Source organism: Zea mays, chromosome 9 (genome assembly GCF_902167145.1).
Source record: "Zea mays cultivar B73 chromosome 9, Zm-B73-REFERENCE-NAM-5.0, whole genome shotgun sequence".
In the NCBI taxonomy this organism is placed as follows: domain Eukaryota; kingdom Viridiplantae; phylum Streptophyta; class Magnoliopsida; order Poales; family Poaceae; genus Zea; species Zea mays.
In genome coordinates, this window is record NC_050104.1 from 55,225,031 (window position 1) to 55,297,119 (window position 72,089).

The 72,089-nt window shown below is 47.4% G+C and overlaps 1 protein-coding gene across 1 annotated transcript; it reads left to right on the forward strand.

Moving 5' to 3' along the window:
- The first annotated feature begins 28,744 nt into the window (after positions 1-28,744).
- Positions 28,745-32,720, forward strand: LOC606406 (glycosyltransferase). Its single transcript, NM_001112281.1, is given in 6 exon segments — positions 28,745-29,040; positions 29,167-29,271; positions 29,362-29,409; positions 29,548-29,667; positions 29,880-30,014; positions 31,353-32,720. Coding segments are annotated over 6 exon segments (1,719 nt in total). The 5' UTR covers positions 28,745-28,895; the 3' UTR covers positions 32,519-32,720.
- Positions 32,721-72,089: the final 39,369 nt, after the last annotated feature.

A 72,089-nucleotide genomic window follows, 5' to 3' on the forward strand; every position in this document is an offset into this window, starting at 1 on the left:
CGCGCGAGCGCACCCGCCGGGTGTAGCCCCCGAGGCCTCGGAGGAGTGGTTTGACTCCTCCGAGGTCTTAATGCCTCGCGCAATGCTTCGGTTGGTTTGCTCGTTCCCTCATGCGAGCTGGTCGTAGCCCGGGTGCACGGTCGGGTCCCAAGTTCTCGGGCTGGTATGTTGACGCTGTCAACGGTTTGGCCGGAGCCGGGTTTGCGAGAGCAGCCCCCGAGCTTCTGCACAGGGCGAGAGGACGGTCAGGGACAGACTCGACTTTTTTACATACGCCCCTGCGTCGCCTTCCCGCAAGGAGGAGGGGGGAAAGCGCCATGTTGCCCTCGGAGGGCGCCGAACATGGTGTCTCCGGTGAGCTGCTGGCGGGTAATCCGAGTGGACGTGCGTGCCCCATTTGTTAGGGGTCGGTTAGAGGCCCAGAGGCGTGCCCAAAAGTACCTGCGGGTGATCTGCCGGACCCGGTCCCCTGTCGACGGGGTCCGAGGGCTCGATGCCTCCCTCTGATGGGATTCCGTTACAAGATCGTTCCCGCTGGTCTCGGAAATGTCCTAGGGTACCTCTGGAGCGTAGCCCGAGCCTTGGTTATGTATCGAACGTACCCAGGGTCATCCCTCGCTCTATGTCTGAGGCGGTTGTGAACCCTTCGAGGGCCAGCCTTCGAACCCCTGATCAGTAGTGGGCGCGGAGACCGAGTGGCCTGAAGCGGCCGTTGAACCCTTCCGAGGGGCCGGCCTTCAAACCTCTGACCAGTAGTGGGTGTGGAGCCCACGCGCTCTGAGGCGGCTGTGAAACCCCTCTGAGGGGCCAGCCTTCGAACCTCTGATCAGTAGGGAGGCTCCGAGCCTGTTTCCTTCACGGAGAAGGGTCCTTTTCAGGGTATCCCCCTTTCTCGGTCCCTGTTGTAAGAGAGAGAAAGAGGAAAAGGAAAATGGTACGAAATCGAATGACGTGGCGTACCTTTTTTGACGCGGTCATTATGGCGAAGGTGAAGCGTCGCTCGCTTCCCCTGCCAGAGGCGCCGCCTTTCCCGCTGCGGAGTTAATGCGACGGGGCGTGCGGTTCGCGGCGTGGCCGTTGCGCGTGCGCGAGCCGTTCGAGGAACGGTCGTTTCGCTTTAGGTTTTTGAATCCCGCGGCGGGTCCGGGCGAAACGTTGAACGGGTCTCGCCTTGGTCTTTATATACTCGGAGGAGGGTCTAGCGACGGTTCATTGCTCCGCTTCTCGCCTCCCCCTTAGGTTTTCGCAACCCGAGAGGTTTAGCTAGAGAAAAGGAAACCGCTTACCCAGTCCTTTCCGCCGCCACCCCTTTTGCTCGGTGATGGCCGACCGGGTGACCATCGTCTCGCCGCGCGATCCATGGCCTTTCTCCACGGTCACGGCGAGTGATCTGGAGGATCTTGTTGCTGAGGGTTTACTTCGCCCTCTCTCTGATGAGAGGCGGCCGGAGTGGATTCCCCCTGCGAGCGGAGCCGCTCCGTCCCCGCCGCCGGGGTACGTCGTGAGCTTCGTCTCCTTCCACGAGCGGGGATTCGGTGTGCCGGCGAGCCGCTTTATAAGGGCGATCCTGCACAACTATGGGGTGGAGTTGCACAACCTCAGCCCCAACTCCATCTCGCAAGTCGCCATCTTCGTAGCGGTGTGCGAAGGGTATTTGGGGATCGCCCCCCACTTGGACTTGTGGACTCATCTCTTTTCCGTGGAGCTCTTTGCTTCGCCGATGGGGGAGAGAAGGGTCCGCGCGGCAGTGCGGGCCGGCGGCTGCATCCTCCAGCTGAGGCAGTCGCGGGCGTCGCTGTACATTCCCGCCATCCTTGCGTCCTCGAATAAAGGGTGGCAGCGCCGGTGGTTCTAACTCCGGGACGACGGCGAGATGCTCCCGCCGTTTTCCCAGCGAGTGGTCACCGTTGCCGCCGATGCTTGGCGCCACGGGACCCCGCACGACAGATAGAAGAACCTCGAGCCCCTTCTCAAGGCCCTGGAGGCGCTGCGGAAAGGGGGACTCACCGCCGTGGGAGTGATTGCCGCCATCCACCACCGTAGGGTGCTTCCCTTGGCGGAGCGGCGGTTGCCGCTTTGGGAGATGACGCCGGAGGCTGACTTGGAGGGCTCGCGGATGTCCTCGGATCCTCTTCCCATCGACGTTCTCCATGGGCGGGTGGCCGTCGCGTTGGGAAAACCGGACGCTAGCGCCTTCTCCCAGCCCTTGATGCGCCCCGACCAAGGGTGCGTGACCCTGGTGAGTGTCCGCTCCTTCCTTCTCCTTGCGTCGGGTTGCCCCTGGTTCTTACGGTCGGGATTTCCATCTGTCTCCAGGAGGTAGGGTGGCACAAGCCTTCCCGGCCACGGGTCCCGGAGGATGTGGTGGACCGAGCAGCGCGGCGGGTTGCCGCGGAGGAGAAGAAGAAAAAGAAGGACGCGGAGAAGGCCCGGGCCCGCGAGCGGATGCGGGCCCGAGACGCCTTGGAAAAGCTCCATCGTTGGCAGGAGAGGGAGGGGCTCCCGAGGGAGCCGTCGCCGGAAACGCCTGACGACGACGACGATGATGAAGATGATGACGAGGATGACGACATGGCTGCCCGCCTCGGCTTCAGCCCGGGCTTGAGGCTAGGCTAGGAGTCATCAAGCCAGCCCCCGAGTGGGCTGGCGCCGTCAGTCCCCGGAGTCGGGACGTCGAGGTCCCGGCCCGAAGAGCGGGGGCAGACCGAGAGGGTACTTGACCCCTCGGCCGGGGGAGTTGAGGTGACCCCGGGGAGTTAGGCCGAGGCGTCTGTTCCCCGAGAGCCATCGCCCACGCCGGCAGCGCAGGAGAGCGACCCTCAGGTCGCCGTGGCAGCGCCTGGGCAGTCCGTCTCCCGGGCGTCCAAGGTGCCCAAGGCGAGGGTGGTGCCGAAGCTGGCGGCGAGGCGGACCTCGGCGGTGCCTTCGGGGGTCGAGATCCGAGAGACCTCTCCTCAGGCACGGTTGATCATGGCCCGGAGAGGGTAAGTATCTTGGAACGTCTTCGTCCTGGCTTCTCATTCGTATGTCCTGACCGCGACTTTTCTTTCCTCCTCAGCAAGCGAAGCCATGGCCTGACCGATCTGGCTCCCCAGAAGGCCCTTAAGACGGCGTCGGCTTCCGCAGCCGGTGCCGCGCCGGACCTCGTTGTTCAGCTGACCTTCTCGCAAGGCGCTCCACAGCACGGGGCTCAGGCGGCACTAGTCGCCATGGAGCAAGTTCCCGAGGCTGGCTCTTCTGCCGAGGCGGCCATCGTGCTGGAGGAGGCGGCTGGCGCGGACATGGCCTCGGGCCCACCGGACATGCCGCCGGTGCTGGCACCTGTTGCTGCTGAAGCCGCTGTCGTCCCAGTCGGGGAGCGACCTGTTGCTACCGACGCTGAGATGGCCGAGGCGTCGGCGCTCGGTGCCTCGGAGGAGGGGGGCGTGAAACACGATCCGTCCCGCCGAGTGGCAGCCTTGTCCCTGCGCGGCGGAGCTCCGAGGGGCGGCGCCAGTTGCTCCGGTTCCGGACCCGTGAGGCCTCGGATCCCTTCTTCGTTCTTGACGATGAGCGGGAGGAGCAGTCTTGGGACGAGCTCCACGAGTGTGCCGAAGCAACGGTGGGGTCGCTCCGGTCGTCGCTGGAGGTCTTCTGCAGGGACGTCCCCAAAATCCTCCAGGTAATGGTTTCAGGCATACCTTTTTTTTGTGACCAAGGCGTCTTTTGTGACGCCCCGCTTCCTTCCCTCAGGATCTGACGGATCTGAGCGCCGCCAAGTCGTCATTCATCCGCCACGAGGTCAACATCTGGGGCTCGCTGCGATCCCTGAGGACCTCGCTCGCCAGGGCTACTGCGCGCCTCTCTCAGCAGGGCACCGAGGAGGCGGACCTTCGGTTGCTCTGCGCCGATCTGAGAGCCGAGGCGGCAACGGCACGCACAGAGGCGGCAGCGGCACGCGCAGAGGTGCAATGACGGCAGTCGGAGTTCCACCAGGTCGCCAATGAGCGAGACCAATCTCGGGGCCGGGCTGCCGAGGCCGAAAGCCGGGCTGGAGCCCTTGCAGCAGACCTAGCCGTAGCCCAGGCCGCAGCCTCGGAGCAGCGTGCCCGAGCCGGAGGTATGTCCCGGCCATTTTCGGTTTTCGTTTCAGCTTGTTTCCTCCGCTCGTGTTTGAGGCCTTGCGTTCTGGCTGTTCGTAGAACTCGAGTCCGCCCTTGATGAGTCCACCAGGGCGCTTGCCGGGGCGGCCGAGCAGAGGGAGGCCGACCATGCGGCCATGTCCGAGGCCGTCTCGGGCTTCTGCCGGGTCTTTGGCTTCGGTGACGTCCCCTCAGGGAGCTCCCCTCAAAGTCGCCTGCAGGCCTTGGGCGATCACGTGCGCAGCAGACTCCGCGAGGCGCTACACCACGGCGTCAGGCGGGCCTTCGCCGTGCTTGCTTCCCACTACGTCGTGGATCTGGAGCGGGTCAGCGAGGGATATTGTCTTCCTGACGAAGATGAAGCTGCCCTAGCTGAAGTCCAGAGGCTCGACGCGGCCGCCGCGGGCCCGAGCGCGGTGCTGGCGACCACCTTCGAGGCAGAGATCCTCCCGCCTGCGCCGTCGTCCGAAGCCGGGGTGGACTTTGCCGAGGGTGGGGATGAAGCCGAAGGCGCGGCTCCTTCCACGGGCGGCGCCTAATTCTGTCGGGGCAGTTTCCTTTGAATGCACGTGTGTCCTTTGCGGCCGCTGAGGCTTGAACACTTTATTATCGTAGTATAAAGTCGTGCCCCTTTTCCTTTTCACTTTGCGTGTCCGGCTCCGCTTGTCAGTAGCAGGGTGGCTTGCCCAAGTAGGAGTCATTTTTCGTGGTAGGTGACGAGTGAGGTATCCGTAACCCAGAGGCGTAGGAGTCCCTCGGCTCAGTCAACCTTGCCACTTACATGTACCCGCGTTCGCTTCTTGGGGTGCTGCTACCGACATAGCCGGGGGAACGCGGAAGCCTTTTTTGATTGAAAATTTTGACGTGGAGGGGGTTCCCCCCTTTTTAGCCCTCGAGGGAGGGTCGAGCTTTGCCGAGGCAAGGCTGACCCTTCCTTGATGACCAAATTTTGCGTGGGAATGAGGTATACGAACAACTTGAAAACGTCTTAAGGGTAGAAGCGACGTAGCTGTTGGATGTTCCAAGTGTTGGTGTAGACCTCGCCCTGACTGTTGGCCAGCTTGTTCGTTCCGGGCTTCGGAACTTTGGCGATGGCGAACAGCCCTTTCCAGGGGTGTGTGTAGCCCCCGGGTGCCTTCTGCAAGGGGCCGACGAGGTCCAGACCCCCACAGCAAAAGGCCAGGTGATGGGTATCGTCTGTAGAGCCTGAGCGGGCAGGTGGGTCTGCCTCGCGTAGAACTGACACCCTTCGCAGGTGCGGACAATTCTAGTGGCGTCGGCCACTGCCGTCGGCCAGTAGAAACCTTGTCGGAAGGCGTTTCCTACAAGGGCTCGAGGTGCTGCGTGATGGCCGCAAGCCCCCGAGTGTATCTCTTGTAGGAGCTCCTGGCCTTCGGCGATGGAGATGCATCGCTAGAGGATGCCTGAGGGGCTGCAATGGTAGAGCTCCTTCCCATCTCCCAGCAAGACGAATGACTTGGCGCGCCGCGCCAACCACCGAGCTTTGGCTCGGTCGAGGGGTAGCTCTCCTCGGTGGAGATATTGCAAGTACGGGGTCTGCCAGTTTTGATTAGGCGTGACCCCGCTTCGCTCCTCCTCGACGCGCAGTGCCTCACCCTCGGGGGCTGAGGGTACCTCGGGCTGAACCGAGGATGCCTCGGGCCGAGCTGAGGGTGCCTCGGGCCGAGCCGAGGGTGCCTCAGACTGAGCTGAGGGTACCTCGGGCTGGGTCGAGGGTGCCTCGGGCTCGGGCGAGTCGTCGATCTTGACGGAGGGTTGATGCAGGTCTCGAGAGAAGACGTCCGGGGGAACCGTTGTTCGCCCCGAGGCTATTTTAGCCAGCTCGTCCCCAGTCTCGTTGTAGCGCCGGGCGATGTGGTTGAGCTCGAGCCCGTAGAACTTGTCTTCCAGGCGCCGAACCTCATCGCAGTAGGCCTCCATCTTCGGGTCACGGCAGTGGGAGTTCTTCATGACTTGGTCGATGACGAGCTGCGAGTCACCGCGAGCGTCGAGGCGTCGGACCCCTAGCTCGATGGCGATCCGCAACCCATTGACCAGAGCCTCATACTCAGCCACATTGTTGGACGCCGGGAAATGGAGGCGTAACACGTAGCGTAGGTGCTTCCCGAGGGGCGAGATGAAGAGTAGGCCTGCGCTGGCTCCTGTCTTCATCAGCGACCCGTCGAAGAACATGGTCCAGAGTTCCGGCTGGATCGGAACTGTTGGGAGCTGGGTGTCGACCCATTCAGCCACGAAGTCCGCCAAGACTTGGGACTTGATGGCCTTCCGAGGGGCGAACGAGATTGTTTCGCCCATGATTTCCACCGCCCACTTTGCGATTCTACCCGAGGCCTCTCGGCACTGGATGATCTCCCCCAGGGGGAAGGATGACACCACAGTTACCGGATGAGACTCGAAGTAGTGTCGCAACTTCCGCCGCGTCAGGATCACCGCATACAGCAGCTTCTGAACTTGTGGGTAGCGGATTTTGGTCTCGGACAGTACCTCGCTGACGAAGTAGACTGGCCTCTGGACGGGCAATGTATGCCCCTCTTCTCGTCTCTCAACCACAATCGCGGCGCTAACCACCTGAGTGGTCGCAGCGACGTAGATCAAGAGGGCTTCTCCGACAACGGGGGGCACCAAGATGGGCGCATTCGTGAGGAGCGCCTTCAGGTTCTCGAGGGCTTCCTCGCCCTCAGGGGTCCAAGTGAAGCACTCGGCCTTCCTTAAGAGGCGGTACAGAGGCAGGCCTCTTTTGCCGAGGCGTGAGATGAAGCGGCTCAGAGCCGCAAGACATCCCATGACTCTATGTACGCCTTTCAAGTCCTTGATGGGCCCCATGCTGGTGATGGCTACGATCTTCTCTGGGTTGGCTTCGATGCCCCGCTCGGAGACGATGAACCCCAAGAGCATGCCTCGGGGCACCCCAAAGACACACTTTTCGGGATTGAGCTTCACGCCTTTCGCCTTAAGACATCGGAATGTCACTTCAAGGTCGGAAAGGAGGTCGGAGGCTTTCCTCGTCTTGACTACGATGTCATCGACGTAGGCCTCGACCGTCCGGCCAACGTGTTGGCCGAACACATGGTTCATGCACCGCTGGTACGTCGCACCCGCATTCCTCAAGCCAAACGGCATGGTGACATAGCAGTACATGCCGAAGGGCGTGATGAAAGAAGTCGCAAGCTGGTCGGACTCCTTCATCCTGATTTGGTGATACCCTGAGTAGGCATCGAGGAAAGACAGGGTTTTGCACCCAGCAGTGGAATCCACGATTTGATCGATGCGAGGCAGAGGGTAGGGAACCTTCGGACATGCTTTGTTTAGACCAGTGTAGTCTACACACATCCGCCATTTCCCCCCTTTCTTTCTCACAAGCACAGGGTTGGCAAGCCATTCGGGATGGAATACCTCTTTGATGAACCCTGCCGCTGTTGGGGACTTGTTCTCAAATGCTATGAATTAAGAACAAGGCAACATAAAGTGTTAAATGTCAACGTCCTTCGTCCACAAAACATTATTCCCTCAAGGATAATGGACCTTGGACGAAGGCTGATAAGAGCATAATTACGAAGCTTAAATCTTCGTAATAAAATTTCAGTAGATATTGTAAGATAACATAAAATAAAAGGTACACAAGGGATAAATAAATCATAGACGAATTACATTATATTTACTTAATATGTTGAATTATTGAATACAATAATACCTCTGCCTCGGCAAAAAGGTTGAATTCCAAAAGATGCGATTGCAATTATCAGAATGCGTGAACAGTAACGGAATACTGTTCACTATTTATAGGCACAGGACGCAGCCTGTGAGGAATTACAAGTATGCCCCTTATAAAAGCTTACAACATTGACTCAGACCTTTATGGACTAAAAGGTCATTCTATCTTTAAGTCGGTTTGTAATACCGAAGCTTCACGAAGAGGAACCTTCGGCTATCTTATACAAACAGCTTCAGCCGAGGACCACTTCTTCCTATAAGACCTTCGGCGACGAAGCATAGACCCAACAGTAGCCCCTTTCGCGGTGCTAGATCGTTTTTCGTAACGAGCTTGATCCGTGAAAAAAGTCTCTTAAGCTTCGGAGCGCCGAAGGTCTAAAAAACACCTTCCCTGAGCTCGTTGTCGAGAAACGATTCAATCTCCCAGCGTGTAGCGGCCCCACCTTGCAGAGTTACTGTTCGGTCTCTGCGGTCCACCACGCAGCGAGTGCGAGCGGGTGTCCGCCTGGTGTAAAAATTCTGGCGCTTCGCCTTCTTACCTGCAGCACTATATAAACAGACGAGTAGGTGTGAAGTTACCACAGCATTCATTGCTATTTGCACTGTTTTGCTGCCAAAATTTTTAACCGTCGCCGAAGCTTGTCTGTCGGAATCGAACGAAGCTCCAGTTTGAAGCCTGCTTCGGAGGAAGAAAGTATTAAAGTTTCACAAGTTCATAATTAAATGGCCAGAGTGCGTTCTACCGCTAGGGTTGAGCGTGAGGGGGACGAAACTGAAGCTTCGGAGACTGTCCCCATCTCCGAAGCCATGCAACGATCTGGGCTAGTTACTTCGGAAAAGATTCCTAGTGATGATGCGGAACAAGCAATCGCTGAAGCAGAAGAAGAAGATATTGAGGAAACTGATCCCGAAGATGATTATCGCATTGCTATGCCAAGCAAACCCAGCCATTTGGACTTCGGGAAATCTACTGTTTCGAAGGCTGATCTGTCCAAGATGGTAAAATCGGGCTTTTTTACTAAAAATCAGAAGAAGCTATTGCGCTTCGGGGGAGAAGAGACTACCCCAAAGCCGGAGAAAGATGAAATTGTTATTTTCAAAAGCTTTCTAAAGGCTGGATTAAGATTCCCCCTACATGGAATTATTGCAGAGGTACTGAATAGGTTCGGTATCTATTTTCACCAGCTGACCCCTAACGCTATCGTTAGGCTTATTGTTTATATCTGGGCACTCCGAAGCCAAGCAGTGGAACCATTTGCGGACAGCTTTTGCCGGGTTCACGAGTTGCATTATCAAACGAAGGCTAGAAAGGATGGATTGCACGACAATTTTGGTTGCTATAACTTCGCCTATCGGAAATCTACAAAGTTTCCTGTAATTAGCTACCGAAGCAAATGGGCAGCAGGCTGGAAATCAGAGTGGTTCTATGTTAAGGTTGATGACGACAAGGAAAAGCTTGTGCAAAGTCCACTCGAATTAATCTTCGGAGAAACCCGACCTCGCTGCAATATGACACCCGAAGGTCCAACGCAACAAGCAATGAATGAATTCAGAATTATTGCAGAGCATATCAGCACAAGGGACCTGGTTCAGGAGTTTTTGGCTTTCAAAGTTTTTCCCAGTTTAAAAGAATGGGAAATGCCGAAGCTACAGGGGGAAAAGAAAGAAGGTGAACTTGTACGTTTACCTTACTACTTCAAGTTTAAGAAATACTTTAAAACACCTTGCCAAGAGTGGCTGGATACGATTGAAGCGATGTGCAATGAAATACTTGGCAATTATTCTAAAAAAGAAGATCAGTTGATGACCGCAGCCTTCGGCACCCGTCCGAAGCGAAGACTAAACCGAGTGCTGGACGCCCTGGGTTTCGAATACCCTGATTACGAAAATCTGAACAAAGGTGCCGGAGGCCAAAAAAGGAAAAGGATAACTGAAGCCTTAAATGAAGATGAAAAAGAACTATCAAAGAAGAAAATTCCGAAGAGGAAGAAAGCATCTTCTCCGAAGCATAAAATATCCGACGAAGAAATCCCCGCATCACCCTCTGTCGCTGACGTTGAGGAAATTCTGAAGGTAATGACTGAATCCTTACCTGCGAAGCTAAGTCCACTGAGGCCCCGACTGACAAAGTTTTTTCAGAAGGACAAGAAGCCCGAAAAATCGAAGAAAATAATCAAAGCGAAAAGACAAAGAATTATCACTGTGACAGAAGTAATTGACAAGACACCGCCAAGAGCTTCAGCTCAAAAAACACCAGCTGCTGCGGAAGGGACAGATGTTGAAATTGTACCTTCGGAGGTCGCAGCTGCCGAAGCTGCCCCAGCTGAAGATTTGAACCTGGAGAGCACAATCGCACACATTGACAAAATACTGCTAGACATGGCTGCAGAAGAAGCTACCACCGCCGCCGAAGAGGCCGCGACCGCAGCGTCGGAGAAAGGGAAAGAAATTGCTGATGAAGCTTCAGAGAACGAAGCCTTCATGTTTCAGAATTTAGTTGGAGGAAAACTATCGAAAGCTGAAAAAGAAGAGCTTAGAGAATATGCAAAATCCTGCGGATACAAACCTGGAGCACTCCTCTTCGGAGGCATTGATGATGAGAAATTAGATTGTATTCGAGATCAAACTGGAGCCAAGGTTATCGGTACTCTGTCAAAGAGTATCGGTTTTCCGAAGCTGGAAACGGACATCAGCCGCTACCGACGACAGCATATCGTTGGTAGCTTATTTTATTCCAATTTCAAGGTGAACTATTTTTCCCTTAACTTTTATTGTTTCTAATAATGAGAACATGTCTGACGAAGGTTGTTTCCGTGCAGAGTATGCTATTGAGCAAAGCCTTGAAAATGCAACAAGATTTTGAAGACAAGAAACACGAAGTTATAATTGAAAATTTGGAAAGCAGAATAAAGGAGCAATCAGATGTTATCGAGAAAAAGAACTTTGAGCTCCAGGCAGCCGAAGGTTCATTGGCGGAAGCAGAAGCAAAAATAACAGAACTGAACACGAAGCTTCTCCGCCAGTCTGAACGGTTCGAACGAGAAAAGCAAGATCTTAATGCAAAGCTTGAAGCCGAAGCTCAACAAAATTCGGATTTGAGAAAACTATTGACAAGCCTTCAAGAAAAATGTCTGGAATTTAGCAACAAATGCATTCATCGATTAAGAAAGATTTTTCACTCAGTTGGAGCCAGCAGTGAAAAATTCGTCCCCTCAGCTGAAGATTTACCGAAGACCTTCGAACATATTGAGGGTGAGATTGACGAGCTCAACGAAGTCATAGCTGGGCACGGTGACTTCTGTGCCTGGGTGGCTTCTCGAGGCACTGCTGCAGCTTTCCTGAAAGCTGGCTGTGATCATGGAAAAATTGTCAATAGGCCAAATTTCACTTTATCACCATCAATCCTGGATGACATTCCTGATCTCGCCCGAAGTATCTCTAATAGATTTGTAAAAATGATATGGACAAAAGGTGGGCGAGAAAAGGCTGGAGACGAAGCCCGTAGCCACCTTGAACCAGTAAGAAACCATACCTTGTGCTTACCTTTTCTTGCAAGCTCGATTTTGACTTACAACGACCTTATTCATGTAGGATGACGAAGCCGAAGCCGATGATTAAAAAATGACGCCGAAGCTGAAGCTCCTTGGAGATTAAACAGTAGACTGTAGACAGTACTTGAGAAACTTTTGAGATAACTTTTGTAAATGTAACTAAAACTTGTCTTTAATGAATTCTGTTCATACCTTGTAATATATCCTTATCCTTCCATTGATGTATGAGAAATGCTTTGCTGTGGACGAAATTTTCTTTTTTGAGCCGAAGGCGAAAAAACACCTTCCCTTCTTTTCGTACGCAACGAAGCATAGAAAACAACATTTTCCTTCTTTCCGAAGCTCTCCTTTTTATACACGAAGCTTATTCTTCCCCTCCTTTTTTTTCTCTTTCTTTTTTTATTTGCCGAAGCAACCGCTTATGCCATGAAGATGATTATCCTACATATGCCTGGATGAATGTTTATGAATGCAAATGTTATGATGTAATGCGATGTGCAAATGAATGGCCAAACAATCACACCTCAAGCCATACTCATAGCCATTATTTCCTTAAAAACAATCACACCTCAGCTCTGCATCCCCTTAGGAACGACTTTGGAGCTTCTTCGCCTTTACTTTTGGCGGAATCAGTGTTGACTTTTCGCTGTAAGCTCTGCATTCCCTTAGGAACGACTTTGGAGCTTCTTCGCCTTTACTTTTGGCGGAATCAGCGTTGACTTTTCGCTGTAAGCTCTGCATTCCCTTAGGAACGACTTTGGAGCTTCTTCGCCTTTACTTTTCGGCACTCGATGGTGCGTTCTCAGTTTTTACATTTACATTCCTTGGGGGGTTTTGCTCTTATAGAACTAAAAAAGGAAATTACATGTGATGGCCCCATTAAAAACCTTTCTCCCCCTTCGAAAAGGAAAAGGGTGCCATGAAAGAAAAATAAAAAATAAAAAATATGAAAAATTACATCGAATTATACATAATATCGCCGAAGCTCATCCGCATTCCAAGATCTAGGAATGTCGTTACCGTCCATATCCTTCAATCTGTATGAACCGGGTCTTGACGAAGATGCTACTAAGAAAGGTCCATCCCATTTCAACTGTAACTTGCCCACTGTTTCTGGGTTGGCCACTCTCCGAAGCACCAAGTGTCCTGGCTCAATATTCTTTAGCCGAACCTTTCTATCTCGCCATTTAATTGTTTCGGCTTGATATTTGTTGATGTTTTCCACGGCTTGCAACCTGATCCCTTCTAAAGCATCTTTTTCCACAGAATAATCAGCTTCGGAACCTGAAGCTGCCGAAGCTACTACCCTTATTGATCCGGTTTTAGCTTCTTCTGGAGTTATTGCTTCGTCACCGAATAATAACTTGAATGGGGTAAAGCCTGTAGACCTTGATGTTGTTGTATTATGGCTCCACACCACTTTAGTTAACTGATCTGGCCACTTTCCCCTTGGTTGATTGAAGATTGACTTCATTATTCCTGTCATTATAATGTCATTGGCTCTTTCAACGAGTCCATTTGACTCCGGATGTCTGACTGATGCAAAATGGATCTTCGTACCAATTTGATCACAGAAATCCCTAAAAGCTTCGGAGTCAAACTGTGTTCCATTATCCACAGTGATAGCCTTTGGTACCCCGAAACGACAAACAATATTCTGCCAGAAGAACTTTTGAACGGTGGCCGAAGTTATTGTAGCTAAAGGCTTTGCCTCAATCCATTTAGAAAAATATTCCACCGCCACTACAACATATCTTAGGTTCCCTTGGGCCGGTGGTAACGGACCTAACAAGTCAAGGCCCCACCTTTGCAATGGCCAAATGGGTTGTATGAGCTGTGTTAAGGACGAAGGTTGTTTTTGATCTCGTGCACATTTCTGACAACCTTCGCACTTTTGGACTAATTCCGCTGCATCCGAAGCTGCCTTCGGCCAATAAAATCCTTGGCGGAAAATTTTTCCAAGTAACGGCCTAGATCCAATGTGAGATCCACACAGGCCTGCATGTATTTCTTTCATCAACTCTATACCTTCGGTTCTGGATAAACACTTGAGTAGCGGAGCACAAACTCCATGCTTGTACAACTCTCCTTCTATCATGACATATGGACGAGCTCTTGCCTCTATCCTCCTGTTATAGGCTTCGTCATCTGAAAGGAATTTACCCTGAAGATAAGAGATGATCTCAGTCCTCCAATCTTCGCTATAAACAGGAGATATATTGAGGACTGCTCTTTCAAGAAGTTCCACCGAAGGTGCTTTTATTGTTTCGAAGAAGACATCCGAAGGTAAGGGCAGCCCCTGTGCTGCTAACTTAGCTAGCAAATCAGCATGCTCATTTTGTCCTCGAGGGATATTTTTGACAGAAAATCCCTCGAAGGAAGCTTCAACTCTTCGAACCATATCCAGATACTTTTCAAGCTTCGGATCTTTAGCCTTGCAACTCTTGTCAATATGACCCGAAACAACTTGGGAGTCAGTTTTAAGAACAGCCCTTCTGATTCCCATTGCTTTTAGCTTCCGAAGACCCAGAAGCAGGGCTTCGTACTCGGCAATGTTGTTTGTGCAACTAAAATCAAGCTTTGCCGCATAACAAGTTTTAACTTTGGAAGGTGAAACCAACACAGCAGCCGCTCCCGCTCCGAAGGTTCCCCAGGATCCATCGCAAAACACTGTCCATGCTTCGGTGTCTTTATTTGCTTCTTCCTCCTGAGCCCCTGGCGTCCAGTCAGCAATGAAGTCTGCTAACGCCTGGGACTGAATCGAAGATCTATGAACATATTCAATACAAAATTCATTAAGCTCTGCAGCCCATTTTCCAATCCTTCCAGTAGCTTCTCGGTTCCTCATAATATCCTTCAGAGGTTGTGAAGAAGGAACAATTATGTTGTAAGCTTGAAAATAGTGCCGAAGCTTCCTGGATGCCATCAAAACAGCATATAACACCTTCTCTAATTCTGTGTAGTTTTTCTTTGATATACTAAGAACTTCAGATACAAAATATACTGGGACCTGTTTCCTGGCTTGGCCATCAAGCTTCTCCTGGACAAGTGCTGCACTTACCGCTGAGTGCGAAGCTGCCACATATAATAATAAAGGAGCCCCTGGCATAGGTGGAGTTAGTGCTGTTAGATCTATTAAATACTGCTTCAGCTCTTCGAAGGCCTTCTGCTGGATTGGTCCCCATTGAAAGACTTCGGCTGACTTCAGCACTTCGAAGAATGGTAAGTTTCTCTCTGCTGATCTGGATATGAATCTATTGAGAGATGCCAACCTTCCTGTCAATCTTTGAGCCCCCTTTTTTGTAGTTGGTGGCTCCATCCGAAGTATAGCTTCAATCTTACTTGGATTAGCTTCAATTCCCTTTGTTGAAACCAAGCATCCTAGAAATTTCCCCTTCTTTACTCCGAAGACGCATTTTTCTGGATTCAACTTTAAGCCAGCTTGTCTGAAACTGGCGAAGGTCTCCTGCAAGTCAGCAATATGATTCTCCTGCTTCGTGCTTTTTACAATGATGTCATCAACATAAGTTAGCACATTTCTGCCTATCTGAGACTGGAGAACCTTCGCAGTCATTCTGCTGAAACTTCCTCCAGCGTTTTTGAGCCCCTCAGGCATCCGAAGATAACAATATGTGCCACTTGGAGTTATGAAGCTAGTCTTTGGCTCATCTTCCTTCTTCATCCAGATTTGATGATAGCCTGAATAACAGTCTAACAGACTCATGAGCTCTGAAGAAGCTGCTGCATCAACTAAAGAGTCTATCCTTGGCAATGGGAATTCATCCTTCGGACAAGCCTTGTTAAGATCTGTAAAATCGATACACATTCGCCACTTGCCATTGGCCTTTTTTACCATAACAGTATTAGCTAGCCATTCTGGGTACTTTACTTCTCTGATAACTCCTGCACTGAGGAGTCTTTTGACTTCGTTGCGAGCACCTTCGGCCTTATCATCTGACATTTTCCGAAGCCTTTGCTTTCTGGGTCTGAAGGATGGATCGACATTGAGCGAATGCTCAATAACATCCCTATTAACTCCGCAAAGATCATTGGCTGACCATGCAAAAACATCTTTGTTGTTGAACAAAAACCTTATCAAGGCTTTCTCTTGTTCTTCGGATAACTGAGAGCCCAACAGCACCTTCTGCTCTGCTATATCCTCACATAAGAGCATGGGCTTCGGCTGATCTGCTGAAGCTGCTTTCTCCCTTCTGAATTTGTATTGTTCACAAGCTTCAGCTCCATCTATGTTATGGATTGCTTTTGAATCAGTCCAGTTTCCTTCGGCCCTTCTGGCAGCTTCCTGGCTTCCATGAATAGCGATGGGTCCTTGATCCGAAGGTATCTTCATGCAAAGATAGGCAGGGTGAAGAATTGCTTCAAAAGCATTGAGGGTGCCACGACCAATAATTGCATTGTAAGGGTATTCCATGTCAACAATGTCAAACACAACTTGCTCAGTTCTAGTATTGTTGATGAACCCGAAGGTCACTGACATGGTAATCTTGCCCAGTGCTACAATTTGTCTTCCTCCGAAGCCACAGAGAGGATGTGTAGCATCATGAATCTTATCTTCTGGCTCTTGCATTTGTCTGAAGGCCTTAGCAAATATGATGTCAGCTGCACTGCCTGTGTCAACCAAGACATTGTGGACCAGAAATCCTTTGATAACACAAGAGATAACCATGGCATCGTTGTGTGGGTAATCCTTGAGCTGAAGGTCCTCTTGGGAGAAGGTAATAGGAATGTGAGACCATCTTGACTTGATGAAGGGTCCTTGCACCCCAACATGCTGTACCCTTCTCTGTGCTTCCTTCTTTTGTTTCTTGTTAGCTGGCTCTGAGGACGAACCACCTGTGATTGGGAGCACCAGCTTCGGGTCCGAAGCAGCTCCAGCTTGATCATTGAACGAAGCCATCAGCTCGAAAAGTGGAAGTGAGTTCACCGGAGGTGGGCGCCAATGTTGGGGACTTGTTCTCAAATGCTATGAATTAAGAACAAGGCAACATAAAGTGTTAAATGTCAACGTCCTTCGTCCACGAAACATTATTCCCTCAAGGATAATGGACCTTGGACGAAGGCTGATAAGAGCATAATTACGAAGCTTAAATCTTCGTAATAAAATTTCAGTAGATATTGTAAGATAACATAAAATAAAAGGTACACAAGGGATAAATAAATCATAGACGAATTACATTATATTTACTTAATATGTTGAATTATTGAATACAATAATACCTCTGCCTCGGCAAAAAGGTTGAATTCCAAAAGATGCGATTGCAATTATCAGAATGCGTGAACAGTAACGGAATACTGTTCACTATTTATAGGCACAGGACGCAGCCTGTGAGGAATTACAAGTATGTCCCTTATAAAAGCTTACAACATTGACTCAGACCTTTATGGACTAAAAGGTCATTCTATCTTTAAGTCGGTTTGTAATACCGAAGCTTCACGAAGAGGAACCTTCGGCTATCTTATACAAACAGCTTCAGCCGAGGACCACTTCTTCCTATAAGACCTTCGGCGACGAAGCATAGACCCAACAGCCGCCATTAGCTTGTGGATCTCCTCGCCTATGGCTCTGCGCTTTTCTTCGTCGAATCGGCCAGAGGCTGCTTGACGGGTCGGGCTCCGGCTCGGATGTCCAGCGAGTGCTCGGCGACATCCCTCGGTATGCCGGGCATGTCCGAGGGACTCCACGTGAAGACGTCGGCGTTCGCGCGGAGAAAGTCGACGAGCACTGCTTCCTATTTGGGATCGAGCTCGGAGCCGATCTGGATCTGCTTGGAGGCGTCGCTGTTGGGGTCGAGGGGGACGGACTTAACCGTCTCCGCTGGCTCGAAGTTGCCTGCGTGACGCTTCACGTCTAGCACCTCCTTAGAGAGGCTCTCCAGGTCGGCGATGAGGGCCTCGGATTCGGCGAGGGCCTCGGCGTACTCCATGCACTCCACGTCGCATTCGAACGCGTGTTTGTACGTGGGGCCGACGGTGATGACCCCGTTGGGGCCCGGCATCTTGAGCTTGAGGTAGGTGTAGTTGGGGACGGCCATGAACTTCGCGTAGCATGGCCTCCCCAGTACCGCGTGGTAGGTTCCTCGGAACCCGACCACCTCGAACGTGAGGGTCTCCCTTCGGAAGTTGGAAGGCATTCCGAAGCAGACGGGAAGGTCGAGTTGTCCGAGGGGCTGGACGCGCTTCCCGGGGATGATCCCGTGGAAAGGCGCAGCGCCTGCCCGGACCGAGGACAGATCAACACGCAGGAGCCCAAGGGTCTCGGCGTAGATGATGTTGAGGCTGTTGCCTCCGTCCATGAGGACCTTGGTGAGCCTGACGTCGCCGATGACGGGGTCGGCGACGAGCGGGTATTTCCCCGGGCTCGGCACGTGGTCGGGGTGGTCGGCTTGGTCGAAGGTGATGGGCTTGTCGGACCAGTCTAGGTAGACTGGCGCCGCCACCTTCACCGAACTGACCCCCCGACGCTCTTGCTTGCGGTGCCGAGCCGAGGCTTTTGCCGCTTGCCCACCGTAGATCATGAAGCAGTCGCGGACCTCAGGGAACTCTCCTGCCTGGTGATCTTCCTTCTTGTCATCGTCGCGAGCCCTGCCACCCTCCGCGGGTGGCCCGGCCCTGTGGAAGTGGCGCCGAAGCATAGCGCACTCCTCAAGGGTGTGCTTGACGGGCCCCTGATGATAGGGGCACGGCTCCTTGAGCATCTTGTCGAAGAGGTTGGCACCTCCGGGGGGTTTCCGAGGGTTCTTGTACTCGGCGGCGGCGACAAGGTTCGCGTCGGCGGCGTCGCGTTTCGCTTGCGACTTCTTCTTGCCCTTCTTCTTGGCGCCGCGCTGAGTTGACGCCTCGGGGGCGTCTTCCGGTGGGCGGCCCTGGGGCTGCTTGTCCTTCCAGAAAATAGCCTCAACCGCCTCCTGGCCAGAGGCGAACTTGGTGGTGATGTCCATCAGCTCGCTCGCCCTGGTGGGGGTCTTGCGGCCCAGCTTGTTCACCAGGTCGCGACAGGTGGTGCCGACGAGGAACGCGCCGATGACATCCAAATCGGTGATGTTGGGCAGCTCGGTGCGCTGCTTCTAGAATCGCCGGATGTAGTCCCGGAGAGACTCTCCCGGCTGCTGCCGGCAGCTTCGGAGGTCCCAGGAGTTTCCAGGGCGTACGTACGTGCCCTGGAAATTGCCGGCGAAGGCTTGGACCAGATCGTCCCAGTTGGAGATCTGCCCCGGAGGCAGGTGCTCCAACCAGGCGCGAGCGGTGTCGGAGAGGAACAGGGGGAGGTTCCGGATGATGAGGTTGTCATCGTCTGTTCCACCCAGTTGGCAGGCCAGCCGGTAGTCCGCGAGCCACAGTTCCGGTATCGTCTCCCCCGAGTACTTTGTGATAGTAGTCGGGGGTCGGAACTGGGTCGGGAACGGCGCCCGTCGTATGGCGCGGCTGAAAGCCTGCGGACCGGGTGGTTCGGGCGAGGGACTCCGATCCTCCCCGCTGTCGTAGCGTCCTCCACGCCTGGGGTGGTAGCCTCGGCGCACCCTCTCGTCGAGGTGGGCCCGACGGTCGCGGTGATGGTGCTCGTTGCCGAGGCGACCCGGGGCCGCAGGCGCTGTGTTGCGCGTGCGCCCGGTGTGGACCGAGGCTTCCCGCATGAATCGGGAAGTCGCGGCGCGATGTTCCGAGGGGTACCCCTGCCTTCGGGAGGCAGAGCTTTCGGCCCGTCGGACCGTGGCGTCCTCCAGGAGATTCTTGAGCTCTCCCTGGATTCGCCGCCCCTCGGTGGTTGATGGCTCCGGCATCGCGCGGAGAAGCATTGCTGCTGCAGCCAGGTTCTGGCCGACCCCACTGGAAGCGGGTGGCGGCCTCACCCTGACATCGTCGGCGACGTGGTGCTGGATACCCTGGGGTAGATGACGCATTTCTCCGGCCGGAGGCTGGCCCGCCCATTCCTGCCCGACGTCCCGGCGAATCGGCTCAAGTGCTCCTGCTCCCTCGTCGAGCCTGGCCTGCACCCCGCGGATTTGCTCAAGTTGTGGGTCATGACCCCCCGCCTGAACGGGGACCACAACTAGCTCCCGTAGGATGTCAACACGAGGCACAGGCCTAGGGAGATCACCGTTCTCCGGCATACCGAGATGGTTGCCTTTGGAGGGACCCCCTAGATCGACGTGGAAACATTCACGACTTGGGCCGCAGTCCTCGTCGCCGAGGCTGCGGCTACCGTCGGAACAGTCGGAAAGGCAGTAGTCGCATGGGGTCATGAAGTCCCGCATGGCACTGGGGTTACCAAGTCCGAAGAAATCCCAACAGAAGTCGGGCTCATCATCTTCCTCAGACCCCAAGGGCCCGTAAGTCGAGACGTCCGTCAGCCGGTCCCAGGGTGACCGCATACGATACCCCAGAGGGTTTGGACTCGCCTCTACGAGAGCGTCTGCCAAAGCGAAGCCGCTTGGCGGGTCGAGGCTGAACCCAAGGGGCGTGAGATGGGAATCGGTCGGTACCTCTTGGTCGATGGGCGGTGATGAAGTCACGTCAGGGACTGACTGCACCGTCGTCTCAGGTACGAGGGTGACGCCCAGCAAGCCTTTCGCGAGCGTGCTGGCGTCGTCCGTTTGCTCGGAATTGGCGTGTTGCGGGGAGACGGCGCTCGTCTTCGTCTCAAACGCGAGGTCGATGCCCGACGCGCCCCTCGTTGGGGCGCCGGCGCCGTCGACTTGCTCGACAGCCGACGAGGTGCCGCCTCCTGCTTGGCCTTGGTTGCCCCGCCTCCTCCTCCGTCGGCGGGGGAGAGGGCGGGGTGAGCTCGAATGTTGTCCTTCCACCACACGGGGAAGGCGTCGTCGATTCCGCCGCCGGCAGGCGGGCTGTCGGCCGCCATTGTCGCTGTCGCACGGCGGGGGAAGGAGTATCATGTCGTAGCTGCCGGCGAGGGACATGAACTCAAGACTCCCGAAACGGAGCACCGTCCCGGGCTGGAGAGGTTGCTGGAGACTGCCCATCTGGAGCTTGACGGGAAGCTGTTCGTCAACACGCAGCAGGCCCCTACCTGGCGCGCCAAATGTCGGCGTTTCGAGACCGGGGGGGTCCCTGGGCCGACGAGTGAAATGTCGCCGCGTGCCCCAGCCCAGATGGGTCGGCGCGAGGCCGAGCGCGAAGGGGGGAGAAAAGGCAGCCGGAGATGGGCGTGAGAGAGGTGGAAATCCCGCGGCCTTCGTGTTCGTCCCGCGCCCAGGTCGGGTGCGCTTGCAGTAGGGGGTTACAAGCGTCCACGCGGGAGAGGGAGCGAGCGGCCTCACGCGAGCGCTTGTCCCGTCCTCGTCCCCGCGCGGCCAACCCTCTGTAAGAGGGCCCTGGTCCTTCCTTTTATAGGTGTAAGGAGAGGATCCAGATGTACAATGGGGGTGTAGCAGAGTGCTATCGTGTCTAGCGGAGGAGAGCTAGCGCCCTAAGTACATGCCATCGTGGCAGCCGGAGAGGTTTTGGCACCCGGTTCGTGTGGTGTCGTGGCCGTCGAAGGAGCGCTGGAGCCTAGTGGAAGGACAGCTGTCGGAGCTGTCGAGTCCTTGCTGACGTCCTCTTGCTTCCGTAAGGGGGCTGAGAGCCGCCGTCGTCACAGAGCGTGCGGGGTGCCATCATTGCTTATCTGGCGGAGCGAGCCAGATGGGACGCCGGTCTTGTTCCCCGTAGCCTGAGTCAGCTTGGGGTAGGGTAATGATGGCGCCTCCTGCTGACAAGGTCGGTCCGCGCCCTAGGTTGGGCGATGTGGAGGCTCCTCCGAGGTCGAGGTCGAGTCCGTCTTCCATGGCCGAGGTCGAGTCCGAGCCCCTGGGTCTGGTGAGGCGGAGACCGTCGGCTGAAGCTAGGGCTGAGTCCGAGCCCTGGGGTCGGGCGAAGCGGAGTTCGTCGTCTTCAGGGGCTGAGCCCGAGTCCGAGCCCTGGGTCGGGCGGAGCGGAGTTCGTCGTCTTCAGGGGCTGAGCCCGAGTCCGAGCCCTGGGTCGGGTGGAGCGGAGTTCGCCGTCTTCCGGGGCTTAGCCCGAGTCCGAGCCCTGGGTCGGGTGGAGCGGAGTTCGCCGTCTTCCGGGGCTTAGCCCGAGTTCGAGCCCTGGGTTGGGTGGAGCAGAGTTCGCCGTCTTCCGGGGCTTAGCCCGAGTCCGAGCCCTGTGTCGGGCGGAGCGGAGTTCGCTGTCTTCCGGGGCTGAGCCCGTGTCCGAGCCCTGGGTTGGGCGGAGCGGAGTTTCCTATGGTGCCTGAGGCCGGGCCTGACTGCCTGTCAGCCTCACTCTGTCGAGTGGCACAGCAGTCGGAGCGACGCAGGCGGCGCTGCCCTTCTGTCAGGCTGGTCAGTGCAGCGACGAAGTGACTGCGGTCACCTCGGCTCTGTCGACTGAAGGGCAAGCGTTAGGATAAAGGTGTCAGGCCACCTTTGCATTAAATGCCCCTGCGATTTGGTCGGTTGGCGTGGCGATCTGGCCAGGGTTGCTTCTTGGCGAAGACTAGGCCTCGGGCGAGCCGGAAGTATGTTCGTCGCTGGAGGGGGGCCTCGGGCGAGACGGAGATCCTCCGGGGTCGGCTGCCCTTGTCTGAGGCTGAGCTCGGGCGAGGCGTGATCGAGTCCCTCGAATGGACCGATCCCTGACTTAGTCGCACCCATCAGGCCTTTGCAGCTTTGTGCTGATGGGGGTTACCAGCTGAGAATTAGGAGCCTTGAGGGTACCCCTAATTATGGTCCTCAACAATCATCATCACTAGATTCATCCTCATTTGAAGAAGCATAAGTACTAATAGTACGAGTGCTTACCTTCTTTTCCCTTGCCATGAGGCAAGTGTGATGCTCGTTGGGGAAGAGGGATGACTTATTGAAGGCGGCGGCGGCGAGTCCTTCGTTGTCGGAGTCAGACGACAAACAATCCAAGTCCCACTCCTTTCCAAGATGTGCCTCGCCCTTAGCCTTTTTGTATGCCTTCTTCTTTCCCCTCTTGTTCCCTTGTTCCTGGTCACTATCATTATCGGGACAGTTAGCGATAAAGTGACCAATCTTACCACATTTGAAGCATGAGCGCTTCCCCTTTGTCTTGGTCTTGTTTGGATGCTCCTTGCGACCCCTTAGCGCCGTCTTGAAGCGCTTGATGATGAGGGCCATTTCTTCATCATTAAGTCCGGCCGCCTCAATTTGTGCCACCTTGCTAGGTAGCGCCTCCTTGCTCCTCGTTGCTTTGAGAGCAATGGTTTGAGGCTCTTGGATTGGGCCATTCAACGCATTGTCAACGTACCTTGCTTCCTTGATCATCATACGCCCGCTTACAAACTTTCCAAGTATCTCCTCGGGCGTCATCTTTGTGTACCTAGGATTCTCACGAATATTGTTCACAAGATGAGGATCAAGGATAGTAAAGGACCTTAGCATTAGGCGGACAACGTCGTGGTCCGTCCATCGCGTGCTTCCATAGCTCCTTATTTTGTTGACGAGGGTCTTTAGCCGGTTGTATGTTTGAGTTGGCTCCTCGCCCCTGATCATCGCGAATCTACCAAGTTCGCCCTCCACCAACTCCATCTTGGTGAGCATGGTAACGTCATTCCCCTCATGTGAGATCTTGAGGGTGTCCCAAATCTTCTTGGCGTTATCCAAGCCGCTCACTTTATGGTATTCATCCCTGCACAATGATGCTAGAAGAACAGTAGTAGCTTGTGCATTTTTGTGAATTTGCTCATTGATAAACATGGGACTATCACTACTATCAAAATGCATTCCATTCTCAACTATCTCCCATATGCTTGGATGGAGAGAGAACAAATGACTACGCATTTTGTGACTCCAAAATCCGCAGTCCTCTCCATCAAAGTGAGGAGGTTTACCAAGTGGAATGGAGAGTAAATGAGCATTTGTGCTTTGCGGAATACGAGAATAATCAAAAGAAAAGTTTGAATTGACCGTTTTCTTTTTCTCGTAGTCATCATCGTCCTTTTGGAAAGAAGTGGATTCGTCGCTGTCGTCGTAGTAGATGATCTCCTTGATGCTCCTTGTCTTCTTCTTCTTCCCGTCTCTTCTTTTGTGGCTCGAGCCCGAGTCCGTAGGCTTGTCATCTTTCGGCTCATTGAAGATAGACTCCCTTTCGTTGTTGTTGACCACCATCCCCTTTCCCTTAGAATCCATCTCTTCGGGCGATTAGTCCCTTCTTGAAGAGAACGGCTCTGATACCAATTGAGAGCACCTAGAGGGGGGGTGAATAGGTGATCCTGTAAAAACTTGATATTTAACTCACAAACTAGATTAGGAGTTAGCACAAATAATGCCAAGTGGCTAGAGAGAAGTCTTAGCAAAACACAATAACCACAAGAAGATCAACACAAATAGACACAGTGGTTTATCCCGTGGTTCGGCCAAGTCCAACACTTGCCTACTCCACGTTGTGGCGTCCCAACGGACGAGGGTTGCAATCAACCCCTCCCAAGTGGTCCAAAGACCTACTTGAATACCTCGATGTTTTGCTTTGCTTTGCTTTATCCCGCTTGCGAGGAATCTCCACAACTTGGAGTCTCTCGCCCTTACAAAGATGTTCACAAAGAAGCACGGAGTAAGGGAGGGATGAGCAACTCACACAAGACACAAAGATCACAGCAAATGCACACACACAAGACCCAGACTTGAGCTCAAGAGACTATCACGAGTTTCACACTAGAATGGAGCTCAAATCACTAAGAATGTCGAATAAGTGCGCAAGAATGAAGTGAGAGTGATCAACAATGCTCAAGGAATGCTTGGTGTTCTCTTCCATGCACCTAGGGGTCCCTTTTATAGCCCCAAGGCAGCTAGGAGCCGTTGAGAGCATTCCAGGAAGGCAATTCTTGCCTTCTGTCGCCTCGCGCACCGGACAGTCCGGTGCACCACCGGACACTGTCCGGTGCGGATTTCTTTCCTTCTTTGGCGAAGCCGACCGTTGGCGCTTTGGAGCCGTTGGCGCACCGGACACTGTCCGGTGCACACCGGACAGTCTGGTGCCCCCTTCCGACCGTTGGCTCGGCCACGTGTCTCGCGCGGATCGCGCAGCCGACCGTTGGCTCACCGGACAGTCCGGTGCACACCGGACAGTCCGGTGAATTTTAGCCGTACGCCGTTAATCACTTCCCGAGAGCAGCAAGTTCGCCTGAGCCAGCCTGGCGCACCGGACACTGTCCGGTGCACCACCGGACAGTCCGGTGCACCCAGACAAGGCTGACTCTGGCTGAACAAAGCCATCCTTAGTTTCAACTTGATTTTTCCTGTTTCCAGCACTTAGACACAATACATTAGTCTCTAAAACAATGTACTAAGTTTGAGAAACATACCTTTATACTTGATTTGTACTTTGTCCACCATTTAACACTTAGGCACTTGTGTTAGACACTAAATCACCAAAATACTTAGAAATGGCCCAAGGGCACATTTTCCTTTCAAGGTGCTCTCAATTGGTATCAAAGCCGTTCTCTTCATCAAGGGACTAACCGCCCGAAGAGATGGATCCTAAGGGCAAGGGGATTGTGATCAACGACAAGGAGAAGGAGACCCTCAACATTGAAGAGCTAAAAGGTGATAAGCCCACCGACTTAGGCTCAAACAACAAGAGGATGGAAGGGAATAAGAAGAGGCACATCAAGAAGATCATCTACTATGACAGCGACGCCTCCTCTTCCTCACCAAAGGACGACGACGATGATGATTCCTCTACAAAGAAAAATACGGTGAACTAAAATTATTCTTTTAATTATTCTCAAATTTCGTACAATTCCAATGCTCATTTACTATCTATACCTCTTGGCAAACCTCCTCATTTTGATGGGGAAGATTACTCTTTTTGGAGTCATAAGATGCATAGTCATTTATTTTTTCTTCATCCTAGTATTTGGGAAGACCACTTCATCAAAACGAATGTTCCAACTCCGAGATGCTTGCTTTAACCCATAAATATATTTCTGAAGTTTGCATATCTTTCTAGCATTGATCGGATCAACAAAACCCTTGGGCTGTATCATATACACATCCTCATCTAGGTTTCCATTAAGGAAATCTGTTTTGACATCCATCTGCCAAATCTCATAATCAAAATATGCGGCAATAGCTAGAATGTTTCGAATAGATTTAAACATCACTACTGGCGAGAATGTCTTGTCATAGTCAATTCCTTGAACTTGTCGAAAACCCTTTACAACAAGTCGAGCCTTATAGATGTGAACATTTCCATCCATGTCTCGTGACCTCTGGTATATGGTGGCGGCCACACCATAAACATGGTTGGTGCGGTCTTGCAAGACTCTTGCCCCACTCGATACATTGAGGGATTTGAGCATGTTTAACCTCACTCTAATCAACTAGCCATAACCTAGGGAATCCCAATTAAGTGGTTTAACTAATCTAAGCACTTTGTAAAGCACCTATGATAATTACTGAGTGATTATTTTAGCATTTGGGTGTTTCGAGCTAAAGGATCTATGTCTCAACACATGCACTATGTCTCTTAGCTCTCCACACATGAAAATGCTAGGTTGGGTGGGTATATATAGAGCCTCAAGCCCAAAAAGTCGTTGGAAGGAAGTAGATTTTTCTGTGTCACACTAGACATGTCCAGTGCGCCATTAGTGTACACCAAACCTGGTCTAGTGCCTTCCACATCAGCTAGTCATTGAAGTCTAACAGATTCCTAACAACACCCAGACCCATCCTATGAGTCACATGTGTACACCGGATAGTTCGGTGTCTGCCACGTCACATAGCTGTTGGGGCTAGCCGTTGCCGACCATTGGAGCACTGTGCACCCATCCTTTGTGCCACATGCTTTTGGGTGCATGGTGCACCCTCTCTGCATGATGAGTCTGGTGACTTGTCTAGTGCTCACCATACCTGGTCCGGTGCACATAGGTTTTCAACCCAATCTTCAGTTTAGCCAGCACTCTGGACTGGTCTGGTGCACATTTGTGCAACTTGAATTTCTTGTTTCTTCGAGTTTTATTTCTTAGGTTTTTCTTGTCTTATGTCTTGTGCTCTTTCATGATGTTGGTAAGTCCTCAATTAGTTTTAATGTCTTCTTTAAGGTGTTGCTTTCCTCATTTGTCTCAGTCTAAGTCCACTCGACATCCTTTGAGCTATAAACATAAACACAAGCAAACACATTATTCCAAAAGGCTATGCTGACCATCAAACTTTAAAATCACTAAACAAATGGGTTGAGGTCCACATGTACCATTTACAAAATGTTATTTGAAATAGGAGATAAGTTAGGCTGCTGGAGATAACCTTAGTTATAAAAAGATAAAGAAAAGTTAGATGTAGAAAAAGGATGCAAGTCATATGGAGAAATATGAGTAAAATATAGTATTAGTCCTCGAACTTGGCACACTGTGTTACGTGGGTTGGATCCTTTAACTAAAAAAACCAAGAAAACGAGTCTTATAACTGGATCAACCCGTGCAAAACCGTCCAAAAAGGGGTTTGCTAAAACAGAATGCCGACATGACATGCTACGTTGGAGCTTACTAATGAATGTTCGGAGATCCAAGTGACACAACATGCTAAGTTTGAGGACCCAGATGACTACAACGTACGTCGGCATCTGGTTTGAGCAAATCTTGTTTTGGGCAGTTTTGGATGGCTCACCAAGTTTCAATATTCGTTTACCTGGTTTTGAGAGTTTGAAGACCCAAGTGATACAACACGGCAAATTCGAAAACCACAGATGCATTTTACTTGAGAAATATCTTATGGCCCTCTATCAATTGCTCCTTGAGGCTCATGCTCATTTCTACCATTCCACGACAATGTAGTTCTGTTAATTGTGTTTCCACTCGTACTGCTTAGTTGCTCGTACATTGCTACGATTTTTATATATCATATATGTAGACCTTGCTTAAATGAGATATTTATTCAAACATGATTATATTTTTTATTTTCAAATTATTAGTATATGTGTATAGTTACAATACCTCTCCTTTATATAACACAAACAAGCATGAGTTGCAGGGGTAGAAGCCAAATGCTTTATATTACACGAGCAAGGTTCAAATCCTCCACATGCAGAACCTATTTTACGCGATAGGGAAAATTTATTTGCTCCCCTCGCTAGGAGGCGACACAATATAGTAGAGATATGCGAAAGCCATTTTTACAAACAACAATGCATCATTTCAATAATCTGGCCATCGGTATATCGCGCTAGAGGTTTCTAACATTTTTTTGTTTAAGGTGTTTATTTTCATAAAGACTAATATTACAAACATTCATATTTAAAATACACCCACCATTCCAAAATATAGTCTTTTTTAGCCCTCATTTTTTCCTGTCCACATTGAAATAATTAATAATAAATATAAATATGCATACACACTACATTCATCTGTTAATTGTATTTTAGAAATGAGCGAGTATTATTAATTTTTTGGATATTCTAATTTGTATTATCGTGGTATTACTTTTCCTTAGTGCAACGCAAAGACATTTAGCTACTATAAAAAGAAACGGTAAGAATATTTTCTCAGTCTTAAAATAACTATCATTGTCGTTTTCTGAGGTGACTGCTATTTTTAACGTTAACCAAAGATATAAAAGATGTTAATATTTATAGCACATGATTAATATCATTAAATATATTATCATATCCATTTTTACAATAAATTTATTTAAAAATATAAAATACTCCTAATATTTTCGACAAAATTAGTTATAAAGTTTGATCGGTACGGTACACAAAGCGATATGAGCGGATGGAGTTCTCTTAAGGAAAGAGATGGCTATTGCGTCTCATATTTAATTGCATCAAGTTGTATTAGTACTATATAATACTAGCTAGAATCTATTCTTAATCACGTTTACCTCAACTAATATTTATTTCCGTGCTTTTCATTCCATAGCTGTCTAGGCTAGCTGACATCAGCTGCTATGCTCTGTTGCATCACTTTTCCATGTGCTTTTCCTGTTTGTCGCACTGGCCTTCCCCCGTGGGCCGTGGGATTGATAGATCTTTTAAAATACGGAGCGGCGTGTCGCAGTGCCGCGCGGACTTGTTCCAACGATGCGAGAGACTAATCAAAAGCCAACGTGAGAGTGAGATCGGAGGAAGGAAACACCTTCGAAAGCAGAGGCGATCAAGTCACTCGGTCGCCAGCCTAGCAGCCAGCTACCGCATCTCCGGGCGTTGCACTTGCACAGGGCGGCCTCCATAGTTCCATACTACGAACATGCCCAACTGTCCGCTGGGTCTGGGTCAGACAGAATCTGCCACCCACCCCACCTCCTAGTCTCCCGCCGCGGCCCTCTGGTCAGAGGCCCACATAGATAGAGGGGAACCAGCACACGCAGACGCAGGAAGCCAAGTCGCCTGACTTGCGTCTTCTTGCTTCCTCCTGTGCCGTGTTTCATTTCTTTGACACAACGACGTCCGGGCAGCCGCCTCCTGTCGCCAGTTCGCCACTCTCTGGTTGCTGCACGCCTCTAGTCGGCGGGGCCAAGAGGTGGAAAAGGGCAGGATGAAGTCCGGCGAGCGGCCGAAGCAGATGCGGGGCGTCCGGCAGGAATCTCGGCGGTTCCGGCTTCTGGTCATCGTCGCCGGCTTCTTCCTCGTCTCCCTGACCTTCGTCGTCATCTCCAAGCCCGATTCCATCCTGTCCAGCCGTAAGTAAAAGAATTCAGCGAATCGGAACTCGATTGCTCTCACCTTTGCCTCCCTTCGAGCGCGACTACCTTTCAATCAATTTCGTTAACTAACCGAACTTCGTGTTCGCCTCTCTTTTTTTTCAGTGAACGGCAAGCTGCCGGTGGACCAGGCGCCGACGTCCATCCTGATCCAGCAGAAGGTTAACTCGCCCCCCGCCACCGCACTTGAGACCTCCACCGACGCACTGCGTGAGCAATCCCCCCCCGTCGAATTTCTGGAGACCTCATTTTATCTTTGGGGAAAAAATTACTGAACTTTGGGTGTTTCTTCCTGCGCAGGTGGAGACCCTAGAGTGGTCGATGACGAAGCCGATCCAAGACCACAGGGTGAATTTCTTTTCTTTTTTTGTTTATTGATTAATCTTATCTGAAAGGTGTTCTTTCTCGCTCAATTTTACTTGTTTACGCCGCTGTTCGACTGACGTATGCGCTACTGCTGCTGCCTTCAATCCCCTCTCGCTGCAGGGTTCAAGGGCGAGGAGGAAGAGAGCCGGGTACTGAGCGAGCCGGACGCGACCAGCGGGATGACGGAGCTGACCCCCGACAAGGACGGCAGCGGCCGTAAATCCAACGAGGAGGTGCTAGGTGAGGCGTCGCAGTTGAGCCGCTCATGATGAACTTGTCCGGACCGGACACCCGATTCCAAATCCGTTCGTTTCCGTTTCCGTTTTCGTTTCCGTTTCCGTTTTTGTTTCGTTACAGTCGGTGGGCGTTCGCAGTCGCAGATCCATGATTTGAGAGGCTCCACCCTGTTCGCTTTTTCTCACTCGATTTTGCCCTGGATTGTTCACGTCCAGGCGGCGGAGGTGACGGCGAGGGGAAAAGTAAGGAGGACCGCGGCCACGGGCCGGAGAAGCATAAAGTGACGCTCCCAACCGTTTCCAACTACACTATTCATGACACCGAGGACACCCAAAATGCCAAGCAAGACGGTGTGTACCCCATTCTTATCTTTATTTATGCTTCGCGTACTGCTTCTTCTACATGAAAGACCTCGATTTGCCAAATTACAAACATTAGTGTTTGTGAGTTAGCCTTTTGCCAATTGTGTCTAAAGTGGAACTTTATGACTTCACTAGGTCTAAACATGAGCTCATTTCACCTTGTGACACTTAAGTAACCTTCTTGAACCTTTAGTTCCTCTCTTTATAATATGGATAGCTATATTAAAGTTGATAAAATATTCTATTATGTCTTGCGATAGAATAAAATGTCCTAGCTTAGATTTTTATCTTTTATTCTCATTCCATCTCGATCCTAACCCAATCAACCAAACATCATCTCTTCTCAGCCTGACTAATCACATGCAACCAACCAAACTTAATGAATTGCATGTACACAACTTGTCTCAAGTGAGCCTGTTTCATTGGATATGAGCCATGCTAGATCATGCAGGCAACGAATCAGGCCCTTGGTTGTTCTTAATGGGATATGGTGGTGCGGATATCATTCCTTTGATGTGCCACGAGATCAAGTTGTCCGGAGGTTTAAGCATTTGTCTTGGCCAGAGCCAGGACATGCTCTCAGGGCATGGGTCCTGGGAGTGGTGGGCACACTAGATGGGTCCATAGTAATTTCTTATATCAGGATCCTTAAATGCGTTTTTGTAGCATCTAGGTGTATGGTCTTCATCGGTGCTGATAAACTCATATTCTTGTGCTTAAGATTATGTTTGGATCCGATGGTCTAAAGTTTAGCTATTAAACTTTAGATCACTTTAGCTCTTTAGTCTCTAAATAGGAGGTGTGAAGTGCCGACTGACAGTTTCACCAAACTTTAAGCCTTTGTCCAAAGTTTTAGTCATCCACTTTAGCTAACTAAAGTTTAGATCGGAGAATCGATACAAATCTTAATTTAGACAGCGTAGTACAATTTTTTTATTAAAACCTCTAGTCTTTTTTTCCTTGGGATCTACCTAAACTGTATCGTTCTCCATTGCGATGGTCCAGCTATTTCTGCCTAATATTTTGATTAAACATAGCTTGCTGTATTGTTCTCCATTGCGATGGTCTAGGTGTCAAGCTATTTTTATTAAACATAGTTTGGGAGCAAGGATAACAGAGAGAATCGGAGGGGCTAAAATCCTCTTGTTATTCATCCTCTTCCTATTCAAAATTAAATAGCAAGAGAAATTTAGCACCTCCGGTATCATGGCTCCCAAACTAGCCCTAAAGTGTCTCGTTCTCACTTGCGATGGTCCAGCTATTTCTGCCAAATATTTTGATTAAAGATAGCGTGTTGTTGACATAGAAGTACCTTCCACTTTGCAGATACAAGTAATGACCAGCAGGGGAGCAAGCCCCTGTGCGACTTCTCAAATTTCAGAGCAAACGTGTGCGAGATGCGTGGTGACGTTAGAGTTCACCCAAATGCTGCATCAATCATGTTCATGGAGCCTGGGCATTCGCAGAGAGATGAGCTGTGGAAAATCAAGCCGTACCCTCGGAAAGGGGACGAGTTCTGCCTTAGCCATATCACGGAGCTGACGGTGAAATCAAGCAAAGTGGCCCCCGAGTGCAGCAAGTACCATGACGTGCCTGCTGTGATCTTTTCCCTGACAGGCTACACTGGAAATCTGTTCCACGACTTCACTGACGTGATGGTCCCTCTTTTCACGACAGCAAGCGAGTTCAACGGAGAAGTCCAGTTCCTTATAACGGACATGGCGCTCTGGTGGACAATCAAGTACCATACCGTTCTTGAGAAACTGTCCAAGTACCCTGTGATCGATTTCAGCAAGGACGGCGAGGTGCACTGCTTCAAGCATGTCATCGTCGGCCTGCATGCCTACATGGAGTTCACGATAGACTCGTCCAAGGCTCCGCACAACTACTCGATGGTTGACTTTAACAGATTCATGCGCGGCGCTTACTCGCTGGGCAGGGACAGTGTCACCGTGCTGGGAGAGTACCCTAAGGTGAAGCCTAGGCTGCTCATCATCAAGAGGCACCGCACAAGGATGTTCCTCAACCTGGACGAGATCATTGCAATGGCTGAGGAGCTCGGCTTTGAGGTGGTCATCGACGAGGCCAACGTGAGCTCTGATATCTCCAAGTTCGCGGCGCTGGTGAACACGGTGGACGTTATGATGGGCGTCCATGGAGCTGGGCTCACAAACTGCGTGTTCTTGCCGCAGAACGCCACGCTGATCCAGATTGTGCCGTGGGGAGGGTTGGAATGGGTGTCCCGCACCGACTTCGGCAACCCCGCGGAGCTGATGGGGCTGCACTACAAGCAGTACAGCATCGGCGTGCACGAGAGCAGCCTCACGGAGCAGTACCCGAGCGACCATGAGATCTTCAAGAACCCCATTTCTTTCCACAAGAAAGGGTTTGACTTCATCAGGCAGACCTTCATGGACAAGCAGAACGTGAAGCTGGACTGCAAGAGGTTCAGGCCTATTCTGTTGGAGGCACTGGACAACCTCAACGCGTAAGACCGTAAAAGCTTGTGCTTGTGCTCAATTGGTACTGGGCATGGCAATAGAGATTCCTTCCTGTATACAATTCCTTCTTTTTTTTTTACAATTCGTTCCTTTTAGTAAAATCTATTGTTCGTTCTGTCCCTCCCTGAGAAGGTTCGCATTGTGGAAAATTTAGGAGAAATTGGCTTATAAAAGTTGTTGTATACACACTGTATAAATTGCTGCCACTGCATAGCTTTCGTTCTAATCAATCATACATAGCTCCCGTTCCAGGAAAAAAAATAGTATAAATTCTTCCGGAAATCCACTCTTGTTGCCAGGTGGCAGCCGCAGTGCCATGTGCGACATGTCTTCTTTCATCCTGCAACACTACAGTATTTTGGGCTGGTACCAGCAAAGCGATGTGCTGAGGCGCATGCAGTTTATTAGTTAACTACCCTGGCTCCCACATGGTCAGCATGTAAGTACACCAGGTCTATGATAACAATAAGATTTTTAGGAAACATGTGATTATATATGCTTTAAGCATGTGATGGTACAGGGGACAAGCTAGTTCAACTACCAAACTTTGGCATCCCCCTCACGGCAAATCGCGACTTCTTTTAGTTAGACACGGCCGGTCTATGTGGGGAGTGTGGTCCAACCACGAACGAAGTCTACAAGCTTGTGATATGCCTCTCGAGAGTCATATTCACAAATTTTACACATTATTGGTCCTCGACTCCAAACCGTGCTGTCTTTTTTCTAGGGCTCTTTTGAAGGATTATTTTATGAATCCTATATTTTTTCTAAATTTTTTGAACTATTTTTTTTTCAAATTCATGTATTATTTATGTGAAATTCCCGTGTTCAAAGGAAGCTCTTAGAAAGGATGGCCCTAATATAGCACTGATGTGACATTGATTCTGCTGCCATATGAGTACGATGACGTTAATATGGTGCGACAGCTCAATAATATATTGAGATTATATTGGTTCTGCCATGTGGATATAAAAATAAAAATAAAATCATTGGACGCAAGTGCTAATTGTGGATTTGACACCAATCCCAGATTATCTTGGATCTAGGGATGTGAATGATATGAGCATTATTCGTTGGTATTCAAATTCGATTCATCTAAGTGATACATATTTTAGTCCAGGTTACTCACTATCTGATCCGTATCTGATTTATATTCGTATCGGTATACTCAAAGTCAGATATTTAAGATATTGATATGCATTTAAATTTTATCCAGCACAACTCAACGATCCAAATTTAAAGAAAAAAAACTGAAAAAATTATAGTCGAAGCAATATCAGTCTATATTGATACAATTACAACTCTAAGGGCTAGTTTGGGAGTACCAGAAGATTAACCCATGGTAGACAATCTCCCCCACGGGATTTTTTTGGACAGTTGGATCCCAGGGCATGTTTCCACCTAGTGAGGAATTTCCACGTTGTTGTTTGGGAGTACCATGAGCAGCGCCAGAAGCAGCAAGGCCCTCGTGCTGGCACGCCGCCATCACAGATCGAACATCAAGCAGCGCCCTATGCCGATCTGTGGTGGATTCACGGCCGAAGTCGACGACAGAGGTGAAATTTGTGGGGAGGAGAAGGTGTCAGCAGCAGCACACAGGTGGGAACCGTGAATACGCGAGACGAGAGGAGGAAACAGATCGGGATAACCGCCCGACCTTCGGACATCGGGCACGATTCCACGCGGAAGTTGGGTTGACACCGGGTCAATATCACCACGAATCGGCCTTCCAAACAGGCTGGAACCGTGCCCGGGGGAGATTCTCGTGCGGGACCCGGCATAGGGAAAACAACAAATTCCCAGCGAGGAATCGGTCTGCAAACCAGCCCTAAGGTGGTGTTTGGTTAGAGGGACTAAAGATTAGTCTCTAGTTTTTAGTCCTATTTAGTCCCTTTTTTGCCTAACACTAGGACTAAAATATGGACTAAAATGATTTAGTCTTTAGTCCTTCACATAGGTGCTAAAAGAGACTAAAAGCCCACATGAATGTATTCCAAGGGCATTTGAGTCTTTGGACAATTATTTAATGACTTTAGAATCTATTTAGTCACTAGAACCAAACAAGTAGGGACTAAAGTTTAGTCCTAAGACTAAAGTTTAGTCTTAAGATTAATTGAAACCAAACATGACCTAAGTCTAGCATATCCACCAGTGACGTGTTTTTTTCTCTCAAGTAAGTGAATATTGGTAAGTTGCAATGAAAGGGAAAAGTTACCAGATAACATGCACCATAAGGGTCAGTTTGGCAGTCCACTTCCTCGCGTGGATTTTCCACTTTTCCCTGGGCTGGCAACCCACGCGAGAATTTTCCACGGACATAACTCCAGCTTGTTTGGAAGGCAGCGCCATGGGGTATCGGCCCGGCCTCAGGCCCAGCTTCCGTGTGGAACACATCCCGGCCTCGGACATCGAGCGACCATCCCTGGCTTATCTTCTCTCGTCTTGCACTCTCGCCTGGAGTCACTCGAGCACACCGCCACCACTATCACACCATACAATTTATCCTCCGGCACCGGCATCACCTCGGATCGTCACATCTTCATGCCCTTGTTACTAGGTTTTCTCCGTTTGTCTTGTAGATCTTGGGAAGAAAGGAACGAGCACGAGTAATTTCTTATAGACCGAATGAGACTTCGATCCGTGAAGCCTACCGGCGAGACGCTGAAGCAAGCATGTTTTATGCCATCTGATCTGATACGTGTGGCGTCTCTGCTTTCTTGTTGTCTTCATTGCAGTCGTGTCGTCTTCCTTCCTCACTGCGGCTCAGGTTCCTGGTCGGAAGAGTAGCAAAGTCCATCTAGTCCTTTCGTGGCTCAGGTTCATGTGTCCTCCTTCAGTCTGTAACACCAAACTTGCTAGGTATATAAATCAGGTTATTGATTTGCCCATTCTTCTATAATCTATTTTTGTTCTTCTAATTAAATTAGATTGTTCTTTGCAGTTGTTTGTTTAGTTTCACATAGAACTGGTAGAACTTGAAACGATAGATTTTTTTTCATGTAGTTTTTGTACTACTGTCATACATTCGTGATTACTATAGTAGTGTGGCTTTGAAATGGGCTTTAGTAATTAAATTGTTCACGCACGCATTGGCAGCCTCCATTGCTTTCCTGAACCACCACTAGTAGAAAAGAGCTCATAGCCTGCGGCACCCATAAATTATCACTGCCGGTTTCAGTTATCGCGCGCCAGTAAAAAAAACGAGGTGGGCCCGTCTTGGGAACCGCCAGTGGAAACCTATTTCCACTGGCGGTTATCTTAAAACAACCGCCAGTGGAAATAGGATGTTTCCACTGACGGTTGTGTTAAGATAACCGCCAGTGGAAATCAATTTTCACTGGCGATTGGTGTTACACAACCGCCAGTGGAAACATCCTATTTCCACTGGCGGTTGTGTTAAGATAACCGCCAGTGAACTGTCTGTTATAAATACCTCTTCTTCCCCCCGACAGTGAACTGTATGCTCGCAGCCAACTTCCATTGGAGGCGATTTTGGAGGTCCAGATTTCACAAAAATATAAGGGGGGAGGTTTTGGTCTTCATTTCTTGGAAGAAGGTGGATAAGAAAGGTTGGTTTATGTTTCTTTGTCAATTTTTGTTCATTCTTGCTCAATTTTAGCCACATTTTGGATCTAGGGTTTTACATGAGAGAGAGAAGAGTATAGCTAGGTTATTTTCTCTATTTCCTCAAATGAGGTTGTTTAAGATGATCAGTTTTTGTCTATTCCCTCTCCTTTTTCATGTTTAGTTCTCAATTAAGTTTATCCATAACACATATTTAATTGCTTAATGAATGGTGAATGTGTCGTATGGAAGGTTGTTTAATTATGTTTCAATTTTAACTACATTTTGAAACTAGGCTTTCACCATGTGTTAGAGATAGGTTTGGGTATTAAATTTTGTTGTTTATTAGTAGTTAGGAAAGTTTGGCTTATGTTTCTTTTGCCAAATTTTGTTCATTTTTCCTCCATTTTAGGCACATTTTGGTTGCAGCACTTTGCACATCCAGAATGCCCGTTCTTGCACTGATTTTACACAGAGCAGAGCATAATGCTGGAGCCTACCGATCAATATGTACTGTATATATACATGCATGGTAATCTGACTTGCCATGAAAACTTCGGACTGGAAGGGTAGGCAGCAGATGTCGCACTCCAGCGCGTCATTCTCCATGGATAGTGTCACAGTCGCCTCTTCCTCATCCTCCAACCCCGCCTCTTCCTCATCCTCCACCACCACCTTGGCTTTCTTTGGAGTGCCGCCGTAGAGAAGCCCGCCTCTTCCTCATCCTCCATAGAGAAGCTGTGGTCTTTTTCCCGGTCATGGTTTATCACTTAGAACGCGAGGTAAAATAAAAAGCAGGAAGGACTATTCGACTAAAAGAGAGGAGAGAGAGAGGATAGAGAGAGAGAGGAGAGAGAGAGAGGGTTTCACATTTTAGCCACATTTTTGGATATAGGGTTTCACCATGTGTTTTATGTTACTTTTTTACAGGTGATGATGGAGAGGATATCCTGGATGTATAACTTATCAAGGCTAGATCCATCATACATATCTGAGGTCCATAAGTTTATTGTTGTCGCTAAGAACCATGCTTTGAGAACAAAGACAAAGCACATATATTGTCCATGCATGGACTGCAAAAATGCTGTTGTATTTGATGACACAGAACAAATCATATCTCATCTGGTATGCCGAGGATTTGTGAAAGATTACATAATTTGGACAAAGCATGGAGAGGGTAGCTCTTCGCCTTATACAGCTGGAAACCCTGCAAACATCGACGACAGCTTTCAGTTCGTTCACGAGACACAACAACCTCTTCCACAGAGCGAACATGTAGTGCCAAATGTTACTGATCATGGTTACGCCGGAGGAAATGAACGTGAAAGAACCCATGTTCTGCCAAATGTTATGGACGAGGAAGATGTAGAGTTGTTAGAGGCAATGTTGCGTCGTCATACAGATCCATCGATGTTCTTCATGAAAGGTATGGAGTCCCTAAAGAAGGCAGCAGAAGAGCCTTTGTACGACGAGTCTAAGGGCTGTACCAAAGAGTTCACGACGCTCCGGTCTGTGTTAAAGTTGTTGATGTTAAAAGCTAGATATGGTCTGTCTGATGCTGGCTTCGATGCGTTCTTGAGTATTGTCGCAGACATGCTTCCAAAGGAGAACAAAGTGCCTGCTAACACGTACTATGCAAAGAAACTAATCAGTCCACTCACTATGGGCGTGGAGAAGATCCACGCGTGTAGAAATCACTGTATCCTTTATCGAGGTGATGATTATAAAGACTTAGAGAGCTGCCCAAAGTGTGGTGCAAGTAGGTACAAGACGAATAAAGACTATCGAGAGGAAGAGTGTGTTGCATCTGTGTCTAAAGGGAAGAAGCGAAAGAAAGCCAAAAAGAAGACTTCAAAATCCACGAGCAAAGAAAAAGAAGAAGTAGACTATTATGTGCTCAAAAAGATTCCTGCTTTGGTGATGTGGTACCTCCCCGTCGTCGATCGATTGAGATGTTTGTTCGCTAACCCTGAGGATGCCAAACTTATGAGCTGGCATGCTTCTAATGAGCACAAAAACGATGGGAAGCTTCGACATCCAGCCGATGGGAAGCAGTGGCAAGATTTCAATGAGAACCACCGAGACTTTGCCGATGAACCAAGAAATGTTAGGTTCGCACTGAGTACTGATGGAATGAATCCATTTGCTGAAAGGAGCAGCAAGCATAGCACATGGCCAGTGATCCTCACCATATACAACCTTCCTTCATGGTTGATGCAGAAACAGAAGTACATTTTGCTAACCATGCTTATTTCTGGACCTACACAACCTGGAGTTGATATAGATGTATTTTTAGAGCCCTTAATGGAGGATATGAAAATATTGTGGGTAACGGGTGTTCAAATGTTGGATGAGTATCGTAAAGATTCATTCACGCTGAGAGCAATTATTTTTGTTACGATCAACGATTACCCTGCACTCTTCACATTATCAGGCCAGTTTAAGGAAAAGGTTGGCTGCACAGTATGCATTGATGAACTGCTTACGTGTCCCTTACTGCATCTAAGAAGATAGTGTACATGAGGCACAGACGCTTTTTATTGGAAGGACACAGGTACCGCATGCGAAAGATGGATAAGTACTTTGACAATAATGGTGAACTACATTCTACTGCTCCATCGGGTAACAATAAAGGTCATAGAGTTTTTGAAATAGTCAAGAATACCAAGTTTGTTTTCGGGAAGAAGACAAAAGACGGAAAAACAAGGAAAGATGTCAAACCAGCTCCGGGGGCTATATTCAAGAAAAAGTCTATTTTCTTCGAGTACTTGCCTTACTGGAAAGAGTTAGATGTGCGGCATGCGATCGATGGTATGCACGTTCAGAAGAACGTGTTTGAAAGCATAATTGGCACCTTGTTAGACATAAAGGGCAAAACAAAAGAAGGGCTCAATTCACGCATGGACTTGGTAAATTTAGGCATAAAAAAGGAACTACATCCTGTTCTTCAAGAAAATGGGAAGTATCATCTCCCAGCAGCAAGCTACAATCTCAATGTAGATGAGAAACATGCGATGTGTGTTTGGCTTAAGAATTTGAAAGTCTCATCCGGATTCTGCTCTAGCATACGAAGTATTGTGTCAATGAAAGACCTGATAGTCACCAACTACAACTCACATGATTGTCATGTCATGCTGACTACATTCCTACCTATTGCCATCAGGGCTATAAATCCTTTGTTTTTAAAGATGGCAATCACACGGTTGTGCTACTTTTTCAACAGAATTTCACAAAAGGTAATTGACCGTGATGAGTTGGCATCTCTTCAGGAATTCGCAGTGGAGACAATAACACAGTTTGAGATGTGTTTCCCTCCATCGTTCTTTGATATTATGGTGCACCTTGTGGTGCACTTGGTGCCACAAATAGAGGCATTGGGTCCTATGTACTTACATGAAATGTGGACGTACGAGCGTTTCATGTCAATACTGAATGGCTATGTATCAACCCGTGCTCGTCCCGAGGCATCCATGATAGAGGGGTACTGTACTGAAGAGGCCATTGAGTCGGGAGGTCCATTCTGCAATAATATCCTAAAAGATCAGGTTGCAATAGGTCTGCCTCCGTCACGACACGAGGGTAGATTGTATGGAAGCGGGAGGATGGGACGGAAATCTTTCATTCCACCAGATTACAATACAGTACTTGAGGCACATCACAGCATCCTACATCAGCTAGCAATAATAGAGCCATTTATCCAACAACACATCAATGAGCTTCACGAGCAAAATCCTGGGCATACGGCTGATTGGGTAATGAAGCAACATAAGCAGCGGTTCAACACATGGCTAATGGTGAAGGACATTCCACGTGGAGAAACAATAGAAGAAAAAACCATCAAGGGGTTGGCATCTGGACCTTCACGCCAGGTCACAACATGGCAAACCTATGACATTATTGGATTCACATTTTGTACAAAGTCCAAGGACAAAAAGAGCATGTCACAAAACAGTGGTGTTCGATGCGAGGCCATAGATGATGAAACTGGTGAGATTATTACATATTTTGGCTTTATTGAGGACATATGGGAACTAGACTATGGTACATTTCAGATATCGGTTTTCCGATGTCAATAGGTTGAAGACAAACATGTCACGGTAGACAACTATGGGGTCAGAGTTCTTGATCTAAGTAAGGTAGGTTACAAAGATGACCCATGGATCCTTGCTAATCGTGCTGCACAGGTCTTCTATGCTGAACAAATCATTTCTAACAATGAGAAGAAAAGCACCGACAAACCGAAGCATGTAGTTTTTCCTGGAAAACAACAAGCTATAGGAGTTGATGGTGTATCTGATTTAGAGGATTTTAACCAGTTCAACGACATGTCTCTTTTCATAGACCATCCAACCAAGATAAGGAACGTTGAGCGAAGCATCCCACGCAATTCGATGCCCTGGGTACGCCACGATGAACAAGGCAGAACAATAGCTCCCTAGATTATATAGTTGTCATGTAATTGATTATTGTTAGGACATGTCATGTAATTTTACACGACTTTCTAGAGAGGAGAGCTATTGTTGCCAATGCGCTCGGAGCAGGTCCAACACTTACCGTTCGTGCGGATGCAGCACTTTGCACATCCAGAATGCCCGTTCTTGCACTGATTTTACACAGAGCAGAACATCATGTTGGAGCCTACCGATCAATATGTATGCATGGTAATCTTACTTGCCATGAAAACTTCAGACTGGAAGGGTAGGCAGCAGATGTCGCACTCCAGCGCGTCCTTCTCCACGGATAGTGTCACAGTCGCCTCTTCCTCATCCTCCAACCCCGCCTCTTCCTCATCCTCCACCACCACCTTGGCTTTCTTTGGAGTGCCGCCGTCAGAGGAAGCCGTGGTCTTTTTCCCGGTCATGGTTTATCACCTAGAACGCGAGGTAAAATAAAAGCAGGGAGGACTTGGAGAGAGAGAGGGAGAGGGGAGAGAGAGGAGTTAGGGAAAGGAGAGAGAGAGAGGAGAGAGAGAGAGGAGAGAGAGAGGAGAGATAGAGGAGAGAGAGAGAGAGAGAGGGAAGAGATAGAGGAGAGAGAGGAGAGATAGAGGAGAGATAGAGGAGAGAGAGACAGAGAGGGAGAGGGGAGAGAGAGGAGCTAGGGAGAGGAGATAGAGAGGAGAGAGACAGAGGAGAGAGAGAGAGAGAGAGGGAAGAGATAGAGGAGAGAGAGAGAGGAGAGATAGAGGAGAGAGAGAGAGAGGAGAGACGGAGGAGAGAGAGAGAGGGAAGAGATAGAGGAGAGATAGAGGAGAGAGGGAGAGAGAGAGGGAAGAGATAGAGGAGAGATAGAGGAGAGAGATAGAGGAGAGAGAGAGAGGAGAGACAGAGGAGAGAGAGAGAGAGGGAAGAGATAGAGGAGAGATAGAGGAGAGAGGGAGAGAGAGAGGAGAGATAGAGGAGAGAGGGAGAGAGAGAGGAGAGAGAGAGAGGAGAGAGGGAGATAGAGGGGAGAGGGAGAGAGAGAGGAGAGAGATAGAGGTAAATATATATATTATGTATACTAAATATATATATATATTTATATATTTAATATGTATAAATATATATATAATTAATATATGAATATACAATAAAAAATAATATACTAAAAACATTACTACTGGCGGTTCACAACGAAAACCGCCAGTATAAATAATTTCTACTGGCGGTTGTCCATGAAAACCGCCAGTAGAAATGGCCTCCACAGTCTGTGGATGGCATTTCTACTGGCGGTTCTCTATGACAACCGCCAGTATAAATGATTTCTACTGGCGGTTGTCATAGAGAACCGCCAGTAGAAATATCTCCTATATAAAGGAGCGCGCGCGGGGCCGAAAAATTTTCGCTAAGTCTGGCGCCCTGTCTTTCCATCTTCCCGCCGTCAGGCTGCCAAAAATTCGCCCGGCGATTTTCTCCGCCGTGCGCCGCCGTCGTTCACGCCGTCGTCCACGCCGTCGTCCCCGCGCCGTAGGTATGTTCTTCTCTCTCTCTCTGCCTTTCTTCGACTATAGCTCGGGCATGCGCGCCGCCGCCGCCGCCGCCATGCAAGCGCCGCCGCCGTGCAGAGAGAGAGAGAGGGAGAGAAGTTAGAGGGAAGAGAGAGGAGGAAGAGGGAAGAGAGGGAGACCCTGCGCGCGTCTCTGCAGAGAGAGAGAGAGAGGGAGAGAAGATAGAGGAGGGAGAGGGAAGAGAGAGGAGATGACCTCTCCCTCCTCTCTCTTCTCTCTCTCTCCCTCCCTCCACTCTCTTTCCTCTCTCTTCTCTTTCCCTCTCTCTCCGGAGAGAGACGGAAAGAGAAGAGAGAGGAAAGAGAGTGGAGGGAGGGAGAGAGAGAGAAGAGAGAGGAGGGAGAGGGAGTGTATATATAGGAAAGAGAGTGTAAGGGGAGAGAGAGAGGAGAGATGGGGAAAGGGAAGAGAGAGGAAAGCGAGGGAGAGGGTGGGAGGGAAGAGAGAGGAAAGGGAGGGAGATTAGAGAGAGAGAGAGAGGAGAGAGCAACGGAAAGCATGTTTTTTCCATCGTATTCAATTGTAAACAACATATTCTATTGTATTCTATTGTAAACAACGTATTTCATTGTAAACAACGTATTACATTGTAAAATGTAGACTAGATTCACTAGTAAACTACGTATTCCATTGTAGTACTATTAGCTAGTGAAATTAGAAGACGACGTACGACACACTTGCGTTGTTTCGATTAAGAGCAACTCATCTGAACCCCACTTGACCAGAGCGAGTTCTCTCTCCCTCTCTCTCTCTATACGTTCTATACGACTCTCCATCTCCCTCTCTCCCTCTCTATATGTCCTATACGACTCCTCCTCTCTCCCTCTCTCTCTCTATACGTTCTATACGACTCCTCCTCTCTCTCTCTCTCTATACGTTCTATACGACTCTATACGTCCTATACGACTCCTCCTCTCTCCCTCTCTCTCTATACGTTCTATACGACTCTCCATCTCCCTCTCTCCCTCTCTATACGTCCTATACGACTCCTCCTCTCTCCCTCTCTCTCTCTCTCTATACGTTCTATACGACTCTTCCTCGATAAGGGTTAGGGTATTTGTTAATACAAATTTAATTATTGCTTATGTTAATATGTAGCTCAATGAGTTCTCCAACCAAGGACCAAGGATTAGGGCCCGACCACATGGACAAGAGTGTTGCTCAAGAAGAATCCAGCAGTGAAGGATATGAAACGCGTAGCGACCCTTTTCCTACCACTAGGATAGATAGGGCCGCTGCGCGTGAGTTGCAACGTGACCCTACTTATGATCCACAAGAACATGAGGTAAATTACACATCCTTAATTTCGTGTGTGTACCTAATTAATTAGCTGATTTCACAATGTCTATTACACATGCATGATTTCTTGTGCATTTTATTACATGAATAGGAGGTCTTGTCTGAATTTCGTGCGATGCTCGAAAAAGCTGCGGCACAATACCAAGACGCACCGGAACCGATCCAAGGCGCACCGGAACCGACCCAAGGCGCACCGGAATCGACCAAGACAACCACCGAGAGGTCAAGGAAAAGGAAGCAGAGCGATCGGAACAGAGGTGACAGGGGGCTAAACAAGTTTACTGACAAGACATATAAAATCACAAACGTGAGCTCGAATGGTCAGCCCCTAGCTCCAGAAGAGGCACTGCCTAAGTTTCGGAATGCACTTGGGTTCTTAGTTAGAGATAATCTTGACATCACAATCCGACAGTGGAGAGATATATCAGATGATGTCAAGAATCAAATGTGGAATAAGCTAGTAACGAGGTTCGTTTTGCCTGGGGGTTCAGAAGAACTCGTGAAAAAATACACGATGAAGCAGTTTGCAATAAATTTCTGAAACTGGAGGTCTGAGATGAATACAAAGTTTGCAAAGAAAGGCCTAGACCCGACGAAAAAATATAAAATCTCAGCAGGTCAGTGGGCAGTATTTCTAGAGCAGAGGAGCAGCCCTGATTTCATATCGCTAAGTGAGGCAAATTCAGAACTGTCTAAGAAGAACAAATACCGCCACCACCTTGGCACAGGTGGTTACAAGCGTCAGGTTCCTAAATGGAGACAAGAAGACGCGGAGAAGAAGGCTGCAGGGTTGCCGACGCTGTCCGAGCAACTCGATGAAAGGACAACTAATTGGATCCGTGCTAGAAAACCAAGGGAAACTGAGTCTGGTGTATCTTTTGATGATCCCAATGTCGAAGAAGCGCCAAAAAACATATATGCAATTGCAGCTAAGCAGAGCGAAGGAACATTTAAGCCGCAAAGGGAGAAAGACATTCTAACGGCTGGTCTCGGTAACCCTGAGCATCCTGGTCGTGTACGAGGAATATCATCTAAGGAAGGATGGAAGGAAGGATTCAGACCACAATGGGAAGGTCTGTACAAGAAACGTGATTGATACAAGGAAGAGATGGCAAATTATTTTAAGGAGGAGGCCAAGAAAGAGTTCAAAGACCTGATGTCTGAAATGCTATCGAATCCTCCTCCAGAATTGATGCAGCAATTGGCGATGGCGAGTGCGATGTCTGTTCAACAAATGACCACTCCACAGATGCAAATAATTCCAGCAGCTCAAACGCCGGCTGCCACCGAGGGTACGACCATCCCAAGCTCTATCGCGTCAACGGGAAATAAGGTCCGCTATCCAGTTGATGACATCACAAGGCCTGTGGCATGCACACTAGTTATAAGATATGGTATTAACAATCAGCGTACAAGGAAAGTAGCCACAGGCCTTGCGATCCCAGGACGCAAGTTCCATGGAAACGACATTCCAGAAGAATATTGCAGGGTAGAAGTGACGACAGTCGTCCAAGGATACGAGGACGACATGCTAGACATCCCTGGGCCCGAAGGTATCGAGACACTTGGACAAGCTATCAAGAATTTTATCCTTTGGCCTCGAAGGGATGTCGAATTGCTTGATTGGTCGAATTCGTCGCAGGCCCAACCGTCTCCGCCTTCTCAAATTGCTGTTCCTATTGCACATCCATCATCACCTCCTCAAACTTCACATGCTGCTCCTCATCCTCTTTCTGACCCTCCTTCTCCTCATCCTCATGGTGGCCCACCGTCTCCGCCACATACATCGCCCTTCAGGGATCCACCTTCTCCACAGCCATCTCCACGACCATCTAAAGTTTCTATACCAAAAGTAGTGTCCCCGTATAAGAAAAAGAAGAGTAAATCCACTGCTGGCACTGTTCGTTTTTTGAAAGGGATTGGACGGAGCCTCACGTCAGACAATGTTGATTTGGCCGATCTCGAGGAGTCCGCAAAAAAGGCTGAGGCAATGTCCGCAAAGATAAAGAAGCCAACTAAGGCAGATTATAAAAACGTGCCTAAAAAATATGTGCCGGGCAGACCACTACTCACTTTTGAGAAACTAAAGAAGGTCCCGGCTAATATTAAAAGGTTGCATGATTGGTACATGCGGGCATCTTCAGTTGGCATCGACACCATCAGTGTTAATATACCAGCCCATGCTTTTATTGGTTCAAATCAAAAAGCCGTTGTTACATTCGAGGACATGTGGTTAATGATGAACCTTCAGAGACTCGACGTGCAACTTGTAACCATATTTGCATTGTAAGTGTCACTCATACTCCATATATATGTGTTATTATTAGTGAGTTGTATAAATTTTCAATATCTGACATGCACGTGTGCGTTGCAGAATGCAACATGATCAGCAGGAGATCCTTTATGGTACCAATCCCAATGCTAGTGCCAGTAAAAGGGTTGGGTATCTCAACCCAATAAAGATATGCGAGGATAACCACACTTTTAGAATCGGAAAAGGCAACGAAGCATTACAGGGGCTAACAGACGAAGAAATTGAGGTGCGTATCCAGGATCTGAAGAAGGATTTTGAAGCAAGATACGCCACCTACATAGGACATGCAATGCTTCAATTTCAAGACAGGGAATCCATAGTGGCCCCGTACAACTTTAAGTAAGTGTGATTTTGCATAAATAAAATTAATAATTTCAATACACATGTATCACAAGTTTGATTCGTACAGGGACCACTGGATATGCTTCTTCATTTATCCTAAGGTTGGAAAGGTGCTGGTGCTCGACTCCTTGCACACCGAGCCTTCGGCCTATTCAAAATTCCCCAGCATCTTAGAGCTGTAAGCCTTTTCTATGCATGCATACTTATATCGATGAGAATTGTAGAATAACATGGTGATTCTATTTGAGATCACAGGGCATTTAGGTTTTATAAGTTTCAAGGTGGAAAGTACGACACGTCCAAAAAAGGCGTGCCACTAGACATCCATTATAACTGGCTGGTAAGTATGTGAATTTATGAATACATATCATACATGTACGTACATAGGACAATCTTGCAACTAAATAACCAATCTCCCGTTATGTAGTGCCACAAGCAACCACCCGGATCGGTCCTATGTGGGTTCTACGTGTGCGAGTTCATGAGAATGAACGGACGATACATCACGAACCCTGGCTAGGTATTATTAGTAATAGTCACGTATGTATTTATGTCATTAAAGATGCAAATGTGTTATTATTGAGTATAAATAGATGATGTTTATAAACTTCCTTTACAACAATTTCAACAAGGAAGCCCGGAGAACTTGACTGAAGGTGCATTGTATGGCATAGTTGAGGACCTGTGCACATTCATATTGAAAGAGGTCATTCCCGCAGAAGGGAAATATCACGATGCTTCCGGAACATTAGCTTTGCCAGAGTTTAGAATACTAACAGAAATTAGTAGACTATCTCTTAGCCGAGATAGTTATTAGAGCTTAAGTGAAAACTTTGATGTATATAATGTGTGATGCATACATGGTTGTAAACAAGACTTTGATGTATATAAATGTATGATAGAATTTAATTCCATGTTGCTTTTAATATCAATATATATATATGTTTTGTGTGTGTAAATATATATAAATTTAAAAAAAGGCGGGAAAACTTTCCACTGGCGGCTAAATAAAACAAACCGCCAGTGGAAATGCTATTTTCACTGGCGGTTTTCTTTATAAAACCGCCAGTGAAAATAGCATTTCCACTGGCGGTTGCTAAAGAAAACCGCCAGTGAAAATAGAATTTCCACTGGCGGTTCTAGAATAACCGCCAGTGGAAATGACGATTTCCACTGGCCCCTAGCACTGGCGGCACTGAAAAGCGCCAGTGAAAACGTCTCTAGAACCGCCACTATAGAGGCTGTGTGTACTAGTGCACCACATAAATTTCCATTCTATTACAGGTACTAAGAACAACTCTCTTCAATATGGTTCAGACTAGTGAATTCTTGATTGTACGTGTCCATATTTTAGGGTTAGTATTCCAAAGTACTACAAGTCTAAATTACTGCAAGTGCTCATTATTAACACCTCGTCTTTGTTAGTTGTCATTGTAGAAAACGTTGACGCATAAGAGGGGTGAATCATGACTTCTAAAAATTATCTCTAAACTAGGCCACAATTAAATCCCTAAAGCAAATCCTATCCAAATAAACAATCTAGAATGTGCAAACTAGGTTTTTCTTAGTGTTGCTATCTCTACCGCAAAGCCTAAGTTTCAATCCTAAATGATCTAACTCGAAAGGCGAGATTCAATCCTAAATAATCCCAGCTTCGCGCGCGCACACCTGCGCCGTCTGACCAGTGGAGCCCACCTGTTAGCGGTAGTTCTCTCGCCCGCACGCCCTCTCCCTCCTCTCTGTCGCTTGGGTCCCGCTTGTCGGCGTGTTCCTTCGCGCATCTGCGTGCTTAAGCCACTGTCTGGCGGGCCCTACTTGTCAGCCTTCTCCCCCTCCTCTAACTTCCGGTCCGCGCACCCGCCATGGCCGCGCCCACGTCCGCGTGAAACCCGGCCACCACCCACGCGCCCAACCCCTACTCAAGCCCCTTCCTGTCCGCTCTGCCATTCCTCCCACTCGCAGACACCACAACTCGCCTTCGCTCATGCGCCGTCTCTTCTCAGAGCTCTCGGAAGACCGTCGCCGCTCACCATGCCCGCGCGCCCGTTCCGCCGCCACCGTTGGGGCTTCGCCTTGCCTTTCGCCTCGGTGCCCACAACTTGAGACGCGCCTCAATTTACTCTCTCTCTCTCACTGGTTCCCTCTGCCCGTGCTCACCGGAGCTTCCCACGCACAGCCGGAGAGCCACCGCCGTCGACCCAAGCCCTTGCCGTGTCCCTGCCACCGTTCAAGGGTCCCAGAGTCTTCTCTCGAGGCAAGCAACCCAGCCCCGCCCCTATTTCCCCTTGATTGCCCTCGGTCATGCGCGATTGCTCGCTGGAGTAGTCTTGCGCCACCGCAGAGCTGCCTTAATGTGAACCGCCCCCGTCCAGCGCCATTGTGCCGGTGCTATGCCCCTAACCGAGTTCGCTGCACTCTCATGAATTCCTCGAGCCCTTCCCGGCGTCCCAGCGGGCCCAAGCACGCTCGCGCCCTCGTCTCCGGTGGGCCTCCACCGTGGACGCGAGCGGCGCCACCGCTGGCGGCCGAGGGACCTGGCCGATTAGATCCATGGTGTCCATCTGTGATCGGGCGGCCCGGATCTAATCAAACCTAATCTAATACCAACCGTCCGATTCACACCGGACCGCTCGGATTCGCACCCTCACCCGCGCTCTGCCCCTAGGCCCCGCCGGTCAGCGCCTGCGCCCCCTGGTGCTGGGCCCAACTAGTCAGCCCGCCTCCCTCCTCAGTCGCTGACATCGTCGGTTCGCCTGTCAGCGCTCGCTCGTCCACGCGCGCGCTCGTCCGCGGATTTAATCTCAGTCGTTCATCTGTGATCGAGTGGTCAGGATTGTCCGGTACCCCTTCGTTTTTCGGTTTTGTAAAAAGGACCCTTAGTTCTCGGGTAATAGGACCCGCCGTCCCTAGGCTTTGCGCGTAGGCCCCTATACTCTTATAAATAGACCCCTACCCTTTTAAATAATCACAGATTTGGACTTAACTTTGTATTTCAACTTCAAAACTTGTTTATTTCATATCTTTTTCATATGAACTCCAAATTTAGTGATTCAAATTGCAAAATGTTCATAGGAATATTCCCTGTTCAAATAAATTATGTTCATCCACAGTCTGTGCACTTTAATTTTATACCTAGACTATAGGTTAGTTTAGGTAATAATTTATTTGTTTAATAAAATAAATAAAAAGGAAACCCTAATGGTACTTAGATGTTTAATTTTGTGAGATTAATAATATGCCATGTGTGAATTGATCCCTGGTATAATTTTTTGTGTGGCACTAAAATTAGTAGATTTATGTTATGTAATCCATAATGCCCAGGGAATCATTAGTCTCTAAAATATACTGATCCCCAGCACTTAGGTTTACCTTTTGAGTTTATAATGTCCTATCAAACTTGTGTCCACTTGGTTGCTTATGTTTGGTGTATTGTTCATTTGTTGTTATCCAAATGTATTGAATGTAGGATCTCTTTATTTAGACAACGAGCAACCCGTGGTTCCTAAGTGTGTTGCCGAAGATCTTCCTGAGCAACAACCTGGTGAAGGCAAGTGTCCTCTGACTTGTTATGTCCTACATACTTATAATTCACTGTCCCCCATTACGTTATTGAAACCTAAGGATTTACTAGCCTGTATTTACTTTTTTCTTGATTACCTTTTGGGTTATTATGGTTAGCTTCATGCTACTGCTTTAACTTAATCAATGAACATGATGTGAATATTTATGATACGATGATGTTATCCTGATGATGATCTTGTGATACTTTAGGGGACTTAGGCCATTTTCCTGAGTACCTCTCTGTAAGGACCTGTTCGTTGAGTGACCATCCAGGATAACAGTGCAACCATGAGGGTGGAATGAGATGCCCTTAGCTGATTAATTAGATGAACCTGGGGGTGTAGTTGGCTTTGCCTGAGGGCCGTTAATGGGGGTCGGGGCATAGTTCTCGCTCTGCTAAGGGGGGTGCAGAGGTTCATTCGATTTGGTTTTGTTAGTCACCCACCTTAGGGAGGTGTACTGCGTTTGTACGACTGGCGAAACCTAACGAGCAGCTATGCACCAGGAGAGTCTTTGTAAAGGCTACATAGTGTATCCCTTGCAATTCACCTCGGTAGTGAAGATCGGGTCTGTACAACCTAGGCTGGAAAGGGATCACAACTCAGGGGTAAAGTGTGCAACAACTGCAGAGTGTTAGAAACTGGTATATCAACCGAGCTCACGGTTAAGAGCGGCCTTGGGATCCACTTTGATTAGAAGAACTTTGGTTACTTTTATGATGATGGTTAATAATGATGGTTATAATTTTGATCTATGGTATTTCCTCTTGGAAGGAGTACATTTGGGTAATAAACGGGTTATTACTAAAACTTGGCTCTACTAATAGTAATAAATACTTGACCAACTGAAAGCAACTGCTTAACCTTAACTCCACATACAGCTAGTCCACTTTAGCCAAACGGGATATGTGCTGAGTACGTTGATGTGTACTCACCCTTGCATTACAAACCACCCCACCCAGGTTGTCCCCACTGTATTCAGTGCTCAGGAGGAGATGCTGGCAACATGGAGGACTTTGAGGAGTTCCAAGACTACGAGTTCTAGTTTTTCTTAGTGGCAAACCCCTAGTCAGCTGCCTATGTAGGCCTTATCTACTATGTTTCGTATTTCCGCACTTTGATAATGTTAATGACTATGTGGATGTCTCGAACATCTTGATGTAATAAAGTACCTTTCCGCTATTTACTTTGAGCAATGTGTGATGATGTCCAATTATGTAATCGCTGTGTACGTGAGTTTCTGATCCTGGCACGTACATGGTTCGCATTCGGTTTGCCTTCCAAAACCGAGTGTGACTTAAGTGGTATCAAAGCCTTGCTGACTGTAGGACCGCTAACCTAGACTGGTCGCCCTGAGGACTATAGACCTCCACTCTTACCTTGATCTTTAGCGTCATTTCAAAAGTTGGTCATGTTGACCAATTCTATGTTATTACTCATCTTACAAAATTTTGTCTCACTTTTCTTTCTGTTTACTTGCTGGTCACATAGTTCTACTCTCACTCTTGTGCTTATGATATCTTTTGTAGATGGCTCGTATTAGATGCACTGCACATAAGTCAGTGATCCCCTTTTTGCCCTCTCATCTGGCGGAGCGCCCTCTGCGCCGCACGGTGAAAGGTCAGTCTAGCCACTTGGAGAGACTGCATCGTCGCTTGCACGAGGAGTAGGAGTGTCGATGCTAGGAACAGGAGCAGCAGGACTCTTCCCCCTCGCCTCAGCATGAGGTGGAGTCTGGGAGGCAACCTTCCCTTGCACCTCAGCCAGAGATGCCCCCTGCACAACCATAGGGCATCCCCGCTGCTGGAGGAGACCCTGACGGAGACAACGGCGACGATGCCGGTGGCAGTTCGAGCCATAGCACGAAGCTCTCGGAGGAGTAGGAGTTGAAGGGATGGATCGCTAGACCCATCACTCGCGACGCTGCTCGCGGGTGTCACTTCCACGACGCTCTCGACACCTTGCTGCATCGGGCCTTCGACCGACACACTTTGTCCATCGAGTACCGTTGTGTAGTCTACCATCATCGTCGCAGGTTATACCCGGACCAGTGGGAGGATCCTTTATTGGTGTGCCGTCCGGACGATGATCTTCGAGGTGCAGAGGCCTTCTTAGAGCACTATTCTATCACTGAGAGGGATATTGCTGAGGCAGCCATGCAAGATGCGGCACGACGTGCACTTTCGCAGTACTGCTCGTTGTTCAGCGGGGTAGCTGATGGCGTCGACCTGAAGTACTACCCTCACCATTCGACAGACAGTGCTGGAGGTGTGATTGTCTCACTTATTGGTGAGGGCAATCCCAGGCTGAACAACATGGTCAACCTGGTCTCCTTGCTCAACATCGAGCTGGACCACACCCTTGACGAGTTAGGCAAGGTTCGGGTGGAGGTTGCAGAATTGCGTGCTGAGCGTGCAGCGCGCCACTATCTGGATGGTGGTTCTCCTGCCCCTGTCGGGATTTAGCACCCTTACCGTTCGCCGCCCCATGGTCACTTTGATTATGTTACCCCTGACTGCAGGACCTAGATAGATTTGGATCCATAGATCGACGGAGTCGGAGTCTGTAATAATGTTTAATTTAGTGTCTTAGTCTCAATTAGTCTTAGTTAGAGTTAGGTTGCTTGTCATATGTCTTGATGCTTGACGTGATGAACTTGTAATGAAGTTGGATCTTTGTAATGATTGCCACCAAGGTGTGGGCCTCCCCTACAACTTGGTGTTGTTATTAATAAAGTCAGTTATTTAGTTGGGCAACCTATTTATTTCCACTTTCCTCTTTATCTGAAGAGCTATGTTGGGAGTCAGTGAAGATGATCAATTGTTCAGTGCTATGAAGATTTCCATATATCTTTTCTTATGCTGAAAGACTGCAGTCAGATCTGATATGTGTGTGCTTTCTACAGATGTCTGAAAATAGGCGCCGAGGTGCAAGACATGCTCAGTAGGAGCAGCAGGCACCCCAGGAGGAGATAGCTCAGCAGCAGTTGCCACCACCACCCTTGATGACCATTGAGCAGATGTTCCTGATGCAGACTCAAGCAGTCCAAGCAATTGGTCAGACTTTAGCAGCAATGTAGCAAGTGCAACAGCAGCCACCCCCACCTCAACCTCAGGTGCAAGTTCAGATGCCACAAGTGCCCAAAGACAAGCGGACATAGTTCATGAGGGGTCATCCCCCCTGTCTTTGCCCATTCTGCTGATCCCACAGACGCCGAAGATTGGCCGCGTACCATGGAACATGAGTTGTGCACTGTTCAGTGCAACAATCATGAGAAGGTGTTGTATGGTCCCCGACAGCTAAGGAGAGCAGCACAATCTTGGTGGGAGTCTTACCTCACCACCCATGCCGACCCTGAAGCCATCACCTGGGAGGAGTTCAGACAACTTCCATCGTTACCATGTGCCCGAGGGACTGATGATAGTAAAGAAGGAGGAGTTTCTAGCCTTGAAGCAAGGTCCACTGTCTGTCAGTGAGTACAGGGACAAGTTTCTGCAGCTGTCATGTTATGCGCCAGAAGATGTCAATACAGATGCTAAGAGGCAGTACTATTTCCTGAGAGGTTTGGTTGATCCCCTTCACTACTACTAGCTGATGAACCACACCTTCCCTGTCTTCCAACATTTGATCGACAGAGCCATTATGACTGAAAGGAAGCGTCAGGAGATGGAAGATAGGAAACACAAGATTGGTGGATCTCAGGCCGGGAGTAGCAGCCGTCCCCGCTACTCAAGCAACCCACCTCAGCAATTCAAGCAAGGTCACTACACTAGTACAATTTAGCTCTATACAAGCGGTAGGCTTTTTACATCACAGGCGGTTCGGTTAGAAAACCGCCTGTGATGTCCCAGGCGGTTCAGTACGCCTGTGATGTAATAGTATCACAAGCGGTTTTTGTTTAGGACCGCCTGTGGTGCTCTATCCTTTTCACAAACGGACCCTAAGAAAAAACCGCCCGTGATTGTAAAAATATGAAAATACAATTTAAATATGAAAATAATTTTAATTTTTAACAGAAATATGCAAATACAATTTAAATGAATTAATATTTAATTTTTAACAATAATATGCAAATACAATTTAAATGAATTATAATAGCACACATAGATAACCGGAGAGATTTTCAATTAATTGGCAACCACAATTCATAGTCGATCATACATGATAACAAATACAATTTGATTCATACAATTTTTCATGAACTACCATTTTTCCGCATGTATGGCTTTAAGTTCTTATCAATTTTCTTTTCCACACGCTTGATTCTCTCTGGATCGTTAAAGACGAACATCTCTTCATACTTATTGTATTCCTCATCTTGGTCTCCCACATTCTCAACTCCAACAATTTTTTGCTTTCCAGAAATAACTACATGCATCTTCTCATCTGCTGGATCGAGTACATAGAACACTTGTGCAACACATTCGGCGAGAACCCACGAGTCATCTTTATATCCTACTTTCTTTAAGTCTACCAGTGTGAGTCCATAGTTATCCACTATCACCCCCACGTGATGTTGTACCCATTGGCACTTAAATAAGGGTATTTTCATGCTTGGGCCATAATCAAGTTCCCATATTTCCTCTATGAATCCAAAATATGTGGTCTTCTGTCCATGTAGGTCAAAAGCATCGATACGAACACCGCTATTTTGTGCAACACTTTTCATGTCTTTTGATTTAGTGTAGAATGTGTACCCATTGATGTCATATGCTTGCCATGATGTCACAAAACACGATGGCCCAGAAGCCAAATTCTTCATTGTTTTCTCTTCCAAAGAGTCTCCGAATGGGATGTTTTTGTCCATTAACCATTCGCTGAAACGATGTTTGTGCTCCCTCATGATCCAGTCCTCTGTGCGGTTCTGATTTTCTTTACGAAGCTCATCCAGGTGTTCCTCTATGTAAGGCTCGGCTATCGTGAGATGTTGTAGTACACTACCATGAGCACAATGTACTAGCTTGTAATCCTCAACGCGAAAAGTTTTCTTGCCCATTCTCCCTCTCCCACATAGTTTACCCTCATGTTTAGGTACAGGCACACCTATCATTGTTCCGACACTGATGTAATCTATACAGCTCTCAATCACTTCTTCTGTAGTGTATCCCTCCATGATTGAACCCTCTGGGTGAGCGCGATTTCGCACATAACCTTTTAATACTCCCAGGTATCGCTCCAACTGAAACATATGATGTAAATATAGTGGCCCTAATATTTTTATCTGATCCACGAGATGTATGATTAGGTGTACTTGCATATCAAAAAATGATGGAGGAAAACACATTTCAAGCTTGCACATAGTCTCGATGATGTATGCCTTTAGATAGTCCAAGTCTTCTAAAGCTATTACTTTTTGTGAAACCGCATTGAAAAAGTAACACAAGCGTGTGATGACAACTTTGACATGCTCTGTTTCGAGGGCTCTTACCGCAATTGGGAGGAACACCATCATCATCACATGGCAGTCATGAGAGTTGTAGCCAAATAGAGACAAGTCCTTCATCCTGACTAGTCTGCTGATATTGGATGAGAAACCTGTGGGCACTTTGACCCCACACAAACATTTGCAAATCTTTGTTCTCTACTCAACTGACAAGTTGTAGCTAGCTGGGGGGAGGTAAGGCTTCCCTTTGCCACTATCCACTGGATGAAGTTCCGGTCTGATTTGAAGATCTACTAGATCATTGCGTGATTTGAGTCCGTCTTTTGTCTTACTCGGCATGCCCAGCAAGGTTCCAATGATGCTGTCAAAAACATTTTTTGTTACATGCATCAAATTAATGCTGTGGCAAATTTCCATATCCTTCCAGTACGAGAGGTACTTGAAAAAAATTGATTGCTTCTTGAAAGTTGTGTAAGTTGAAGGGTCTGTTCTCTTTCTCTTTTCTCCTTTGTTTTTTCCCTTTCCGAATACAACATGAATGTTCTTTACAATTTCAAAAACAAGTTTCCCACTATAAGGCTTTGGTGCACCTTCACTTTCCAGTTGATTGTTAAATTCCGCTTTCATCTTTCGATACTTATGTTGCTTCATCAAGAACCGTCTGTGTGCCATGAACACCAACTTCTTGGATGATTTAAGGTACATGGAAGCAGTTCCATCGACGCACACTACACAACCATTCTTTCCTTTAGTCTTTTGCCCTGATAGTGTGGCGCCACCGGGAGAATCATGGATGGTAACAAATATAATTGCTCTTAAGTTGAAATACTCATGGCAATACTCATCCCATATTCTAACTCCTTCATTCCAGAGCTTTGTCATATCTTCCATAAGAGGTTCTAGGAACACATCAATATCAACACCAGCTGATTTCGGACCTTGAATAAGAATAGTCAACATAATGTACTTTCTTTTGTGACACAGCCATGATGGAAGGTTGTACATCGTTAAAGTCATGGGCCAGGTGCTATGTACACTTCTTTTTTCACCAAATGGATTCATTCCGTATGTACCCAAAGCAAATCTTACATTTCTGGTTTCTTTGGCAAACTCAGGATACATAAGATCGAAATTTTTCCATTGTGATGCATCAACAGGGTGTCGAATCTGTTTGTTATTCTGCTTGCGATTTTCAGCATGCCAACGCATAAGCTCAGCCTCCCTAGGATTTGAGAACAAACGTTTTAAGCGATCAATTACTGGAAGATACCACATCACCAAAGCTGGGTTCTTTGACTTCTTTTTCCCATCCATGTCATCAAAAGTGTCATCGTCACTTTCAGGTCCAATAGTGGATTTCTTGTTTTTATTTTTCTTCGGGAATTTTTTTACACAGTCTTGATTGTAGCTCTTCTTGTATCGACTGACATTGCAAACTGGGCATCTTGATGCGTTCTCAAAATCGCCACGATACAGAATACAATGGTTCGGACATGCATGATTTTTTTGCACACCCAGAGCTATGGGAGATATAAGCTTCTTCGCTTTATAAGTGCTTGTTGGTAGTTTGTTGGGTAGTAATTGAGACAGAAAATTCAAAAGATCTGTGAAGCTAGTATCAGACCATCCGGCGCTAGCCTTCAACTTCAGAAGTTCTAGAACTGTACGCAGTGTAGTAAACTCTTTGTCACAACCCTTTGATTCATCATATAAAGGTTCTTTTGAAGCACTTTCCAGTCCCTCCATTTTAGATAGCCCTTTCTGCGATCCCACAGAACTCAACATTTCTGGTTCCATATGGCGCAACATCTCTTCGCAATCAAATTCTTCAAAATCTTGATTAGCATCCACATTATCCACTTTACCATCAACTTTAAGATCTAAAATTCCGACAACTCTCTCGTCATTACCAGACACTTCACACGGATCCAACTCACCATGTTCTGACCATATTGTGTAATTGTTTGTAAACCCTCTTTTTAGCAGATGTGATTGGATTACTCCTGTATCTCTCCAAGCTATCTTATTATCACAGTCGATGCACAGACATAATATCTCCTTGCTCTTTCGCAAATTCGCGTGCTTTTTGGCCGCTTCAATAAAGCTTCTCAATTTTCGAATATATGACGGATGTGGTCTTGGCACATTGTACATCCAACCTCGGTCCATTACCTATCCTTATATTGATTAACATCAATAAAATCATTAATTAATTGAATTCATCCATAAAACATGAAACAAATTGATATGTATGAAAATAAAACAAACATTGCAACAATAGATACCTTGAGGTGAGACAATTGTGTTTTTAAAGAATCTTTAAACTAGATCAACTAATATAAGTCCAAATCTTGAATTCCAAAGCTTTTCTTCAAATCCGTTCTATATTACAAAATTAAGGCAAAAAATCGCATCAAAATGAGAAAGAAAACAAATGGAGATCATATATATGCATAAACTATTGAAATCAATCAATAAACTAAAAAACAAAACCTTCTCCCTGTAGATCTAAAAAAAAACCCGCCGCCGCTAGTGCTGTGAATTAGGGTTCTGCGAGTTAGGGTTCTGGAACCCGTCGGGGGCTAGCCCTTTTATAGTGTACACACATCACAGGCGGTTATTTAGCAAAACCGCTTGTGATAGATAACATCACAAGCGGTTTTTTTTGTCGACCGCCTGTGAAGTTAATTTATCACAGGCGGTCGGAATTAACAACCGCCTGTGATGTTGTCTATCACAGGCGGTTTGGCTAAATATCCGCCTGTGATTCTTTACAATATAAAAAGCTGAGCGCTGCCAGGAACCCTAACTCTTCCCGCCCGAGCACGAACCCGAGTGCCGCCAGGCTGCCGCCGTGTCCCCGTCCCCGAGCACGAACCCGAGCGCCGCCGTCCCCGTCCCCGAGCTCGAGCGCCGCCGTCCCCGTCCCTGAGCCCGAGCGCCACCGTCCCCGTCCCCGAGCTCGAGCGCCGCCGTCCCCGAGCGCCCGAGCAACGCCGTCCCCTTCACCGAGTCCGAGCGTCGCCGTCCCCTTCACCGAGCTCGAGCCCCGCCGTCCTCGTCCCCGAGCCCGAGCGCCACCGTCGCCGAGCGCCCGAGCAACGCCGTCCCCGAGACCGAGCCCGAGCGCCGCCGTCCCCTTCACCGAGCCCGAGCGCCCGCCGTCCCCGAGCCCGAGCTCGAGCCCCGCCGTCCTCGTCCCCGAGCCCAAGGGCCACCGTCACGGTCCCCGAGCCCGAAGCGCCGCCGTCCCCAAGCTCTTAAACTTCTTCCTCTCGTAGTAAGGTCAAAGTTTAGGTTCATTTCTTCTAAGTTCATGGCTCGAATTTCCTATATGTGTTTGAATAATATATGTGTTTGAATCATATATGTTAATTGATGGCAGATTACTTGTGTTTGAATCATATATGTGTTTGAATACACAACTGGATATATATGTGTTTGAATCATAGCTTAGGTTAATCAAATGGTTAGGTTAATCGAATGCTTAGGTTAATCAATGGTTCAAACACATTAAGGTGTTAATCAATGGCTATCCCTGATTATCAGTTCTTAGATTAATTACTGTTGTTGTTTTCACTTACATATTTTGTTTGGTTGTCAATATGCTTATTGCTTATTGCTTGGTTCTCAATTACTTGTTTGGCTATCCCTGAATCATATGCTTATTGCTTGGTTGTCAATTACTTCTCATGTATCAATTTTTTTATTTCTTTTATCCCTTCTGATTAAATGTTTGTATACCATTAAGGTGTTAGTATCCTTCGAATGAAGAATTTTGTGTCCCTCCATCGATTGGGATCTATTTTTATCCCTTCCGATTAAATGTTTTTTCACTTACATATTCAGTTATAAGAAAATCATGGAAGTACATAGCCATGACAATGTTATTATCTCCCTATGTTATAAGACTTGTTCTTATCTCCCTTCTTAGTTTTTTGACTACCTATCTTTGCTTCCCAACCCTATGTTATAAGACTTGTTCTTATCTCCCATCTTTGACTTGTTCATAGCCATGACAATGTTATTTGGACCCCTCTTTTTGCCCTATAAGCCACATCCTTGTTTTCCCTTTGATCCCTGCCTTTGTTGCGATCTCAATTTTGATTGTGAGACTTGGCCATTTTCAGTTTTAGAGATGGAAAAAGAGCCACTTGACATGGTTGAGAGCTCAGTTCGAGTCATCGAGACACATGTTGACATCATTCGCAGTCTAGTAACTGATGGGGTTGTGGATACTAGTGAACCGGAATCAGTGTACACACTTAAGACCACTTTGTTTCAAATTGGAGATGTATGCGACATGCTTGAGAAGTGTGCTCTGTCCATCAAAAAGTATGCTGACTCCAAGAGGGCTAAAATTATTCAAGATGAAGCCCTGCAATATGCTGAAGATGATGAAGTTGCAGATGATTTGGAGGAACTCCCAAGCCCAGATCTCCTTACTCAAGCCGACATATTGGAAAAATATTTTGGAATTGAGTATGATAGCGACCAGTCAAGGGGTTGTTGATGTTTAGTCCTAAACAACACGATATGAGTATCGTAGGTTTCACTCTTAGAGATAATGTATTTTGTATGAACCTCTTAGAGAGTGTCAAGTCAATGAACTATCTTCGAGTACTATTGGGAAGTGGATCTCTTTGATGTATTTTTTTAGTGATATCGATGGTGCTGAGTAGCACCAAATTTGGACTTGTGTCCATATCTATAGATGCTAGTAGTTGAGCACTAGCGCCTACAATCTTGACTACCTCATCCCTATTCTCTGTTTGGGACTTATATGGAGAATGGCATCGACGGAATGCCTGAATCGGGTCGGGAAGCAAGCTCGCAGATAGAAGTGCACTTTCCAATGCAGTTAGACAGAGAAGGCATGGCTGTGATGTTATAATGCTGAAGGACCCCAAGAAGAGATTAAGCCCTGTAGTCTACCACCTCCCGTTATTTGTGGGCTTCATCGATGGCTGGAAACATTTGGTGATAGCAAACGACCTTCGGGCTGAAGACGTCTGCGAGCTTGTTAAGGGGCCAGACGATGTTGAGCCGGTGTACTATGTCCGGATGTGTGGTCACAAAATTAAAAGCCGCCCCGGCTGCATGTGTGTGCTTCTCTTCTCTTAGGTGGGGTGCTAAGTGATCTTAGTAGCCGACATAAGAGAAGAGAAGCGCACAGATGAAGCCGGGGCGGCTTTAAATTTTGTGACCACACATCCGGACAGAGTACACCGGCTCACCATCGTCTGGCCCCTTAACAAGCTCGCAGACGTCCCCAGCCCAAAGGTCGTTTGATGTCACCAAATGTTTCCCGCCCTCGGTGAAGCCCACAAATAACGAGAGGTGGTAGACTATAGGGCATAATCTCTTCTTGGGGTCCTTCAGCATTACAACATCACAACCATGCCTTCTCTGTCTAACTGCATTGGAAAGTGCACTTCTATCTGCGAGCTTGCTTCCCGACCCGATCCTGCCCCGGAGGGGGGTTTGGGCTCGATTTCTTTTGAATCACCTTTTCTCCAAGTTCCCTTATTGATGGAACCAGTATATCAGACTAACAGTATATCCCTTTATCGATGGAACCAGCTTGAATGGCAGACAACAAGCAGCCTAGTATGGATGTGGTCTGCACCGGTGCATCTAACAAAGTTGATGAAGACGCGACCAAACTTGAATGGCAGACAACGAGCAGCTCCGGTGAAGGGAGCGGGGAGGATAGTTCTAGTGACGACAATCCTTGTACTCCTATACCTCCAAGGAAGAAAAAAACATCAGATGAGCTTGATGCCGACTATATTCCCAACGATGAAGAGGTAAATAGAAATATGCCGACTATATTCTAAAATAATGTTCATATATGAAAGGCCATTAATTGTTTCACTATATAGATTTCAAATGAAGAGAAGAAAGAGGATGCATCTTCTACACGAAACACGGAGGATGCTCCGATGCCTGAATCATCCGTTTCACATAAGCGGAAACGAGGGCGACGAGGTCCGAATCAGATGAAAGAAGGTGCAGTTATGTACGTAACAAAACTAAATGCAGAGGGGTTTCCTGAAGAACCACTTGACGTGGTTACAAAGTTTCGAAATTCCTGCGGGTCTACTGTTAGAGATATAGTGCCAATCACACTTCAAAAATGGAAGGATTTAGATGAAGACACCCGCAACAAGCTATGGGCTAAGTTGTCTGAGTCATTCAAGTTCCCAAAAGGCACAGAGGATGCAGTAAGGAAGTCGATGCTCTCTGCTATGGCCAAGATGTTTCGTGGGTGGAAGGCTATCACACCCGGATTTTAGGGGTCCAAAACCCGGGCGCAAACATAATCACCAGGTGTGCTGGGACCAAGTCTCACACATATGATGAATTATGGCACAGGATCGAATGTCTCATCTTTACTATTTAACATGAGTTCTATACAAAATAAATAAGTAATTACATTATAAGGAGACAACGGTCCAGCAACCCAAAGTTGACTGGGAGACGACGACCTAGACCACTCACGAACTCATCACAGCATCCTCCATGCGCCTCATCCTGTGGTACCTGTTCTTGACCTGTGGGGGGGTGAGACAGCAAGAGTGAGCTCACATACGTTCATCGCTCAACAAGTTGTGGGGAATAATGTGAATGAACTCGCCAAAGGTGTGAGTTCATGTGAAGTGTAAGGCTTACCAAAAGAGAATGGTTAGAGCTGAGCATTGCTTTTAAAGTTGGTCAAAATTTTATTAGCAATTACTAAGTATAAGTAAATACCAACCCAATTAAATAGTAGAACAGAAGTAACAACATCACCTGCAATGCAATGCATATGACAAATTGAATTTAAGTTCCATAAGTTAATCATGTGAGGGTCCGAGCTGCTCATGACCGTGAGCACGGCTAGTATACCAGTTTTACACTCTGCAGAGGTTGCGCATCTTTACCCACAAGTCATGTTACCCATCTGCCAAGGGATCACGACTTCCCATACACCTCTACCGAGGAGGCGAGGCAGGGTAACACTACGAGGCCTTTACAAAGTTCCACTAGCTTCAGAAAACCCGCTACAGTTTATAGGAAGCTCCAATGCAGGAATCCCTTGTAGGACCGCCATCGCAGCAAAATCCTCCCGAGGGCCTCCCTACACTGACCACTCCCCTACTGCCCTTGCCCCTTTCGGGTAAGGTAGTCCTCCACTAGCTTTCCTAATTAATCAGCCAAGGGCGTCCCATTATACCCTTGTGGTAGCACTGTTTTCCCGGGTGGTCGCTCCATGTTCCAATTAGCATAATGATCTTATCATGAACGATAAATAACAACGGATAACAAAAGTATAATCATGAGTAATGTATCTTCATACCCAAAACCACATAAAGCACTAGCAAGTACTACCCAAAAAGTTCAGTGGTAACAAGGTATAAAGATAATCAAACTAGGGTAACCTATTGGGTCCCATCAAAATTAACCTGTGCAGATCATTATGATTAATCAGAACATGGCTGGGTAAAAAGAAGTGATCAAGGGCACAACTTGCCTGGGACTTGAGATTCCAGGTACCAACTTGCTTTTCAGATGACACGTGTCCTCGCTCTAGTCGTAGCAATACAAACAAACATTGTATAGGCAAAATTAACATTACACCAAGCATGTAAATAAAATACACAGTAATAATCTAGACATTAAAATAAGATCACAGGAACTGGAATCACTAAATTTGGAGTTATAGAATTCAAGTTATGAATTTCCTAAGATTTAATGTGCTTGAAATAGGATTAAATGATAAATTAATTTTCTTACTGTGTTCATGTCAAAACAGAGATACTAAATGATAGAGAACAATATTACAAAATTTTAGGAACTGAAATGGACCAATTTGGAGTTCAAATGAATTTTCTATGCATTTTACAAGTTCTAACACTTATTTTCATATTAAAATCTATTTTCTAATTAATTTATTCCATTAACAACCGGCTCTGGACTGGGAGCCAATTCCTGGAAAACACAGGGGGTTTTGGCGCAAGTGTACCAAGACTCAGTGAATAGGGTTCTCTGGATGGCGGGTTGATTAGTGATCTTCTAAGGGGCTCTTTAACAAAAGTACGCGCGAAGGGGTATGAAAGTCTCTGGGCCATCCGATCGTGCGTGGGCGGCCCAGATCAAAGCACATGTTTATGAACCAGTATCGAACCGTGGTCGCCCGATCGTGATCCAACGGTTCAAAGCTAATCCCGCGAAGGGGGGGCACGCGATCTAATCTCGCGCGTACGTGATCGGATCAACGGCCAGAAACCCATCTCCTCCCAACTTCTAATCTGGGCTGTTCATTCCAAATCTGACGGTGGAAGCTAATCTCCTTCCTCAGGCTCTCAAACCGGTGGCGCCACCCTGTTCATCCGGCGGAGCACGCCGGCGAGGCACCCAATCAACCGTACCCGAGCGTCTAACACAAATTGAACCGGCGTAACGCGGACCTAGGTGCATGGAGAAACAGGAAATTGAGACTTACCGAGGGTTGGGCGGTGGAGTGAAGTTGTCCACGGCGCGAGTGATTACGCGGCGGAGCGACGCTTCCGATGAGAAATTCCGGTCGCTACCGAGGTCGAAACACCCCCAGCCGGTCACGAGCGCTCCCCAGCAACGCTGCGAAGTAGCCCGAGGCGGCACGGAAGGCTCTGGAAGTGGCCGCGGACGGGAACGGAGTTGGCGGACGGAAGGCTCTGGAATGGGGTGGCTCAAGGTCAACGGCGTGACGCGACTGCTAGGGATGATGCGAGGGCACGGTGGAAGGAGCGGAGGTTGTAACACTGCGAGGAGGGTTTTATACCGCAGGGAGGTGTGGTCGCGACGGGCCCTGCGCGGTCTTGTTGCCGGGTCTACCGGTGAGTTTTCAGCTGAGCAACCGAGGAAGTGGTTGAGAGGGGAGGGATAGAGCTGACAATGTGGGGCCCATGAGCCATTGACTGAACGCGCGCGCAGCGCGGAAAGAAGGCGGGTGTACGTGAGTGATTGAGCGGCTGACAGTGGGGGCACCCTGTCGGTCATCCAGGGCTGAAGGCGCGCACGGGGGGATGGAATTGAACTTGGGCCGCGCGGATGGGGAGTTAGAGTGGACCGAAATGCGCGCAGTGAGCCCAGTTGCCATGTTTTCCCTTTTTCTTTTTTTTGGATTTTATTTTCTGTTTTCTTTTATCCTTAATTCCTTTAAATCCAAATTTGAATTCAAACCTATTTGGGAATTTGAACCCATTTTAATTGTGTAGTTTGGTCAAACCATCATGGTAAGGTTTCATTTATCCCATTTTTTTGTTTTATTTTGTATAGTAGTTTTCCTTTACTTCTCCAATTTCTAGAATTGTAAATTAAGTCTCAATTCACAACATTAACATAATTATATTTTATTGATTTTACCATTTGCATATTTCTTTTATCATTATCTTTATGAGTGAATGCACAAACAAAGAAATCACATCATGATGCACAAATTACTTTAAGTGTCACTAATTAATTAATGACTTTTGAGGTGTTGGTTCACATGTTACAATAAACATAGGCAAAAATCATGTATGTATCTCAACTATGCTTTCATCTTACATTTTTGGGTATTACAAAGCCTACCCCTCTTAAAAATAATCTCGTCCTCGAGATTTATAAGAAAAGGGATACAAAAGAATTGGTTTGTAATTCCGCTTTTAGTCTATAGTTGGTTCAAAAATCCGGAGTCTCATTTTTTTATAGTCAATAGGGGTTGATTAGGAGAGCCTAGGTATCTAGTTACCTATTATATAGGGTATAAGCTGGACAGGTTGAGGTAAGAAAGATTATGACAAGGAAAAGACTTCACCAGCAATGTTTAAGTCTTGATTCATCTCGAGATTCACTTTGATTGTTTTATCCTTCCTTGTCGAGGTCGACCTTCTCTTCTCTGGTCTTGGTCTCATTGATTCGAGGTTAGTGTATATCATCGGGGTTGGGGAATATGGTTAAGATAGATATGGATGAGATAGACTACATGATGTAGGTCAAAATCTTGTTTGATGTTAGGTGGGGATAGACAAATTGGATATAACTAGATTAGACTAGTTAAGATCTACTTATTTTAGAATAGATCATAGTTGTTACACTTAGTACGAGATAAGCAAAGTAGTTAGGATATGACAAGATAAGATAGGATATAATCTTTTAAGATAAGATGAATCTATTAAGATAAGAGAAAATCTTTTAAGATAAGATATATTTTAATTAGGATAAGTTAGGATCTTTCCACATAAGATGGATCTATGAGTGTAGGATAAAATCTTTTAAGATGAGATGGATATTGTTAGGCTAGATACTTTAATGAGGGATAACCTAGTTTATCTAGTTATTTTTATAAGCATTTTTTTTGATATGTATATGCAGATGTGATTGTGGACATTCCTCCACAACTCATCACATTCAATCAAAGATCCAAATCAAACAAGTATCATAAGAACAAACAGTCAAATGCCTAGATACCTATAAAGAAAATATAGTTCTGTTTTTGTTCCTATGAGTAGGTCTCCTATTCCTAAAGGTCACTTTAGGCACATGATTTCAAAGTGTGAAATCCACATTTATCTTTAGAGAGAAAAGGTAAGGATAATCAGAGTGAAGCGGAAATAGATGAGAAAAGATTAAGAAAAGTTTAGAAAGAATTAGAGTAGCAAAGGTAAGTAAGTATTTGTTGTCCAGTTCTATCTAGGTTTCGTCCTACAGTCAACATTGTTCTGATACCACTTCTGTCACACCCGGATTTTAGGGGTCCAAAACCCGGGCGCAAACATAATCACCAGGTGTGCTGGGACCAAGTCTCACACATATGATGAATCATGGCACAGGATCGAATGTCACATCTTTACTATTTAACAGGAGTTCTATACAAAATAAATAAGTAATTACATTATAAGGAGACAACGGTCCAGCAACCCAAAGTTGACTGGGAGACGACGACCTAGACCACTCACGAACTCATCACAGCATCCTCCATGCGCCTCATCCTGTGGTACCTGTTCTTGACCTGTGGGGGGGGGGGGGTGTGAGACAGCAAGAGTGAGCTCACATACGTTCATCGCTCAACAAGTTGTGGGGAATAATGTGAATGAACTCGCCAAAGGTGTGAGTTCATGTGAAGTGTAAGGCTTACCAAAAGAGAATGGTTAGAGCTGAGCATTGCTTTTAAAGTTGGTCAAAATTTTATTAGCAATTACTAAGTATAAGTAAATACCAACCCAATTAAATAGTAGAACAGAAGTAACAACATCACCTGCGATGCAATGCATATGACAAATTGAATTTAAGTTCCATAAGTTAATCATGTGAGGGTCCGAGCTGCTCATGACCGTGAGCACGGCTAGTATACCAGTTTTACACTCTGCAGAGGTTGCACATCTTTACCCACAAGTCATGTTACCCATCTGCCAAGGGATCGCGACTTCCCATACACCTCTACCGAGGAGGCGAGGCAGGGTAACACTACGAGGCCTTTACAAAGTTCCACTAGCTTCAGAAAACCCGCTACAGTTTATAGGAAGCTCCAATGCAGGAATCCCTTGCAGGACCGCCATCGCAGCAAAATCCTCCCGAGGGCCTCCCTACACTGACCACTCCCCTACTGCCCTTGCCCCTTTCGGGTAAGGTAGTCCTCCACTAGCTTTCCTAATTAATCAGCCAAGGGCGTCCCATTATACCCTTGTGGTAGCACTGTTTTCCCGGGTGGTCGCTCCATGTTCCAATTAGCATAATGATCTTATCATGAACGATAAATAACAACGGATAACAAAAGTATAATCATGAGTAATGTATCTTCATACCCAAAACCACATAAAGCACTAGCAAGTACTACCCAAAAAGTTCAGTGGTAACAAGGTATAAAGATAATCAAACTAGGGTAACCTATTGGGTCCCATCAAAATTAACCTGTGCAGATCATTATGATTAATCAGAACATGGCTGGGTAAAAAGAAGTGATCAAGGGCACAACTTGCCTGGGACTTGAGATTCCAGGTACCAACTTGCTTTTCAGATGACACGTGTCCTCGCTCTAGTCGTAGCAATACAAACAAACATTGTATAGGCAAAATTAACATTACACCAAGCATGTAAATAAAATACACAGTAATAATCTAGACATTAAAATAAGATCACAGGAACTGGAATCACTAAATTTGGAGTTATAGAATTCAAGTTATGAATTTCCTAAGATTTAATGTGCTTGAAATAGGATTAAATGATAAATTAATTTTCTTACTGTGTTCATGTCAAAACAGAGATACTAAATGATAGAGAACAATATTACAAAATTTTAGGAACTGAAATGGACCAATTTGGAGTTCAAATGAATTTTCTATGCATTTTACAAGTTCTAACACTTATTTTCATATTAAAATCTATTTTCTAATTAATTTATTCCATTAACAACCGGCTCTGGACTGGGAGCCAATTCCTGGAAAACACAGGGGGTTTTGGCGCAAGTGTACCAAGACTCAGTGAATAGGGTTCTCTGGATGGCGGGTTGATTAGTGATCTTCTAAGGGGCTCTTTAACAAAAGTACGCGCGAAGGGGTATGAAAGTCTCTGGGCCATCCGATCGTGCGTGGGCGGCCCAGATCAAAGCGCATGTTTATGAACCAGTATCGAACCGTGGTCGCCCGATCGTGATCCAACGGTTCAAAGCTAATCCCGCGAAGGGGGGGGCACGCGATCTAATCTCGCGCGTACGTGATCGGATCAACGGCCAGAAACCCATCTCCTCCCAACTTCTAATCTGGGCTGTTCATTCCAAATCTGACGGTGGAAGCTAATCTCCTTCCTCAGGCTCTCAAATCGGTGGCGCCGCCCTGTGCATCCGGCGGAGCACGCCGGCGAGGCACCCAATCAACCGTACCCGAGCGTCTAACACAAATTGAACCGGCGTAACGCGGACCTAGGTGCATGGAGAAACAGGAAATTGAGACTTACCGAGGGTTGGGCGGTGGAGTGAAGCTGTCCATGGCGCGAGTGGTTACGCGGCGCGGAGCGACGCTTCCGATGAGAAATTCCGGTCGCTGCCGAGGTCGAAACACCCCCAGCCGGTCACGAGCGCTCCCCAGCAACGCTGCGAAGTAGCCCGAGGCGGCACGGAAGGCTCTGGAAGTGGTCGCGGACGGGAACGGAGTTGGCGGACGGAAGGCTCTGGAATGGGGTGGCTCAAGGTCAACGGTGTGACGCGACTGCTAGGGATGATGCGAGGGCACGGTGGAAGGAGCGGAGGTTGTAACACTACGAGGAGGGTTTTATACCGCAGGGAGGTGTGGTCGCGACAGGCCCTGCGCGGTCTTGTTGCCGGGTCTACCGGCGAGTTTTCAGCTGAGCAACCGAGGAAGTGGTTGAGAGGGGAGGGATAGAGCTGACAATGTGGGGCCCATGAGCCATTGACTGAACGCGCGCGCAGCGCGGAAAGAAGGCGGGTGTACGTGAGTGATTGAGCGGCTGACAGTGGGGGCACCCTGTCGGTCATCCAGGGCTGAAGGCGCGCGCGGGGGGATGGAATTGAACTTGGGCCGCGCGGATGGGGAGTTAGAGTGGGCCGAAATGCGCGCAGTGAGCCCAGTTGCCATGTTTTCCCTTTTTCTTTTTTTTGGATTTTATTTTCTGTTTTCTTTTATCCTTAATTCCTTTAAATCCAAATTTGAATTCAAACCTATTTGGGAATTTGAACCCATTTTAATTGTGTAGTTTGGTCAAACCATCATGGTAAGGTTTCATTTATCCCATTTTTTTGTTTTATTTTGTATAGTAGTTTTCCTTTACTTCTCCAATTTCTAGAATTGTAAATTAAGTCTCAATTCACAACATTAACATAATTATATTTTATTGATTTTACCATTTGGATATTTCTTTTATCATTATCTTTATGAGTGAATGCACAAACAAAGAAATCACAGCATGATGCACAAATTACTTTAAGTGTCACTAATTAATTAATGACTTTTGAGGTGTTGGTTCACATGTTACAATAAACATAGGCAAAAATCATGTATGTATCTCAACTATGCTTTCATCTTACATTTTTGGGTATTACAAAGGCCGAGATGAATAGGGAATTTGTTAAGAAGAATAAGGTTCCTCTGCCCAAGAAAATGGGGAAAATCACTCAAGCTCAGTGGGAGGAATTTGTTCGTTAGAAGACCGAACTGAAGGCCAAAGAACTGGGCGAAACTAATTCTCAAAGAGCGAAGATGAACAAACACCCCCATCGCTTGGGGTCAACCGGATATCACCATAAAGTTGTGCAGTGGAACAGGATAATCGAGGAAGCTATAACTAACGGCACTTTGGACGCAATATTAAAAGATATCGATGAGAGAGCTATTCGTTGGATCTTAGGTCGGGCAGGTTTGAGTGAGGACGACAAACTTTTGCATCCAGAATTGGTAGGCGAAGTTTCGACAAAAATTCAAGAATATGCAGATAAGAGAAAAAAAGGAGAATTTAAGCCTCGGAGGGAGAATGACATACTAACTGCAACACTAGGCAATCCTGAACACACTGGACGGGCTCGGGGAATCTCTTCTAAGATTTCCTGGAGAGAGGCGTTTCCAGAGTATGCGTCGTCATATAGGAAACACGAGAAGTCGAAAAGGACCCTTGAAGAGACTATTGATGAAAGGGTACAAAAGGCTATTAATGACGTGATGAACAAAATGAAGAAAACAGAATGCATATCATTTGAACTCAAGCCAAGCCACATGAGTCCACCTATAGTCCCTAGCAGCGTTGGATCTGTGCAAGACTTGACCAAGTACCCTGTAGACGATATTGTTGAGGACAAGCCTTGCTTTCTTCATATTCCAATCAATCGATCTGGGACAAAAACAAAGCAAGCTGCTACTGGTTTGGTAAAACCAGGACTTGTTAACTACAAGGATAATCCTGTCCCGCCACACTATGCTGTGGTCCAAGTTCTAGAAATCACAGACAGTGGTTGTGAAGATTGGGAGATAGATTTTCCAGTTGAGGGGATCATAACTTTGCAGGAGGCAATGAACGAGTTGGTCCTTTGGCATCGACGCGACATCAAGTTGGGTGATGAGCCGAATTCAACACCAATGCAACAAAAAGATAGTTCGATCATTCCACACCCCATGGTGCAGGAAAATATGACACCGACCTCCAAAAAAATCGTTGAAACAATCATATCGCCTCTTGCGAAGGAACTCGACGAGGGGGACATAGACAAAATTGTTCCTCAGAATGTCGACGTCAACATCAAAAAGGAACCAAAGGTTGGCACCAATGTTGAAGGGCCAACTATTTCAAAGAAAATTCATAAGCGAATCGCCACTGACGATGTCAAGAAACCGTCAGAATCAGTGGCACGCTACCTGCATAAATTGCAGAGAGTTATGACAAATCAATCAAAAGCGGAATCAACATCTCATGGAGTAGGCACACGGTCGACCCAAATAGACAATTTCGAAGTATGGGAAGAAGATGGAATGATTCATACTCGAGAATCATTACGTCTTAAAACCAATATCTCGGTATACAAGAAGGAGGATGTTCCTCCAAAATTTGTGAATGGGAGGCCGTTCTTAACGATGGTGCAACTTTCTAAGTTGTCGACTCCGGAGATTAGAATGCATGAGTGGTACATGGTGGCTAGCAACAAATACAAACTCGAGGAATTCACATTTGTTGTGCCAGAAGATGCATTTTGGAGCAATGATCATATAGATCCTGTGCGGCATTTATTCTTTGACGATCTCTGGTCGTTGTACCACCGACAAAGGATGGAAACCAACTACTTAACCCTCTTTTGCTTGTAAGTACCTCTAAACTTTCATATTTGTTAGTTTTGTACACGCACACATAAACGAGAGTCTAACGATTAACACTATTACACGTAGGATGCAATACATGGATGATAAGAAGAAACAACTTAAGACAAGGTTTCTTGACCCGTTGATGATATCCCAAGCTCGCTACAAAGTAGTTGCTCGGAGGCATGGAGAAGAATATAAAGACTTGGACGATGCTGAATTTGAGAAAGCCGTCAAACAGAATCAGAGAAAGAAAATGAAGGTAATGGTGGCATACATTGGACGAGCCATGTATAATCATGTACAACATGGCAAGGACTTAATAATAGCTCCACACCACTTTAAGTAAGTTATCGACATGGTTTAATTTTGAACTATAAATTATGGCAATCGTGATATTAACATGTGTTTTCGTCTATGTCTATATAGTGACCACTACATTTGTATCATGATCTGGCCAAAGGATGGTAAAGTCGTGGTCTTCGACTCACTGAGAATGGAAAAGACTACGTATAATGACTTCTTGAAGATTTTAGAGAAGTATGATTATTATTGCACACTTGTACTTATTACAACTTAACAAATGTATTCTTAATCTCACAATGCTATTCTTATATGCAGTGCATACCGTTTTTATTGGAAAGATCTTGGCGGCGAACATCCAGAGGACAAGCCTAATTTGTCAATATCATTATTTCCATATGGTGACAAACAACCTCCGGGTACTGTCCTGTGCGGTTATTATGTATGCGAATGGTGTCGTGTCACCTTCCATTACATGGTCAATCGTGAGGATGTAAGTTCGCTATCATTGTCTATGTTGCAATTTTTATGTTATATTGTTGCTCATCACATTACTCTAAGCACCGCTTGCTTTTTGCTTTCATTGCAGGTTCCTAAATCCAAGATCAATGCTGAATGGTTAGAAAGAGATATGGTTTCCGTCGGCGTTGCTAAGGTTGTAAGAGACTTGCTTTACTTTATGCGCCGTGAAGTTCTTCATCAACAAGGGCTATTCTACAATGTAAATGGAAATTTGCAAAAATTCCCAGAACTAAGTTTGTACACAATATCACACAGTGTTTAGGTCTTTAGTTAGGAACTTTAGATGTTTAGTTGTCTATGGAACTTTGAGATGTTTAGTTGTATATGGAACTTGATATGTGTATAATTCTGTGTATGACGATGGAACTTGATATGTGGATGAATCTATGTATTATACCTGTTATGGAACTTGTAATCTGTGTATTATACCTATTATGGAACTTGTAATATGTGTAAATCTGTGTATGTGGATGAATCTGTGTATAA